This window comes from Callospermophilus lateralis, chromosome 2, assembly GCF_048772815.1.
Source record: "Callospermophilus lateralis isolate mCalLat2 chromosome 2, mCalLat2.hap1, whole genome shotgun sequence".
Taxonomy (NCBI): domain Eukaryota; kingdom Metazoa; phylum Chordata; class Mammalia; order Rodentia; family Sciuridae; genus Callospermophilus; species Callospermophilus lateralis.
The window spans coordinates 138,160,723-138,232,811 of record NC_135306.1 but is presented as its reverse complement, the minus strand read 5'-3'; the positions used below and the strand labels follow the sequence as shown (position 1 = coordinate 138,232,811).

At 40.1% G+C, this 72,089-nt stretch overlaps 1 protein-coding gene across 3 annotated transcripts; it reads right to left on the bottom strand.

The window, feature by feature from the left end:
* Positions 1-50,158: 50,158 nt before the first annotated feature.
* On the bottom strand, positions 50,159-59,388 carry Fzd4 (frizzled class receptor 4). Of its 3 annotated transcripts, none has more exons than XM_076846547.2 (2): positions 58,797-59,388; positions 50,159-56,556 (listed from the first exon to the last, which is right to left on the bottom strand). In XM_076846547.2, exons 1-2 carry the CDS (start codon positions 59,079-59,081, stop codon positions 55,228-55,230), a joined length of 1,614 nt encoding a protein of 537 aa, XP_076702662.1. In that variant the 5' UTR covers positions 59,082-59,388; the 3' UTR covers positions 50,159-55,227. The 3 variants fall into 3 exon arrangements, with proteins under 3 accessions (XP_076702662.1, XP_076702664.1, XP_076702663.1); XM_076846549.2 differs by lacking the exon at positions 58,797-59,388 and adding an exon at positions 57,392-58,765; XM_076846548.2 differs by lacking the exon at positions 58,797-59,388 and adding an exon at positions 56,959-57,371.
* Between the last annotated feature and the right edge of the window lie 12,701 nt (positions 59,389-72,089).

Sequence of the window (72,089 nt, the reverse complement as noted above, 5' to 3'; positions counted from 1 at the left end):
CCATTGTGTACTATAGTGTGGAGAAAATTCTGCAAGAAATACTCATTGCATTGTCTTGTAATACAGCGTGGACACTTGTTGCTTTCCATATTTCAACAACTGGGAGAAAAATCCTCTGGGAGAATCACTGTAAATCCAAGCACTTCACCCTTTGAAAGGCTTCTCATGGAGCAAAAGAAATGCTCCTTTGAATTCACATGTCATAAAACTCCAGCAGGAGTAACACGTGCATGAAGAAGGCAGTCTCTGCTTGGTGGAGTTACTCACAGGAAACAGATGTTCTGCTGTATTCTGAGAGTTGTTGATCATTCCTGAGAGACTGTTGAGAGATTGCTCTATCATTTCTGAGCTATGACCCTCAAGACTTAAAGGAGAGCCCATCTGTAAGTTCAAGTAGCAGGCGTCTATGTCTAGACCACAGGAATTCTATCCTCAGGCTCCAACACTGGGCTGTTTGAAACTGAGAAGGTAGCTTCACGTTGACAGCACAGTTACCAACCAGATGCTTCAAAGTCGGAGGATCCAACTGAATTACTTCAGAAGGACGCATTCTCTAGCTCCTCATACTGCCTAGCAGACGGCAGGTTTGCACTTGGGAAATGCTTGCTGCCAGGATGAAGTAACGTCTTTTTGCAGTTACTGTCTCATTATTTTTAATGAATGTTGATGTGATGTACTAATGCACCTTGGATAGACCAGTAACTCGTGGAGGAAGTGGGTCTGGCCCTAATCCTTGGGAGGTAAAGTTTTAAATAATTAAAAGAAAGTGGAAATAATATTTTCTGCCCATCTCTTGATTTGAACGAGTAGAGGTTCAGGGGCCTTTGACAAGGCATTTGGTTACTCGAACAACTTGGTGTGGAGAGTACGCACTGCTAGAGCCACCAATCTTTTTATACGGGAGTAGTGGATGTCACCAGACAGGTATGGCAAGTGCCTCCCTTAGACCAGGGACCTCTGGGACTAAGAGATTGGGGCAGTTTGGGTCCTGTCAGAGTCCATTCCTTTTGCTATTAAAAAAAATACCTGAGACTGGGTAATTTGTAAAGAATAGAGATTTATTTCAGACAGTTTTGCATTCTGAAAGTCTAAGATCAAGAAGCTGGCAGGTTGGGTGTCTGTTAAGAACCCGATCTCTGCTTCCCAGAGAGGACCCTCATGTTGCTTCCTCTAAGGGACAACAGCTATGTCTTCATGTGGCAGAAGAGATGAAGGGGCAATAGAGGGGCTAAACTTATCCCCCATCCCTTTATAAGTTTGTTAATTCCATTCATGAGACAGAACCCTCATGACCTAATCACCCCCCCACCCCGCTTAATACTATTACATTGAGGACTAAGTTTCAACATGAATTTGGGAGAGACACAAACATTCAAACTGTAGCAGGCCCCTTCTTCCTGGAACTCTGAGGAAACAGGCTGAACAGTAAGATAGCTTCACCTGTCACTCGGAGACATGTCTGTCTGTCAGACATGTCAAATCCTGGATATGATACTTCAGTGACACAATCTCCCTTCCCACTGTGTGTCTTTTTCTGATGTGCAGTGGTTTTATTCATTAGAATCATCTGGAAAGTGTGTTATTCTTGTTGTTTTAAATTCCAATTGTCAGAATAAATACAACAAGCAATAAAATGAAAAAAAATCCATTTAACATTTTTTTTTTTTTTTTTTTTAGAGCACTAATGTCAGGAGCTGCACTCCAGAGATTCAACTTTAATTGGTCTGGGGTGAGGCCCGGAAAAAAATCCTTTTTTTTTTTTTTTTTTTTTAAAGCTCCCCAGATGAATCAAATATGCAGCTAATGTTAAGAAACATTGCCCTGGAATCTCGCATCTCAGCACAAAGCATAATTTTTTCACATAGCTTTATGCCAGAACAAAAATTAATATCTGTTATTGATATCACCAATGAAAAAATATTATTAATAATCATTGTTTAAATTATACCAGCTAGCAATTTACAGTTTGCCGTCATCAGTATGCCATTCCATCCTGGGAGGCAAAGTGACTAGTCAGGAGAAAGCAGGCCAAAGCAGAGCAGAGCTTGGTCTGAAACACCCGAGTTCAATTGTTTGAGCTGAATTTCTTCCCTGGTTTCACAATTGCCAAGCCTGTTTTTAGTTATCGGGCTGAGGCCCGTGAGACATTTACAGCTGGCTCTGGACTGAAGTAGAACATGGAGGTAATTATCTGAGTAATTCAGGCAATGGCAGTTTATTTTTCCTGAATTACCTGAATAATTACCTCAAGTCTAATAAGATGGAAAGAAGCCAGAGTCACATTCTGATGGTTTTATTGCCCCTACAACAATGCATTCTTATTTAAAGGTCCTGATTTGAGGAAATGAGCCGTGGAGGCTTCCCACAGGATACCCCATTAATCATCTGGAGAAGATAACGGTTTGTAATTGTCCAACTCCTGTGGCTGTTGAAAGCTCCTCTGGGCTGAGGAACACAGCTGTCATGGATTCCTGACCTGTTCTCCATTTCTCTGGGAGTTGGTACCTCTGCTGATGAGGTGACAAAGAGGAAGGCCTCTGGGTGTTAGATTTTTCTTTCCGTTTATCTTTGTTGTGCTTTCTCATTTGTTTTTTCTTGAGTAACCAAACATTTTTCACTACTTCCTGTTATCTTGTGCTGGGCTTGTAAAATGAAGCATCTTGTCCACGTGGCCTTTCACATCAAGGCTCATGGCCAGAAATGGGACTAAGACAACTAAAGGAAAAGGAATTCTCTGGTTCTGCTGCTGCCACTGTTTGCCCCATTAAAATAACTAAATGTTTCAAAGTAAGAAGTAGCAATTCTCTCTCCTAAGGCAAATTCCTCTGCCTGGGTCCTTGGTCTTTTCTTTGGAGCTTCATTTTATTAGTCACTCCTTCTACTTTGACTCTCTTCAATCTTGCTGCCCACTGGCTCCTTTCATTCTCCCAACAGATAGATGTAGGTTCTTCTCTACTCCTAAGCAGAAGCCAGAAAATGGAGCCAGGTCAGAGCCAGAGGCATCCAGATTGATGCAGTAATACGGAAGCCACGGGGGAGATGAGAGTTCCAAAGAAACATGATGCTGTGGGAAACCATGGGCTCAGGGTTGAATTCTGGCTCCTTCACTTTCTAGCTGTATGATAATTGTTAAAACAGCAATATTATTTCATCTCACCTCCTAAACGGTTATCAGGCTGAAATGACTCATCATAAGTAATTTGGAGAAATTTTATGCTAATTAATTATTACTGTTATTACTGCCAAAAAGGGACTCCGATTAGAAAAAGCAGTGGTGGGGGGCGGTTTTTTACTCTTGGCCTTTAAATTTTTGAGACTTTTCATGATCAGAAAAATATTTTACATCGTAATCAAGAAAAAAGTATATACATAGTAGTTTTAATAGCATTCCCCAAAATTCATGTCCACCCTGAACAATGGAGTGTGGCTTTATTTGGAAACAGGGTTTTTGCGGATGTAATTTAGGTAAAGATTAAAATGTAATACTATTTGGTTAGGGCAAGCCCTAAATCCAATGACAGTATCTTTATAAGACACAGAAAAGGACAGAAAGAAGGCAATACATACATAAAAGCAGGAATTATGCTACATTAGGAGCCACCAGAAGCTGAAAGAATCTAGGAAGGGTCCTCCCCTAGAAATTTCAAAGAGTAGCCACATCTTCATTTCAAACTTCTGGGCTCCAGAACTGTGAAACAATTAATTATTGATGTTCTCAGCTACCCAGCTTGTGATAATTCATTACAGAAACCCTAAGAAACTAATATACATGTGTATCTGAATCCAAAGCTTCATAAATTATACTTACCATGTGTGATGCACTTTGTGTGTGATCATTATAACAGAGACCTACAATAGCAGTGTATTATATGAGGTATAAGTTCATCCTTCTTGTTAAAGAGTATTTTTAAATAAATTATCAATGTTGACTCATATAAATATAAAATGAATGCATGTCAAAGATCGAAACTCACAAACCAATGGATTCATCAGTATAGTGTTACTACAAGTTCAAAGGAGATTTCAAAGTATCCCACTTTAAAGTAAAACTAGGAATAAACTTACAGATACATGCAAAACCATGTTTTCCAAAGGGCAGAGAGAGATGGCAGGAGTGGGGGAGAAGGGGTCAAGGAATCAGTTGGCCCTGACTGGACAGAATTTGTGTGTGGAAAAGAAACAATTATTTGTACTGCTATCAACTACCTACAACTCACAGAGTTGTAAAATAGTTCAAAGATAATGAATATTAGAGATAACCTGGCTTAGGTAAGCTACTCAGAATACCCAAGAGATAACCTGGCTTAAGTAAGCTACTCAGAATACCCAAGAATCACTTAAAAATCTTTTGCAAACTTTCCTGATACTGTCTTATTTACTAACATAAGAATGATTGTTCTAGAACAAGCATGGCAGCCTCCTGGTGTCAGGGGCCAGCTCCCTTTATCTTTTTGCTCCTCCACCCCTAGAGTGACACTTTCATCTACATAAACCAAGATGGCTCACCAATATCACAACCACATTCCTTTCAACAGGAAGAAGGGAAAGGGAAAGGAATACCCCTTCTCCCTAAAAGTCATGTTAGTCAGCTTTTCATCACTGTGACAAATATCTGATAAAAATAATTTAGAGAAAGAAAGAATTATTTTGGCCCATGGTTTCAAGGTTTCAGTCTACGGCCACCTGGCTTGTTATGGTTTGCATAGGAAGGGTTCCCCTAAAAGTTCATGTGTTAGGCAATGTAGGAATGTTCAGACGTGAAATGATAAGATTATGAGAGAGATAACCTCATGAGTTGCTGCAGTCTGGCTGGGCACAAATCACGAGCCACTCACAGCTTTGTAGATTCAAACAGCAATTCTTATTCCCGATCTCACACTGGCCGTCTACAAACACGTTCTGGGGAAATCCACGTTCTCTGCCAAAATCCACGCCACTGGGCTTCTGTCTTCCAAATATATTCTGAATCCCGTGAGAACTCAAGGGGAACTCAGGCAGCAGGATACGACCTATTCCCAGCAGGAATAATCTTCCTAAACCAGGAACGCCCTAAATTTGGATTATCCTAAACCGGGAACACCCTAAACATGGATCCGCCCTGGTCCTTGAGCAAGGTCACCTTCCACTAAGCAACATGGGGGTATGCTGGCAAGGAAATTGTCATACCTACTTGGCTAATGGCTCCCAGCAATGAGTAAATTAATCCATCTGATGAATTAGTAATTTGAATGCAGTGCTGGGTGGTAACTGTAGGCAGGTGAGGCATGGTTGAAGAAGTATGTCACTAGGGGTGTGCTCTTGGGGAATATATCTTGTCCCTGGCTTCTCACTCTCATGCTCCTCTTTCTCACTCCTTCTCTCCTTCTTTTCCTCTCTCTCTCTTTACTACTCTGAACAATGAAGTTGGCCAACCATGGACTGAATCTCTGAAACCATGAGTCAAAAGAAACTTTTCCTCCTCTAAGTTGTTCTTGGTTCTTGACAGAGATTTTATTCATAGCTATGAAAAGATGACACAGCAATGAAGCTGTGAGAAGCAGAACATCATGGAGGAAAGGCGTGGTGGAGAAAAGCTGTTCAAGCAGCCAGGAAGGAGAGAGGTGCACATGCATGCAGAATGCTGGGGACACCCCCAGTGACCTATTTTGTTCAACTTCTAACATTTATACCACCTCCTAACATTTCCACCACTTCCCCCAAATGCCACTATCATGTTAACCCACTAGTGGATTAATCTCTGATGATGTTAAAGCCCTCATGATCCAAAGACTTACCCAAATCTCCATCTCCGAACAAGCAGCACTGAGGACCAAACCTTCAACACATGAGCATTTATGGGACATTCAAGATCCATACTATAACAAGGATATAGCTCAGAAATTGGATAATCACTTCAAATCAATTCATTTGTCATCATTTATCATTTCCATAACTTGCTACAAGAGACTGGCAAATGTAGGTTTTATTATACATGCCCATGTTCCCAGATAAACATTAAGGGCTCCCTTCCTAAAGATCACAGAGAGAACAGATATTAGAAGTCAACTAGCAGTCTTAGTCAAAGGACATAAGCCAGGATCATGGGTTGAAGGATTAGCAAGTAGAAATGAAGGCAGAACATCTTGATTACTCTTTTGAGAAGCTTGGAAATAATAGGAAAAAGAAGGGAACATGGAATAGGAAGGGCAGGTCAGGCTGAAAGAAAAAGAACTAAGCTTTACTGGACATTGAACTCCAAGCTCACAGTGCAAATGGCATCTCCTCCATGAAGCTTTGCCTTGTCACCACAGCTGAAAATCTTACTTCCTTGAACTCACACCCCTGGCTGGATGCCATTCTGCCTCATCACTCTTTATTTACATGCCTTACTTTTTCTGTGTGCTCCAAGTAACTCAATTATCTTTTTGACCATCACAGCTTCTAGTACACTACCCTGCCCAAAGGTGACATGCTACTACTCTTTTGTCACCATCTCCCTAATATGTGTTCATCAGTACAATGCAAGAGACAGACTCTAGTACCTTCCCTCTCCTTTCAACAACACAGAGGGTTAACAATCCTCTTTGAACCATACTTAAGTAAGACTTCAGACTCTGAGTTTGAGAACATGGCTTTAAGTCAGCTTCCATTTTGAAATACAGTGACATATAAGGATTTAATTAAAGAGTTGAATGACTGCTGTATCCAGGATTGTCTGTAATATTAAAAGGTGAGAGGAATTTTTAGTATCCCAGAGCAGGGGGTAAATCCTGAACCTGTTACTTGCTCATATGTGTGACCCTGAGCAATGCACTTAACTTCTCTGGGCTTCTCCTTTCATATCCATTAAATGGTAACATCAAATTCATTTTGCAGTGTTATTGTAGTGGCATGAAGTGCTATTGTCTATGTCAGTGTCTATCATAAATTCAATGGCATTTATTAATACTATAACACTAAACTGAGATTATCTGAATTTTAACTGCATTTACCTTTTTTAACCAGATGTTTGGTATTAATATGTAGGCATAGCTACAGTTAGCAGAAGTTCATATTTATGTTAATATGACCTATATACACAGATGAATTAACAAATGCCTCTGACCAATCGATCATTAATTTAAGGCAAATTCTTGGGAAGTATCACAATAATTGGTAAGACACAAACCACCATTCATCTTTCTGTGAAGTGGGATCAGTTTGTGGCAATAGATGTAAAGTTTGTACAGTCTTCCTTTGTTTCTTATTTGCATTGGAAGAGGGATCTTTTTCATCTCCTTAAAACTTTAAGTAAGTCTCAAAGAGCCCAATTAAAACTACCTACTAAATTTGCAGAAAAAATCTTTCTCTTTTCCAAATGTAATTTTATAGCAGATATTTCAGGAAGGGCATAAGTGATGGTATTTTAATAATTCTGTTGAGCCTTAAGGTATGGAATCAGTGGTGGGGAGGGAGGCGTGGAATAAAATGAGGAAGGCAGAATGGAACGAATTGTTTGGTCTTCCCATTCTTTAATAAGGCATTGACCCTTGTCAAAGAAAACACATATACACACGCACACAAACAAGGACTCCCATTTACCTTATTTTCAAATTTAAATTATAGCATCCGGTCATTCATCTTTGTCACAATCCGCCAAACAGTTTTGTAAGAACATGTTTCACAAACAAGCTCTCCTTTCAGCATCAGCCAGGAAGGTTAAGGTTTAGATCCTGTGTGATAGAAACCCTTTTTGTAATTCTCCCCCAAACATCTGTTCAGTCGCTCATCATTAACATCTGTCACCCATTTCTAGGCTCAACCCAGACAAAGCTATGTTTTTCTAACAAACTCCATTCCAAATTGTTACCAAGTGATTGCTACTCAGACTAGTCTTACACAAGGATTGAGAAGATGTCTTAGCAGATCAAATTCATCTTTCACTAATGCAGCATCTACCCTGCAGCCTTGGCAAAAACCCAGTGGCTCGAAGGAAGGGAATTTTCCTTATAACATGCTAACACTTTCCTGTCTTGAATTTAATACTGAAAACTTTTAATTCTGTTTAACTCTTTAGGGTTACCTAGATATTATCCTATATATACATACATCTTTAACTTCAGCTCAGTATTTGCCCTACTCAAGTACCAATGGGGTAATTTTGCAAGCCAACTGAGATAAGACTGCATGAAATATTTTCTAATACTTGGCCCAATTATTTTCATGAAATAGACAAGAATATTAGCTCTTTTGGAAAAGTATCTCAGTGGTTACAAACAAGCAGAGAGACATAATTTGAAATCTCAGAAATGTCATATCTGAGTTAGGTAACTTGGATACTTAATGATCCTGGGTCCTCATCTACTTGATGAAAAAAAAAAAAATGAATGACTTATAGGACCGTAAGAATGAAAAGGGATGCTGCATACAAGGGACTTGACGCAGTCCCTGACTCCAGCAGATACGTCAGTTGTGGTAACTCTTGCTATCATTAAAGGAGGAGGAGGAGGAGGGAAAAGTCCTGAGTGGCTTTATCTTGCCCTTCTGCTCTCAACATGTCCTTTTCCTCATTTCTCTTTAATCAATATTTGTTGAGAAACAATATGGGCTCAGAAATGTGCCAGATATCAACTCCTTAGCAGAAAAAGATAGACAGATCTAGGCTCTACTTCATATCAGACAATAGTAAGCACTATAAAGTTATATGTAACATTCTCCAGAAATTATCTGAAGATGTTTTAATGCCAAATCTCTATTTTTCTTATTAGAAGCCTTTAACTGGGACTCGTCTTGCCCAGTCAGTTAGGAATTTAAACCCCAAGGCAGACCTTTTATTTCAATGAGAACCTACTGGTTATAATTCAGGTCAATATTTATAGTGTCAATAGTGCAGTGGGGAGGAGTTAAAGGGTTTTCACCTCTGTTTCCATGGATGTTAAAAAAGAAAATAGTGAAGAAGACTCCCAAACTGAATTAAGTGGGACAATTGAATTATTCTAATTTACTTTTTTCCTTCATGAAGTTAGCTGCCATAACTAGAGTTTGTTTGATATGTAGAGTGCTAAATGCTAATATCAATATATATTTTTGCAGAGATCATGATGCCAAGGATTTCATTTTCTACTAATTACAGTTATTAGGGGGAAAATCCCTTTTTGAAATCCACACTATCCAGTGCTGTGGGGCCTTTTACTCACTGTCAAGGGGAAAGGGCAAATGGAGCTGTGCGCCTTGTAGAACTACATACATCTGCTATCATTCCTTCATGAGGGGGACCTTAAGACTTATGTGAGAGAAAAGTGTGTCATGCTGAAGATGTGACATACATGCTGAGACCACAGAAAAATCTTGAGTTCATCAGCAGAGGGGAACAGGGAGAGATCAGGCTTTCTCCTGCCTTTCTTGCCTGTGGGGTGGGGGGAGAAGGGTTCTGTTAACAGATCTATGCAAGTGTAATGCAGAATAGGGAAAAGGAGTGGGATGTCTGAGATGGAGAAGAACTGGCCAAGATCAGCTAGCTGTCCGTAGGTAGATCACAAGTCTTATTTTTACTGGAATGACTTCCTAGGAAGAGGTGTTATCTAAGGCCAATTCTATAGAACCCTCAAAGTTGCTGACTGACAATTTGATGGCTTATATAGTACCAGATATCTTCATGGAAGTCTCACAATTTACAAATTCCTTTCTGATTATTATTATCCAATGATATGTTACTATTTTCCTTTAACAAGTTGAATAAATGAAGCTTGACAGCTGTGTGTCTGAGTACATCACTTAATTTCTCTGAACTTTCATTCCCGGATCTCTAAATGGAGAAAACAATGTCCATCTCTCTGAGTGTCCAGAAGCATTTATGCATATTGCCTGGTAGTACTAGGCACTCACCTATGTTGATCTCTTTGTGGCTCATAGTTGCTAGACTAGGAAGTTAGCAGAAGTCAAACCCAGGTATTCTTAACCATAAGGCCAAGCAGGTTCCAGGGTATCACAACTTTCACTCACACCTGGTAGACAAAGCACACCCTATAAGTCCCAGGTAATCTGCCACAAGGTTTACACTGTGAATTTGGGAGGTATTTATCTCTCACCCTTAAACCCCCATCTCTATCAGCAAACCCTGGTCTTACCAGCACACATTCCTATGCTGATCCCTTGCCCAATTCCACATTCCTGCACTGATCCCCTTCCCTACCCATCCCTTCCCCAAAGCCCCATGTAAGGGGAGCTGGGAGGTGGGGGGGGGGGATAGAGCAAGCTAACTCTGACAAGTCAAGAAGAAAATACTACCCCAAGGGAAAAAATTGGGAAAGGAAACTAATGACAAGTGACACTAAAAAGCCTGGATTTTTCAAGATGTTTTTACTTGTCTTAAAAAAAAAAAAAATACAAGGGCAAATCAGATAACCAAAGAATGCATGGTCCATGAGGGGGGAAAGTAGGAAATTGAGTTAGAAAAGGGAAGGGGCTGACTAAACACCACTTTGAAAATAGAGATGTTTCTAAATCAATGGCCCTAAGGACATGTTTTCTGAGATACTTATAGCCAAATGTGTTCCTTTCACTGAGAGTCAACATAAGCCTGGAATCCTGTTCTTTAACTTGAGACCTTTAAAACTTGATTTATTGTTTTCCCCCTCAAAGACTTCCTCTCCTGCCTTCCCCGACACTTTGTACTTAGTTTGAAGGTCTGTAAGCCTCATTCTGCCTCCCAGGCAGGACCTTCGGTAGGGGGAGGCAGGAGGAGGAAGTTTGCATGGTGCCCAGGATATTCCCAGCCTCCATGCCCACCTTGCCATAGAGCTTAGAAAAGCAAGTTGCCCAGGTGCAATGCAGATAAACCAAATACATATGATGACTGGACTATGTACTGCTTTTCTTTCCTTCTCTTCCTCCTTTTCCTCCACCTTCTCCTTCTTCTTCTTTGTCTTTTTTTACTGGAGATTGAACCGAGGACACTTTACTATGGAGCTACATCCCTACTTCTTTTTTGTTGTTATTTGTTTGTTTGTTTTTGAGACAGGATCTCATTAAGTTGCTGAGGCTGACCTCGAACTTACAATTCTCCTGCCTCCAGAATAGCTAGGATTCTAGGTATGAGCCACCACACCTGGCATGTACTACTTTTCTTTCATGTATATTATCTGATCCATTCTACACACAAAATTCAGTGATTCTTTTTTAATGTAAGCTTACAACCTGCCCATGACTTCACTTCACACCCATGATGAAATCCACACTCTACTAGATGCTACAAAGCCCTGCATGGTCTGACTCTGAGCAACCCTGCCACATTTATTTTGTACCACTCTTCCCTGCCAGGAATATGCCACAGCCATGTTGGCTTCTGACAGTTTACAGGTGATATCCCCTTTTTTTCTAGCTCAAAGTCTATACATATATGCTACTCCCTTTGCCTGGAATCTCTTCCCCAGACTCTTGGCCTGGCTGTTGCCCACTTCTTCAAATCTCAGCATTATTATCTTTTTAAAAGAAGCCTTTCCTATCTCCCAATCCAAAATTAGCCCAGCCCTATTGTCCATCATGTTAGTCTAGTCCTTTCTTTCTTAGCACTTATTAATTATAATGCTAGTATTATAGTAAACCCTATGGGGGTATCAACCAATACATACCTACTTCATGTACATTGTATATCAAGAACCTAACACTGCTCCCGGCTCAGCACAGTGTGTGATAAATGTTTAGAGAGTGAATGAATGGCCGGCTTGATGAAAACCACCAGATTAATCCTGCAGCCCAAACTGAAAGAGTGTAGGTGGCTTCTGACCAAAATCACCTCACAACATGATATCAAGTTAATACAAGTACCAAAAGCCAAATTGAAATGTAGTAAAAAAAAAAATGATAGGTTGACAGACTGCTTTTCCTTTTAGCTGAAAAGCAACAGCAAAGGAAAGTCACCAGTCTGAAAAGTTATAAAAGACTTTAAGAAAAATAAGGTCTATTGGGGCTGAAGATATAGCTCAATGGTAGAGTACTTACCTAGCATGTACAAGGCACTGGGTTCAATCCCCAGCACCATAAAAATGAATAAATAAATAAATAAATTCGCTTTAAAAAAGGCTAGGGAGGTCTGGGGCTATAGCTCAGGGGCAGAGTGCTTGCCTCACACACATCAAGCACTGGGTTGGATCCTCAGTAACACATAAAAATAAGTAATAAAGGCATGCTGTCCATCCACAACTACCAAAAAAAAAAAAAAGGCTGGGGATATGATTCAGTGGTAGAGTGCCCCTGGGTTCAATTCCTAGTACCAAAAATAAAAATAAAATAATCGAGTTCCATTTATCAAACCAGGATGCTTCTAATCAGAAGTCTCCTGGGGGAGCTGGTCACTCATATACATAGTCATATAGTTACTCACAGACATGCTAAAATGTCAGAATTTAACCTTTGGTATTTGAAATAAAAGCAGCTATCCCTCCAGAGAAACCTGGACCCCACAAATCCTTACTCACATAGTATAGTTTTTTCCAGTGTTATCCTGAGAGAGCCAGCAGTTCCCATAACTAAAAGAACTTCCATTTATTCCTTTGATTTTCCACCGATTACAAATTATTATCATAATGACACAGCATGCCACACCATGGGCATTTATGAAAACCAAGACACTTCCAGGGGGAAAATGGACTTTAAAAAAAAAAAAAAAGGAAATAAAAGAAACTCATGTCTCCCTCTACGGAAGCAGGACTGGGAGATCCTTCAAGGCAGAAACTGGGTTCCTCATCTTTGCTTACCTGGAGCCTAGAATGGTTCTGAGTCCAAGGTAGATCATCACTTAATTTCTACTGAACATATATATGAATAACAGGTGGATGCGACTATATCTAAGAAATCTGTGGAGTTTTGTTTCATAGATAAAAATTTAATCATTGAACTATTTCTTTAAGAAGATGATGTGTTATAAACTGACCCGTCTGTCCTCAGACCCTGTAGGAACATTCTCAACAGCCCCCAGAATCCCCTGCTTTACTCTCAACTTCTCCTGCTCTATTTCAGCTCAGCCTGTCTCCTGGCCTTTGACAATATCTCCCAGCTGGGGTCTCCTCTCCCTTTGGGCAAGGCATTTGTACTCATTTATATATTTCTGAATATCTGCAAGGCAGACATTCGCATATTGCAATGACTTGGGTCAATGTCTTCACTCAAGCTTCAGCCACTTTAGGTCTTTCTGCCTTTCCTCAGCCCAAGATCTTCAAAAAAGATTTTTAAGAGAGAATGCCCTCGAAATTGGATAATTCAGTTAGCTGCCACCAGATGACAGGTAATGGGCCTGGTGTCATAGAACCAACTGTTAAACTACCTCCAGATGTGAGTCACTGAGGAGAAAAGACTAGCACCCATGATGCTACTAAGTATGTCTTTTCTAGAAAGACAATAGAGAAAACAGCTGAAAGCAAGACTTAATCAAAACAGCACTGAGGCACACTTAGGTGCTTACTTTCTCTACTCTCAACTAATTCCAAACCCTTCTCAACCACTTTATGCTTTCAGGTCCGAATCAGAAATTTCTTACCTTCCTTCTAAGGATCAAATATGGTAAAATATAGTTAAGAGCTTGGACTATAGAGTATGAGAGACCAGAGTGGACATTCTGAGCCTACTACTGAGTACCATGAGCAAGCTATCAAGCCTCTTCAGGCCTCAGCTCCCTTATTGTCAACATATGGAATGCATAGAGAAAAATTCCTCCCTGGGAAGTCTGGGACCTGACCTGACCTGACCTGGATGAATGATATTTCGAATATTTAGATGCCTTATTGCCAAAAGAATTTTCCTGATACCATCTCATCTTCCAATCAATCCAGCTCTAGAATCTCTTTTCTTTTTTATTTCTTACTTTTTTCTTTTCTCTCTCTCTCCCTCTCTTTCCATCTCTCTCTATAAATTTGCATGATCATAGATTTTTTAAAAAGTATGAAAGATATGCTATTCATCAAAAATTAAAAAAAAACAACAAAAATCAATTCAGCTTCTGTTTAGCAGCTACAGGTCACAGGCCACTGCAATCATCTGTAATGATTCATACCACACCATTATGATGTATGGACTGAGCGTCTGTGTCCTGCCTACCAGTCTTTTACAAACCAGCCAGATGCACCACTGCCATATCAAGTTGTTTCTTAATTATTATAATTTTAATGGATAATCTCTTAAAACCTTTTTTGTTGAACAACTAAATGCTTTCTTCCAGACCCATGGGCAAATTTATTCTACCTCTTTTATGGTCTTGAAATAAGATTAAGAGAGAGAAAACAGGTGAACAACTTGACATATGACATGGCACAGGAAGGGTAACCTGTGATTTATAATGTGTTGAAATTGTCCATTTCAGAAGACCTTTTCTAATAGCTTCAGAGAAAAAAAATCTAAAACCTCCTTCCTATGGCTGGAATGACATAGATCGGCAATATAAAATAGGTTTGAATGTGCATGACAACTCTGTTTAATGAATGGCAGCTCTGTTGGGGCCCAACAGGAAGGAGTTCTGTGATGAGGTGGCACCGCATACCATAGGCAGGGGTTAGAGGGGTGACATGTATCCTGTATATTTGGGTCTCTGTTATAAACATATACAACCACAGGTCAGAAAACCTGAGTTCCAGCATTGGTCTACCTAGACACATAACCTCCAACAAATCATTCTAGACTGATACATTCATGTGCTTCCATCCTATTTTGTATGTTGTGTCCTAGTGTTCATAAACTACTTGTAGTTCCACTCATATATCATTCTGTTTTATATATCCTTGAATTTCCTTTGCCTGAGATGCCTACCTTGTCCTTCTAAATCCCATAACCCTTACCCCTTAGCTCAGCTCAAACAATACCTTTCCCAGGAAGCCCTCCTGATCCTCTAGATGGGTCTAGCGGCCCTACTCTGAATGCTTGTCTACCCTGAGCATTATTTTCCTATCCCAAAGTTTGGCAAACTTTTTCTGTAAAGGGTAAATAATAACTATTTTAGGATCTGTGGGTCAGATATCCTCTGTCACAATTGCTAAACTCTGCCTTGAAAAGTTTGTGTATGTCCTGTGAACATTTAGATGAATGAGCACAGCTGTGTCCACAATAAAACCATATTTACAGAAACAGGTGACAGGCTGGATCTAACCCATCAGGTAGCTTGTTTATATTGAAATGACCTACATGCATGTCATTCTCCACTGCTAAACTATGAGCTAAGGGCAAACATGGGGCCTTACATATCATTGTAACTCCAACACCCAGCCCATAGAAGCTAGTCAACATCTAAAGTTACAACTGTGGAAAATTGAAATCACAATATTTTCCTGCCGGTCTTGCAGAGGTATGAGGTTTAAATGTGATAAAGCATGTGAAAGCACAGAATGGTGAACATGTTCCACAGAAACACCTGGTATCTTACAATGAGCATCTCATCAATACCCTTGTTCTAGTCTTTCCAGGAGGGTGAAGAGTTGTATGTGAATGAGAGGTTTCCTGCCACAGGCAGACAAGGACAAAACTCCACCTAAAAATGTCACTCCTTTCAGACTCAGCTTCTCAGAAGAAATGGATCCTGCAAGCTATGTTTTAGAGGCCTAAGTCAGAAGTCCTGAAGTTCCCCCTGAAATGCTTAGCAATGCTGAGAGCTTTCCTCCCTCTTTTTAAACTTCTCTTTAACAAATTCCCTCACACATACTTCCAGAAAGTGTCTATGATTACATTCCAGTTTGTTGTGAAGCTTGATTAAAAGCAAGGATAGCAATATGGTTCCCCAAGATGAGGTAATCGAACCCAGAATAAGTTACAGGAAGAGCAAAATCCTACTAGGTGAGGGTATCTGCAGCAAATACTGCCCATGTCTGAAGACATGCCCTCCTTGCACCATTTTGATCAACATCACAGTGACAATTTTATCCAGATTTGCACAGAATGAACAGGAAGGTAATAATCAGTGAAAGAGGAGATTTCCTGACTTTGCAGATGCCCTTACCCAGTGTTGACAATTTGTTTATTTATACATCATTTGTTTATTTGTTCGTTCATTCATTCATTTATTCATTCATTCATATAACAATTACCTTGAGAACCTACTTGGGGCCAGATTCTGTGCTGGGGATCACTATTGTAGACAGAACAAAGCACCACCAGGATTTCCAAGGCACACCACTACCATGTGGGCAAGGGCTCCTGTGACAGAGGAGGTGGAGGTGCTGGACAAGAGGAATGCTAATGCTTCTACCTCCTATAGCAATTTCAAGGAGCCACTAAGATTCTGAAGAAAAGATTAGGGTGCCTCCCTCCACCCCTGTGCCAAGGAAACGAAACCTTGCAGTTACTGTTTTTATGATGCCCTGCTTAATCCCATTTCTTCATGCTCCCCATTTCATAGATGGAGAATTGTGAGGTCCAGGAAGAGCACCGCTGACCCAAACTGCACCCTATTAGTGGCAGAATAAGGACTTAACCTCACCAGAACTTTAGATTATGAAAACAATAATGTCTACTATTTATCGAGCAGTTGCTATGCCCCAGACCCTGTGAACATTTCATGCACTGTAATTCATTTATTCTTCTCAGTCCACCACCAGAGATGGCATTTATGTGTTTTCTAGTGGAAACTAAGGCACAGAGAAGCTAAGCAATACCATGAGTAGAACAGGCAATATAGCAAGGTGGGGTTTCCATCCACTCTACCCTGGTGGATCCCACTGATGTTAGAAAATACATTCCCTCACTTTCATATGTCTGCCTGGTATTTACAAACTTCACACATGCTTTAAGATGCCTGAAAGAAATGGACTGCATCTTTTTTCATATTTATGTACATCCAGGGGGACAGATTACAATCACTGTCCCACACTGGGCTCATGTAATGATTGTTTGTTTGTTTTGCTATTCCTACAAACATTGTAAGTGAAAACATCTTGGGACATATATCCCAAGATGTTTTATATATATATATATATATATATATATATATATATATATATATATATATATATAAACATATATATAGTATTATATATATATAAACATATATATAGTATTATATATATAAACATATATATATATAAATAGTATTAGTTGTATTATATAATTTTGTTAAATAGACCTAAGATTTTGTACATGTGTAGACCAACTGTTCCTTGCAATAGCCTCAATACCTAGCACTATACCTGGTACATTCCTAATATACAATTTGTGCTTATTGAATAAATTTATGATTGAAAAAACAATCACAACGTTAGTAGTGGTTCTAGAGCAAATGTTATTTTTACACTTTTCTATGGGAAACACATACTTTTTATCTAACATGAGACTTATCCTCTTTAATTGTTAAGTGCGCAATACAATGTTGTTTACTATTGGCACAGTATTGTGCAGCAGAACTTATTCATTTCACATGACTGAAACTTTATACCCAATTGAATAGCAACTCCCTGTTTCCTCCTCCTCCCAATCCCTGTCAACCACCAGTTTACTCTCTGCTCCTGTGAGTTTTAGCTAACTCATGGAAGTGAAGTCATGCAGTACTTATCATTCTTGACTGGCTTATTTCACTTACGATAGTGTCATCAAGGTTCATTCATATGGTCACATATGGCAGGATTTCCTTCTTTTTTAAGGCTAAAAATATGCCATTGTACATATACAACATATTTTCTTTTCTCATCTATCAATGGATATTTAGGTTGTTCCCACATCTTGACTATTGTGAATAGTGCTTCAGTGAACATTGGAGTGCAGATGTCTCTTTGGCATCATAATTTCAATTCTTTTTAGTAAATGCCCAGAAGTAGGATTACTGGATCATATGGTACTTCTATTTTTATTTTTTGAGGAAACTCCATACTGTTTTCCACAGCAGCTGCACTGTTTTACATTCCCACCAACTGTGTACAGGGGAATATGTATTTTTAATAATCAAAATGTGTACATACCTATAATATTGTTGGCCCTTTCAAAAATAAAAAATCAAAAGCAACAGGAGTTTAGGAAGATACTGGCTTCTTGAAACAGTTTACTCCTACAGATTTCTCTTGGGGAGGAAGAGGAGGAAACAAGAAACAACCTCTAGCTGATCAGAAGCACACTGCTTCCTGCATAGCCACTCCTGTGGGACTCACTGGTTCAACACTAGGAAAGCAACTCAGATAAGTGATACGATTTCAACACTATTGAATATTGTGTGGCTACTTAAAAATAGCAATCACTTTGCAGTCTAGATAATGAAAACAACAATGTTGTAGAAACATGGAAAATGTTCATGATACAATGTTGAGTTGAAAATACCTGAAATGAAAGTAATGCAAAGTAGGTAGTGTTTAAATAATTTATTGTTTTTGCATTTTCAAATATTTTGAAGGTGTATATTCTTGTTCATATACACCACGTGGCCCACCCACACAACAGCACAATCAGTCAGCCTCTCCTTAGACCTTGTGAGAAATGAACACCATTTTAGACCCACCCCAGATTTACCGAATCAGAATTGGCATTTTAGCAAGATTCCCAGGTGATTCATAATCACATTATGGCTTACATTATCTTTCTAAGAAAACAAAGATGCTTATCAAATGAGTTTCCTCACTTCAGTCGTCAAAATATCCTCTGAGTTGTTGACACAGGGGTTATTATTCTCATTCTATAGATAAGGAGACAAGATTGGAATTAAGTAACTCCCCCAAAGACATGCATCATTTAGTGTCAGCCCTCAAACCAGTCTCCCAACTGTGAGGCCACAGCTAAGACCTAGGTTCACCACAGCCTGCTTGACTTGTGTTTATGTGCAAGGCCTTTTTATACATGGCCTGGAAGGACCACCCATTGTCACTAAGATTCAACAGCATGGACAGGAGTCAACAAGGTCCCGATTTCAGGAAGAGGAAGACAGGCTAAGGTTCCTGAGGCCATGCCTCTCTTTCCCATAAGCCCCTGTGGGTATGCACCTGACCCCCAAGCTAGTAAGTTGAGGTTTACCGTTGGTGAACAACATTGGAGTCATGGAGATGGGTGTAAGCATGAGGGAGGATCACCGTACGTCAGTTTGAAGCCACATTGTTTCCCATGTAATCCAACCTCACCCATCTTCAAAGAGAGAAATAGGCCTAGAGAGGGACCCAAGAAAAAGTTGGACCAGAGCTAGGAGAGGTTAGCATGAGAGGCTACCCAGATAGTGGAAGACTGGCCAAGTGGCTGGGAACACCTGCCAAGGCACTGGCAGTGGAGGAACCCTTACTTTCTTTTCCAGGTGAGGAAGAAGCCAGGCTGTTCAGAGGACCCTCTGAGAACAGGTCTGTTAATTCCATGATATTTTGTCCTTCATGTGCCTGTTTGTGATCAAAGTTTATGCTGTACTCCACACTGAGCAAGAAATATCTGCCCTCCTGTCCACTGTGATGTGCATCCTCAACATATTTGCCTTGTTCAACCACTGATAAAACAGAGTAAGAGTCATTTAAAATAGTTTAAGGAAATAAAATCAACACTTTAATTAAGTGCCTAATAAGGCACAATTTTATTGCAAACTCACAATGTGACAGAAAATGGGATGCTCATCAATGTTCTTTTTAAAGTAGGATTTAGAGTAGATTTAGGTTTGTTCAGGAGAAGAGAAGTGCATATTCAACTAAAAAGGTCAAAAAAAAGTAAACTATTTTGAATTAATTTTCAAGAGGACTTCTATATAACCTACAGGAAATAGAGTATTATTAAAATACATGATTACTTACAGACAAATGGAGAGATGGAACATTGCTTGAGCTCAGATTGCTCCATTAAGATCTGCAGAAATCTCATGACAAGGCAGGGTTTCACTGAACAGTATTTCATCAGGAGATAATAGCAGTATCTCATTAGACTAAAAAGGGATGATAGATGATGGAAGGTCAATTTTCATTACAGCTCTTTTCTGTTAATAATAAGGCCTGTGCCTTCTCCAAATGACAGAGAAGTAAATTCACACTCTATCTAAATAACCCCAAAACACTGAGTCAATTCAGAATTTTAAAAAATTGGTCAAAATCATTGAAACTCAGCTGAAAAACTTAGATTCAATATACGTAAAATATATTTTAGTGTTTTATGGGCAGAATAATGTATGTTTTACTATAAAGAAAGCATCAAATGCAAAATCTTTAAGATTTGCTACTTAAATGTAATTTTTAAAGTGTGTTTAATGGGCTAAAATTTTTTCAATTAAATAAGACTTCCTCTGAGTGCCCACTTTTAGCATTCTAAATGTTCTATCATTCTATTTCGTCCAATGATATTTTTATTTTCTTGAAATTTCCATCTTGAGTATTATACATTTTTTTGTTTGTTTTCCTCTTGCCTATCTCATTTATTTGGATGAGAATAATTTTCTTTTTAAAGCCGTGTTCCCAATACTAAGGATAGTTCCTGGCATAAATTATGGGTTCAATGAATAATTACTGCACAATATCTTACCCTTGCTCTCCTATATCTTTTAAATGTCCTGTGAATTACTGTTATAATAAGAAATAAAAACAATAAATCATTTTTAGAAGTAATGAATTCAAAAGTGACCAAAATATGGATCATTATATGATAAGATCTGTATGGCTAAGATTTTCTTATGTGTTATCATGTCCTCAGTGCCTGCCCCAGCAAGTGATCAAACAATTTTCAAGACTAGATAAATAAATTAATTAGTGAATGATTGGATTGTCATAAAAAGGAAAAGAAAGAGGCAAGTATTTCCTATATAATTAGCCAATAAGAAATCCCATCCCTTTCCATCACATCACAAATTTGTTTTTGTAGTTTCAAAAGCATCATCATAGGGCTGGGGATGTGGCTCAAGCGGTAGCTCGCTCGCCTGGCATGCGTGTGGCCTGGGTCGATCCTCAGCACCACATACAAAGATGTTGTGTCTGCCAATAACTAAAAAATAAATATTAAAAAATTCTCTCTCTCTCCCTCTCTCTCTCTCTCTCTCACTCTCTCTTTTAAAAAAAAAAGCATCATCATAGAACCAACAATATTGCTTGAATTCATGCACCATGACTTAAAAATAAATAGATCTTAAAGTGGTTTTGTTCCTGTATCTCCAAAGAGGTGAGGGCAGCAATGTGGGTGGAAATGAGTAGAAAAAGGAAGAAGAAGGCCATGCACCAGAAGATTATAGATAGAATCATAGTAGAATTATAGTTTTGTTTGTTGTTGTTTACCACTAAATTATGTGAGGCTTATTTTTGTATTTATCCTTTTTGGAGGATTCACTGAGCTTAAATCTGCAAATATATGTCTTTCATTAAATCTGGAAAGCTTTTAGTCATAATTTCTTCAAAAATGTTTTCTCTCCCACTTTCTATCACCTATTCTTTGGCAATTATATATACATTGTTATTCTCTGCTCTGTAAATCAATGATTTCTATTGCCCTTTCTTGGAGTTGACTCTTTCTTTTATAACCTGTAATCTCCTCTGAAATTTATCAGTTTTTCTTATTTTGATGTTGCATTTTTTAATTGTATATGACTCAGTTCCATTTTGTTCTTTTTTTTAAAAAAACATCTATTTCTTTACTGAAATTTTCTGTTTGTTAATTCATTACAGGTATTCTTTCCTTATGTCCCTAGCTTAGTTTTAATATCTGCTTTAATATTCTTTCTGACTAATCTAACATCTGACTCGTATCAGAGTTTGCCTCTACTTACTGCCTTTTCTCTTAAGTATTAATTATGTTTTCCTGTTACTTTAGAGTAATTTTGAATCCTGTTTTGGACTTTATAAGTAAGTCGTTTGTTACATTCATCCAAAAGTTGTTACTTTTATTTTAGTAAGCAATTAATATGATTAAATTCAATCTCCAAATGTTTCCCTAAAATAAGCACCTGCTGAAATCTCTTCACTTCTTTAGGCCCTAGCTGGGCTGCTTGGAATCTGTCCCACACAGAGTTCAGGTACCAGCCTGAGACTCGGGTAGTTTCATGCATTGAATTTTGTCTCCCTCTCAGTTGCTTTCTCCTTTTTTTTGGACCCCTCCTGCCCCACAATTTAATTTTGTCATTAGCAAAAGTGGAACCCTAGATTTCCAGAATAGTTTTAGAATGTATTCTACAGGAATATTGAGAATGGGCTGGAAATGAAACTAGGGATACAGGAAACAATCAACATATATGGCAGCAGTTCAGGGAAAAGGTGATGAATGTTCACATAGTAGCAGCAATTGATGAAAAAGGAAAGTTCATATGTGAGAACGCCAGAATCTTTAAATTTCACTTCAATAAAGTGGTTAGAAATTAAGTCTGGACTAAAATGCCAAGAACTGCTGGATCTCTATTTATGTGGGTTGTAGTGAGTAGTGAAGCAATAATCTTGGGTGATGTTTTTCCAGGAGAAAGTACGAAGTGTGAGAGGGAAGTGGACCAGGAGTTGAACCCTGGGGAAGAGGCAGAAAGTGATAGGACAGTAAGGTGAGTAAAGAGAGTCACTGGAGCAGGAAAATAGTTGTGGTGGCAGAGGAGAGAATCACCCAAGGAGTGCTGTTGGTTAATAACATCAGATACCTCCAATTGATCAGGTAAGCTGAATTTGCACTAGGAACGTCAGTGACCTTTGTGGAAGAAGTTTCAATGGAGGCTTAAGAAGTCAGATTGGAGAAGGTTAAAAAGAAAACAGAAAGTGAGGAAGTGCACATCAGTCTGTGTCAGCAGATGCCTTCAAAGACTGTCACTTGGTTTCCACATATACATTTCATAATCCTGTACCACACCATTGTCAAAGAACATAATTACAAGCAGTCCTGTCCTGGGATGTTTTTTTCCTGATTTTCTGACTTTACGATGGTGTGAAAGCAGTATGATTCAGTAGAAATCAATCTGTTAATTTGGAATTTTGATCTTTTCCCAGGCCAGCTCTGTGTGGTCTGATACTCCCTCAAAATGCTGAGTTGCAACAGCAGCACACACCAGCTCCCAGGCAGCCACGCAATCATGAAGGTTAAGGGCCAGTGCTACAGAATTACTGTGGTGCTCTGCAATGATGTTCAAATGAATGAATTGTCAACTTACAGTTTTTTCGGTTTTAGATGACTTTAATGGGACATTAGTCAAGGAACATCTGTATATTAACCATTTTTGTCCCCATTTTTATGTGAATATCCTTGAAAAAAGTGCCATCTGGTTATGCTCTCAAAAGAAGTTAGAAGTAAACAACTGGCAGAAACTTTTAATAGTGTTTATCAATAACTTTGGCCTCAAAATATTTCACAATTTTGTTAATTCACATTTCCCGTTGGTTTGAATTCCAAGCAGCCAGTTGTGAGCTATATGACTCTAGGTTAATCTTTCTGAGCCTCCATCTCCTCCAGAGATACTAACAATGATGACAAAGGCAAAAGCAGTCAAACATTTATATGTTTACTATTACTACATTGTTGGAAGTGCTTTATATGTAATTAATAATATAATACATCTAACAATTATCTTATGTAGGTACTGTTATTAACCATGCATAACATGAGAAAACTGAGATAACAGAAATTAGGATATTTGCCTAAGCTAACAAAGCTAAAAGTGACAAAGCCAGGATTTGAGTACACAAATAAGTACTCATTAAAGAACAACTGTTATTGTTATCATTAACATTTATTCACTCATTTAATAAATATTTACTGAGTACATATTTTAAGGCAGGCATTGTAAAATAATCTGTATGTTTGTTGTGAATTAAAACCTTGTCCTTGCTCTGAGTAGTTCTAAACTAATTAGGGAGGCAAGCCATTAAAGAATAAACAAACAAATATGGAATTGCCCCTTAACCTAAGTGTATGAAAGAAACAAATAAGATGTGTTCATAAAGAATAATAGGGGTTTGCTTAATCCTGGGTGGGTGGTAAGGGAAATACTCTCTAGAAGGTAACATTTAAACTGCCCTCTGGCAGATAAGAAGGATCCAGCCACAAAGAATATTAGGGGGAAAGTGTACAAAGGCAGAAGGATGTACACAGTGAAGTCTTCAAATATGTAAGACCTAGGAGCCCACTTTGGCAAGGACGGTAAGATAAACAAAGACTAGCAGGTGGGCAGGTGGCCAGATCATGCAACGTCTTGCAGGCCAAAATTAAGAGTTTGGATTTTGCTCAAGTAAATGTAATAGAAAGTCCTTGAAGGTGCTGAAGCAAAAGTTTGAATTACCATGGTTCAGGTTATATTTGTACTGGGGGATTGAACACAGGGGCACTTAACCACATTCCCAACCCTTTTTTAATTTTTTACTTTGAGACAGGGTCTCACTAAGTTACTCAGGGCCTTGCTAAGTTGCTGAGGTTGAATTGAACTTGTGATCCTCCTGATTTAGCCTCTGAGTCACTGGGATTATAGGTGTGTGCCACCACTCCTGGTTCAGATCAGTCTGACTGTGATACGGAGAATATATTGAGGAAAGGGCAAGAATTGAAAAAATGAGATAAACTGAGAGGCTATTCAATGATGCTTTCTTGGATTGGAGTGGATTGTAGCTGGGTAGATAAGGCACCTTAGTGCAGAAAGCAAGAAGAACTCAGCTGTAGGCTGAAGACACACCCGTTTTACACCAGTAAAATCTTGCAAGGAACTGATTGCCACAGGGATGACTAGAGTAAGAGGTGAGGCCAAAATGTTTTGAAATGTTAAGCAAGAAATGTTAATGCAGGTTCTCTTTTATTTCAAGGAAAATTTGTGTCTGGAAGTTCTTTAGCAGACTTCTTTTAAGTCTCACCGACCACCAATTGCTGGAGGCCAGCAATATAAATATCCAGCAAAGAAGCCTGAGATGGTTAAGACAGGCTTAAACCAATCCTGGTTTAACCTCTTGTCTGGGTAAGTTACTCCTGAACAAATTCAAGTTTTTGTGAACTAAGAAGGAGGCAGGGAATGGCTGGATACTGGTTGGACAATCAACAATGCCCACCACAGGTTTGAGATTAAAACATCCAGAACTTTGGTTTGGATGTGTTATATTTCAAAATATTTGATTGTGTATGTCAATTAGACAATTCCAACTCTGGAACTCAAAAGAATTTTTTAAGCTCTATGTGTTTTTTAAAGTCTAGTATTCAGTTTAGAATGTGCTTAATTTCTGAGAGCATCTCAGATCTTGGAAATTTGGGAAAGTAAAAATGGAAATTCAAATGTGGCACAAATAATGGAGGGCTTTAGTGAATATACCAGGATCCAGTTTTACAATGTGGAGACATCTGATTACTCTCACAGACTGCCTGAGAACAGCTGAAAACAAGGCAGAAGAGAACATATGGCACAGCAGTTGGGAACCATCAGTCACAACAGCCCAGCTGCCTGGAAACTTTATCATGGAGTGTTTAATTGGAAAGTCCTGAATCTTACTAAGGAACCAGGGAAGCCATGGGAACATGAAAGGAGTGAGATCAAGATTCTGTTTGTTTGTGTGACTGATTTTGGACATAGACATGTACAATAAATCGCTTCCATCACAGGTAATGATGCTCTAAGACAGAACACCTGACATGAGGTAGAGGGAGCCAGGCACATACAGCATGTGGTAATGGGTAGTGCTCACTCAGAAGTTTGAATTAAGGTCAAAACCTGGCTTTGAACTTAAGATAGTTCCTTACTCTCTTTGAATCCTAGTTTCTTCACAAAACAATGATAATGTTTACTCTAGAGACATATAATGTGGTATTGAGATAATGTAAGAAAAGAAGCCAGTGATGTCACTCAAAAATGTAAAGATCTATTTTGAATTATAATAATATAATAACCAAAACAAAAAAGAAAGTTGAAATGTCCAACCACAGATCAAACAACTAAATCACAAAGTAATTGCATAATTGAATGTTATATAGCCATTTATAATTATATCTCAAAGAACACAATGGGGAAATATTTAATATATAAAGTTGTGCAGAGTAGGATAAAACATGCATATAAATATAATTTTTTAAAGAAAGTATATACCAAAAAAATATAAAAGTATATACATCAGGAGGTTAACCATGATTGTTTTTAGGACTGAGAGATTATAGATGATTTTTGGTTTCCTTTATTTTAAAAAAATACAAATTTTGTAGTTTTCAATCATGAGAATGAATTGCTTTTGTAAGAATGTGGAAATATAATTAGAGATAATAAGTAGTGGGTGTTTTAATGTAAGTGCTTGTTACCCCTTTTAGGGTGTTGTTCTAATTTGCTGTTCCCCAAATCCACTTCTGGCTTAGCCCCTGGGAAAATGGCAACAATCCAGCAGAAATCAAAACTGTACCTAGAGGAATTAAAAGGAATTTTCTTCATTTATTTTGGATGTTTTTTTCTTTTCTTTCCTTTTTTTTTTTTTTTTTTTTTTTTTCCTGGCTGGGTGTGCCTCATTCTGACAGGAAGTATGTGTCACCAGAAAAGAATTTAATTCTTTGCAGCAAAAAGATGGTTAGTGGAGAGAGAGGAAAAACCCTCGTGCATGTTTCTCACAGATTCTGCTTGACTGTATCAAGCCCACTCTTCTTGCTGACTGGAACCACTTAGAGGAGAAGCCTCCCCTGGGGAACCACCACGTTGCCACAGAGTAGTGATGTGTGGAACTCCCCAGTGCTCTGAGGGCAGCTTGGTCTTACCCCTAGCCTGTAAACCTAGCTTTGCTTTGTAGGAGCGTCACCACCTCTCTTTGGCCTTAGTTTCTTGGCTGTAAAATCTTATATATCTGCTACCTCCACCAGAAAGTCCCCTGAGAGAATGACTGAGCTTCATTCCATTCTGTCTCCACAAGGTCAGCATCAAAACTAAATTAATATTGACTAAAGTGATATAGTTCTAAGTGGCTTTTTAAATATGCCACCCAGTGTTTACAATTAAATTCGTGAGCCCAACTCTTCAGGATTTATTTATACAAAATGTCTTATTTCAAAGGCAAAAAAAAAAAAAAAAAAAATCTAAAGCAAATATAAGGAAATGTTAAAATCTGATAAAAATTGATGGTGATGGTAAATAAATGAATGGAACCCCATAATCTCCACATTACTCTTTTTGATTCTTGGTTTCCTCATCCACAAAATAACATCTACTTCATTGAGCTATTGTATGCTTTGAATGAGAAGTTTTATATTACGGGCTTAGCATATTTGTGCCCTCACTAAGCGTTAATTTTCTTTCAGCAGGAAGAGTAAAATATAGCTCTCATCAATCAATGTTTTAATGGTAAAATTGTACTATTGAATTTGAAGGATCTGACCACAGTCATCCTGGTCATCCCGGAACAGCTGTATCCTATAGTAACACGTATTTTTCAATAGAGAGAGACTGGACTCCATTATGATAGAACATAGAATTGATTTCAACTAATATCCCACCAAGTGTTGGAAGCCTTCAATGGTAAAGTTATGAAAGTATGATTTACTATGTACTAATTTACTAAAGGCTCACCATGTACTAGGCATTGTACCAAGCACTGAAATTAAGAGATAAGAAAACATAATGCCTGCCCACAAAGAACTCACTGTCTTTTTTTCAAGGAGGCAGAAACAAATTATTACAATATAATGCTGTGAATACTAGCTTAATAGCCCAGGGGTGGATGGGAAACATCCACCCACATTTAGCAATGAAATGTAACTATTTTATTTTAGTAAAGAGATCTACAGCTGTCTTTGACATTTAGAAAATAATAAGAAGGATCTGATTGCTGAAAATAAAAAGGCATCACTTCACAAAGTATGATATCATTTATGTAGAAAATAAAAGAGTTAAATATGTGGCTATAAATAAAAATGAATGTCAATGCAGAGAGAAAGTTCAGGAAGAGAGCTTACCGTGGTCAAAGTGTCCACCTGGAGGGAGGAGAGACAGTAGGCAGTTGATGAGAAGGACGTTCCCTTGTTACCCATATATAGGCTGAAGATTTCAAGTCAAGTATAGAGTCATATATTGCTTATATAATAATTACATTATATTTTCACAGAAAATGGAAAGAAGGCAGAGTCTTCCCCCAGATATCCACTTGGTTTGTTCCTTCAACTGCTTCAGATCTTTGTTCAAACATCACTTTGTAAATCTCCTAATTTAAAACTGCCACCTCACCATCATTAAAATCCTCATCCCCTTCTCTGACTCATCTGTCATCATACCATTTACCACAATCTATATCCTATATATTCAACTTTTAAAAAAAAAATGTATTGTCTGTCTCTCCAGCTAAAATATAAATTCTGTAAGAGCAAAGATTGGTCCCTTCTCCAAACCCAGTGTTTAGGACACAAGGCAGGTACTCCACAGGCCAGTTCTCTGAATCTTTGCAGCAATGGGTTAACAGTGATGATTTCAGAATGGAGATTTTACAGATGCTTTTAATTTTCTTCTTTCTACTACTTGGTATCTGAAATTTGATAATGAACATGTATTAATTTTATTATGTAAGAAATCTTTTTAAAGTTAAAAAACAACAACAACAAAACACAGTTACCTGGGCATTGAGAAAGGAGACTCAACTAGAAACCACAATGGAAGAATCACAGGCTTAGTGGGAGTGAGACCAAGGAACCTGGGGACACCTCATGAGACACCTGGTGGGAGAGACAAAGTCTCCCTTAAGATCCCTCTACTACCTCATTCTTTCCAGACACTGGGATAAATGCCAATTCTGGGGTCACAGGCTCACAAATGGTCTTCTGCCCACAATTTCCCATCCCCAAACAGTGGGGCCCAGAAACTCACCCTCTTCCTTCCATCCAGCAAAAGTTTTTTTTATCGGGTTCCTACTTAGGTTTCAGTCAATTCTTTGCAGAGCCACTAGTTTCTTGTTTTCCTTGGGAACCAGACTCTTTTAAAGTTGAAGCCATAAAAAGAATGAAATCCATTACCTGATACTTTTCTATTCAGCTATTCAAACCATGCCACAGATGGAGGCCCTGTGTACCACACTCTCATTGTGGGCAGCAGGCATATAAACCCCACACTCTGAATAAGGCACATGAAAGTAAACGCTGAGCTCTTTTCATTCTTTTCTCTCTCTCTGTTTCCCCACTCTACGCTGTTTCTAATCGAAAGCCATTGTCTTGAGTGAATGACTGTAAAGACAACTAATCCTCATCTCAAAGAACCACAGAGGAGCAATGGGGGAAGGTTTTCCTGCTGGTGCAAAAGTGAAGAGGCTTGGATTCTCATAATTGCTCTGCCACTAACTTGCTACATGAACTTAGTAATAACTGTTAACTGTGCCTCAGTTTCTTTATCTTCCAAAAAAAAGCGGGGGGGAGGGGATCTTTAAAGAGTTTCTAAGTCCCTGTCCAAGTCAGTTTTGTTCAACTGAGGACCAACAGTGACACCTTGTGGTTCCCTTTGAGGTGTGCTTTCCATTTTTCTAGCCCACAGACTAAAAGGCCTTCTTCCCTCCTTGGCCACCCCACTCCAACTGTCTCACTCCATTCTGTCCTAACCTTGTCATTCACCAAGTTCTGAAAAGTGCTTCCACCATCCATTCACAAACTGCTTCCCAGCCTCAATGGACAGAGGCTACTAAAGTCAAAGTCAAGATAAAGACTACAGACACCAGAGTAGAGGCCTGAGCTGCTGTGGTGAGGTGTGAGGTTGAATGGGAATGGTGTTTCAGCCTCAGATGTCTTGTGCAGTTGCCAATGCAGTATCGGAGAAGGACATGGATCATAGCCAGGAGTAGGACTGGCTTCCTTCTCAAGTGCTTCTATTCTGTTCAGTATGAAATGTCAATATTCTTTGGTGCCTAATCCTAGGCCTTTTCTTCTTTGTACCTTGGCATTTCATTCATTCCCATGGTTTTTAACATCATGTATCATCTCCTAACATGACCTCAGAAAGTTAAACTTCTCTAAAACTGAGGTTCTGTCTTAAATGCTACCTGAAGGTTGGGTGGTTCCCTGGCATTTTTCTTCTTTATATCTGCCTGCTGCTGGACTAACATCCTCATATGGGTCAGATCTCTCTTTACTTTCTCCAAACTTGTATGTTCCATGATTAAAACAGTTCCCAATGAGTGCTCAAAAATTATTTGTTGAGGTGGCTGCAGTGGCACCCAGCCGCTTAGGAGAATGAAGCAGACACAGAAGTTTAAGGCCAGCCTGGGCAATGTAATGACACTGACCAAGTTAAACATGATTAGTTTCTGAGATTGAGGTCTAGCTTCATGTCTGAAAATTGTATGATCCTAGGACACTCATTTAACCTCTTGGAGTCTTTATTCCCTCCTCTTTAAAGTGGGCAAAATAATGTCCTCCCCCAGTTCCTCTGAGGGATAAATCAGTTATACCTGTCAAGTATAGAGCACAATGCCTGGGTTACAGTAAGAATTCAGTAAAAATAGGTGTTTTTCTATTCCTGATATCTTAGTGGAAGAAAATGCCTTGGAGATATAGATATTTTCCCTGGAGAATTTCCCTCTCCACTCGCTCAACCAAAGAAACAAATGAGTAATCCAGCAGCCTAGATGGGAACTGTGGTTTGTGGTTTCAAAGTTTTTTACTTGTTCCTGTTGTGTGCTTGCTTACCTTCATATCCCTGCATTTAACAGTGCCTGGCACAGAACACATGAACAGAATGTTTTCTGGCTTGAATTAAACTAGACCTGCACCATAACTGCTAACCCACAGGTGAAGCATTTGAAGTGTGGCTACTTTGAATAGAGTTTTTGTGAGTGTTAAAATACACATCAGGTTTTAAAGAGTTGGGAGTATAAAATACACAACAGATTTTTTGGTATTCAAAAAAGAAAAGATTTCACTAATAATTTTAGATTGATTTATATGTTGAAATTATAATGTATTGCATACATTGAGTTAAATAAAATATTATTAAAGATAATTTCACTTATTTCATTCTACCTTTTTATATTATTACTAGAAATTTTTAAATTATATGTATGGCTTATGCATTGTATTTCTATTAGACAGAACAAGCACACTGAATACACTTGATAGGCTGAAAGATCCTTGAATATTTCCCAGACTTCTTTCTCTAGGCCTTCCTACTTGTAAAACATGTACAAGTTTTGTAAGGCACTTTATAATTACAGCACTCCATAATTTTATGAAATTTAGGATACAATTTCTTAAGTAGAAATACTGATTAAATTGCTACTATGGGCCAAATACTTTTACATAAATTGGCATTAAGTCTATATAATAAATGTAACAGGCTAGAGTGACCCTCATTTTATAAATAAAACAGAGAAGACCTGCAGAAGATAAGAGATTTGGGTAAGGTCACCTGGCTAGTAAAGTGACAAAGCTAGTCTGTAATCTTTTGCCCCTCCTCTCTTGTTCTTGTAAGAATTACCAACAGAAAACATGAATCAAGAGTCAAAGTGGGTGCTTCAGCTCAATTGTCTCTTAAAATGTGGTTCCTTGTTTAGAAGAATCATGTTTCATGGGACTCATTTTAAAAGTATATTCAAGAGGGCTTTTTGTAGCCTGAAGAGACAGCCTGAATGCTTGCCAGGTTCAGTAGATGATTGACACCCAGCAGTACAGTGTTGGGTGGCTTCTAGGGAGAGAAGATCAAGGGCCGACAAGCAGGGACTGCTGGTGGTTAATTGTTCACTAGCTTCAGACCATGTGGCTGGGAGGATAGCAGGAGGAGTGAAACATTGACCAGTTCTGATTCAGATGCAGGAATGTGGTAGGGAGGCACGGAAAGGTCATGGGGAGCAGTGGGCACTGGAGACAGCTCCCATGGGCAAAATTCCTCTCCCAGAAACTGAGAGAGGAGAGGAGAATGTGCTCAGAGGGGAGGAAAGGGCCTCTGGCCTCTGAGTGCATTTATTTCTCCAGCTCCTACAACCATTTCCAGAACTGACTGGAAGGGGAAAAAAAAAAAAATGGTGAGGACATGTTTGGCCTTTTCAACCCACCATACTACTAAATTTTGGAGAGCTGGAACTAGCAAGTGAGGGGTAGGAAAAACAAAGATGAATTCAAGATACTGCCCTTGCCTCAGAGCCAAACTGGAAATGCAATGGCTTGACTTGGGTTCAGCACAGACTACTTGCCCTTGAGTGTTTCAGTTTACTCAACTGACTCAACTGGAAAAGAAAAGTAGTAAAACTGACTTCCAAGTGTTGTTATGGTAATTACACGATAATGAGAAAATAACCTGAGTTCTAGTTCCAATCACTATTGAGTTGAAGAATAGGAAAGAAAATACTATTGTTTAAAAACCTTCCAAGCCCTGCCCCCTTCCTCTAGGAAAGGTTCAAGCTTCCTTCCCTCTGGGATCTGGCCCCAGTTCATCCTCACAGCTTTTCTCCCTCCGCCTGTCTCCTTGCCCCAACATACCCTTGGCAGCTTCCTTAAGAACCAACATCCTGAACACTGAGGCTCAGCACTTCATTCTTTGGCACCTTCTTAAGCTGTTAAGTCATCCCGGGGAGTTGACCCTTCAGAGGCCCTCCCACAGCACAGCCCTCCAAGCTCCCTTGGTCCTTTCCCGGGCTTATGCAGTGGGGCTGCACTCGCTCATTATAGACACCACTTGACAAGGAGCATGTTGCTTTTCTTTTAAAACAAAAAACAAAACTTTGCTGTCTGGCTGCCTGGTTTCTGTTATATAGACCCAGATTAAATTTCTTTTGGGCTAGTTTGTAAAGCCCCTAGAAACTGAAATGAAAAGTAATTTACATTTTCTCTTGGCAGGGAATTACCCAAGTGAGAACTGCCTTGAAAAATAAATGTTTAACTGAAACTTGTGCATGGGGTGCAAGTGTGTGTGTGTGTGTGTGTGTGTGTGTGTGTGTGTGAACATGCATATACACGTGTCTTGGTCTGATCAGATTGATAAGCTTCTCGTGGGTTGAGAAGCTTTAGAAGTAGAAACCCAAGAGGAAATTTTACAAATATGCCAACCCTAACAGTAACAGAGTTGTTATAATTAAGTTTTAAACTTAATCTTTGATTCTGAACTCCTAGTAAGCAAGGTGAAAAGAAAACAAAATCAGGCATATAGCTCTCATTAGCAGAAAGGAGGGTCCTCCTGACCCTTCTGGGGACTTTGAGAACATTAAATTAATAACTACAATTTCCTGAACACTCACTATGTACCAGAAGTGTGTTTAGTGCTTACAACAAACACTCAAAGGAGGTTTTTTGTTTTATGGTTGAAAAAATTAGATTCACAAAAGTGAAGACTTTGGTAAGTCTTCTTGCTAGTAGGAGTTAGAACCTGAATTACTGTCTATATATGCCTGCCTTTAGCTCCTAACCAATAGCCCTCCCAGCCCATAATAGACAAGTCTCCAGTCATGTTTTGATAGCAAATACACTATTTTTTATGGCTCTTTGACCTTTAAGTGGAATTTTTTTTTTTTAATGGTAACAGGGATTGAACTCAGGGGCACTCAGACCACAGAGCCACATCCCCAGCCCTATTTTATTTAGAGATGGGGTCTCACTGATTTGCTTAGCACCTCACTTTTGCAGAGGCTGGATTTTGAACTCATGATCCTTCTGCCTCAGCCTCTAAGCCACTGTAATTATAGGCATACACCACTGTGCCTAGCTTCAAGTAGAAATTTTTAAATGTGGGGTTTTTTTTGGTGTCATGTTTAAACTGACTAAGCCTTGGGGCTTTGCCCCATCCATTCCCTCATCACAAAATGAAAAGTGAGACTAAACATATGTTGAGTTCACCATGCAAGTTGCCCAACAATCATTTTTCTATTCAAACTTCACCAAAAAAAAAAAAAAAAGGTGTGACACTGAGTCTTTATAAAGGGCATTGGTTACCAGTAGCAAGTTACACATGAAGGAGTTTAAATAAAGGGGGACTTACTTGATAAAGAAGGTGGTGCACCTGAGGGACTCAAGGGCAAGTAGTCTGTGCTGAATGATCTGGAGCAGCTTAGTATGTCTGGGACAACTAACCACCAGGTATCTCTGAGTGACAGCTATGTCTGTATTGGTGGCTTCTAGGATGGGCTAAACCTGAAGGTAACTAATATGTTCAGCAGCTGCCGGTCAGTGAACCAGACTTCATAGCAGAGTTTTACCATGCAGTAGTGGCTATAGCTGGTGAAGACTGATAGGCATTCAGATCAGAGATAACTGCTGCTGATAGAACCGAAGCCATGACTTTCTACTAGGAGATCTCAATTCAAATGTGTCACTTAGAGGTCTGGGGTACCATCCCAATGAGCTTACTGAACTTGTTGACCAGCAGCAGATATAGCCATTTCAGTGTTGTAGCAGTCAATAGGACTTTGAGGACAAATGTTAGCCATCTGAGTAAATCCAGATCATTTAGGTGATCATGGCCCATACATGACATAGCATAGAACCCTTTTTAACTAGAAACAGGAGAGAAGGACAAAGAAAGGCATTTTATAGTTATGCTGGATTCAGATGGCTGGTTTTACCACCCTTACCAAACTCTAGCATAATTATGTGACATTTCAACTGCTGAGTTTACCAGTGGTAATTTAGTAGAGTTAATAGAAAGTGAGGACAGGGAGATAAATAATTGGTCCCTTCTGCACATTGTTTGTTTGAATCCAAATAACAATGAAAAATAAACAAAGTAGCAATGACCTTTTTCTAAAGCATATGTGATATCTTTGAAATTCATGGTAGATATTTCTTATTCTGCTCCTATTGCTCTATAACAGTATGAAAATATGTGACACTTTTTACAGGTTAAGTAGTCTTTGTTTTTGTTATTGTTGTTTGTTTTCAACCAAATAGTGTGTTTTCATTAAAAAAAAAACTGACTATACTGAAATAATATTTTTCTGCTCTCAAAAAGCCAACCATCCAAAAACTCTACCTCATAGATGGGTGAAGCCAAAGGAAAACAAGTACATTTATACATTGCAGGTGACAATAAAGTGCTACAATCCCCTGGAAGGCAATGTGCCAAAATTATTGTATAAAATCCAAACTCATTGCCCTTTTGTACCAACAATTTGGCTTGTATGAATTATTTTTCAAACGATCTTACATTCATAAAAAGTAACATATTGCCAGGTGTGGTGGGGCACACCTCTAATCCCAGCATCTCTGGAGGCTGAGGCAGGAGGATCATGAGTTCAAAGCTAGCCTCAGCAGGTTAACAAGGTTCTAAACAACTCAGGGAGACCCTGTCTCTAAATAAACTATAAAAAAGGGCTGGGGATGTGGCTCAGTGTTTTAGAGGCACTGGGTTCAATCCCTAGCAGCAAAAAAAAAAAACAAACCAAAAAGAAGTAACATATTATATGATTGTCATCATTGCCACATTGTTTATAATAGCAAAAGATTAAAAATCAACTTAAGTATAGGTCTGGATCAGCCACAGAATGGAACACTGGGCATTAGTGACAGTAAATGAGAAAGCTCTTTAAGTTCTTAAATAGAAAATTGCCAAGATACCTCCATGAGTGGAAAAGTGTATAGAGTGTGCCACAACATTGCATATAATAATATTAGCTGTAATTATAGTATAGCAACGATAACAATATAGCAACAATATTAGTGTTTATACTCATTATATTCTAGTATATAATAACTCAATAAAATAATATAATAAATAATAGTTTCTATATACATACCATATGTATTTGTGTATACATACAAATAAAATCTTATATAGGCATTACAAAAATCTCATGAAATAGGGCTGGGGATATAGTTCAGTTGGTAGAGTGCTTGTCTCACATACACAAGGCCCTGTGTTCAATCCCCAGCAACACACACACACATACATACATACACACACACAAACACACGAGTCTCTGGAAATAAGAAATATATATATACTAATGTTAGGAGATTCCTTTTTGTTTGTTTGTTTGATTTTTTTTTAAAATATGGTATAGGAAACCAGGCAAATGATGGATTAAAAGGTGAGGATAAAGCTTTTAACAGAAGATTTTTTGAGAATTTTGAGCCATATGAATGTGTAACCTACTAAAAAATGATGTAATGTAATTTTTTAAATGACAACATTGTAATGAATGTTAGAAAGGAGAAGTCCGGGATTCTACAGGAGCTGAAAATAGGGAAACAGTCTGTAGAGCCTGGGGGATATCCCTGCACAAGTAACTTTTAAATTGAGATGAAGACCCTCTAGCAGGGAAAGAGCTTCCTATTCAAGGAGAAGAAACATACCCAAGATGGCTGGAATGCAGTAGCTAAAAGCAAACGAAGTGCCAAATAGCACAGGTTATGTTAAAAATGTCTGGACTTTATCCCAAGGGCAGTGAGAAGCCACCGAAGGGGTTAACACAGGAAAAGTGATGGGATCAAGGTTATGTTTGGAATAGATTGCTCTGGAGCCTATGAGAAGAAACGACTGGAGGAAGCAAGAGTGGATGTTGACAACTCATATATCTAACAAACCACATTGGAAAACTGTTTGGCAGTTTCTTATAAAGTTAAACATACACCTACCCTATGACCCAGCCATTTCATTCTTAGATATTTATTCAAGTTAAATGAAAACACATGTTCACAAAAATAATTGTACAAGAAATTTATAGCACCCATATTCATAGGAGAAAAATCTATGTTGAAAAAAAATCACCAAATTTCTATCAACAAATGAATTGATAATCCAATGATGGTGCATTTACACCATGGATACTACTCAGCAATAAAAAGGAAAAAACTCCTGATGCACACAACATGAACGATTCTCAAAACCATGAAAACATACAACAGGTGCAGATATGTATATACTGTATGATTCCAGTAATATGAACAGAATCCACGTGCAGAAAAAATAATCTATTGTAATAGAAATCAGAAAGTAGTTGTCTAGGGGAAACAGACATTGACTGCAAAGAAAACTGAAGGAATGTTCTGGAATGATGGAAATGTTTTGTCTTGTATGTGGCAGTTACATGGTGTATACAATTTTGAAAAATCAAAATGAGCCAGGCACAGAGGGGTATGCTCAAAACCCCAGCTACTTTGGAGGCTGAGGAAAAAGGATTGCAAGTTCAGGGCCAGTATGGACAATTTAACAAGACTGTCTCAAAATATAAAAATAAAAAGGAGTAGGATAAAACTTAGTGGTAGAACACCCTTGAGTTCAATCCCTAGTACCAATTCCCCCATCCCTGCCTACAAAACTCACCAAAGTAAACAATCGGACTTGTGCTTTTTGTTATCTATTAAGTATACCTCATTTTTTTTTTTAAAGAGCAGATGTTGAGAAAGATTAGAAGTGATTTCAAGAATGCAGGGAAGGTGCTAGCCCAGTTGCCTATTTTGGAATAAAATACAATAATAGTATAAAGAGGCAAACTATAAAGTTTTATGTAAACCATGAGGCTCTATGCAAAGTAAACTGTGAAGATCTGTGCAAAAATGAGACTTAATCCACATAAAAATTTGGAGGTGACTTGGACCTCTAAAATTGCCCATGGGTAGTCCTACTTTTTTTTCAATGAAGGACTTGGAGGTGATTAATCATGATCTTCTTGTGGGTTTGTCACAGTTTGGCAGGAAATGGATCCAATGACTGCTGAGATTCATCAGAATACTTGACCTTGGGGCAAGAGTGGGGAGGGGCAGGAGCTGCTTTTGCTGGTGGTAGTTTTCTACTGAAAATTGGGCTTTCCCAAACAAAAAGTGCATTCAGCTGCTGAGCTTAAGACTTGAATTTATTTATTTATTTATTTGAATAATTAGGGTTTGAAGGATATAGCAAAAAGGAAGCAGGCTGTCAGTTCCTGAGGCAGGGACCATAATGATCAGTGACAGGGGCCACCCAAGGTTCAGGACGTCGCTGGGAGCTGAGTGCGTGGGAAACTCACGTGGGTTGTTTGCAAGTATCTGCCTCTGAGTGCAGACAGGTTTGGAGAAACAGTCAAAAGGAATGTGAATCTCTGGTCACTCGCCATTTAACCAAATTCAAATTTTTCATGCATTTTTTCAATGCTAATAAATGCCTAGTTATTTAATGTTTATTTTGTTCTCTCAAAACACTTTGAATGAGCTGACACAGCTGGATCTTTCCTACTTACACCAATAGATGCTAAACTGCACTTCAACTCTGTCCATGAATTGAAGACATCCCTGCAGGAGGCAGGGCCTTGGACTCTATGATCCTTAAAGATCCTCTTCACAGCTGCAGTAAAAGTTTGTCCTATTTTTATTCTCTGTTGTCTGTCATCCAATTTCTCTCTTTTTCTAAGTGTTGGTCTCTGTGTGGCTTCTCTTTGTATAAGGTAGAACCTACCTTCCATATGAAAAGCGGACAGAATCACAGGGTCCATGACCCTAAGGGACAACTGACTTGGGGTCAGCTCACCTGGTGATCTTCCTCTGAACTGTGACTCTCAGGGGAGCAACACAAAGACTTGGAGATGGTGGATGGTTTCCCATAGAGATAGCTGAAAGTCTTCTTTTCAAAAACAGCAGAGATGTCTTGCAAACCACACTTCTGCCAAAGCACCATTGCTGTAGATCCTTTGGCAGGTCTAGCGGACTCACCTCTAATTTCTTCCCATTTCTAAGCTTAATTTTCTCGACTGTACAATGAATTTCCATCTATTGCAGTTCTGTAGAATCTATTTTCATTGCTGATACCCAAGATGGCACACAGTTATAAAATAAAGATTGCCTTTCCTATCTGAAGCTTTTGAAAAAGAAAAATGCTCTGGAGCAATACCTCAGACACTTAGCTCCACAACTTTCCTTTGGCGGCTATGGAAAGATACCTGATGGAGGGATGTGAATGGGTTAGAAGAAGAGAGAAGAGAAAGTCCCACCCACTTCACATCTCTTTATTCTAAGATTAAGGTGATAATGATGTTTCCATGGGCAGAGGATAGGCAGAGGTACTCACAGATGTCAGAAGCCAAGCTGAGCACTTGCCCAACCACTCTGTGATGGCAACATGGATGGGGAGGAAGGCACTTCCATAGGAAGCCGAGAGAATGAGGTTTAGTGAGGCTGAGGAACTTGCCCTAGGTCACACAGCACATAACTGGAGGAACTGGAATCTAAAACATCTCATTCTTAACTAGCTCTGCCCTTTTCACTGCAGTAAAGTAGTTGGGCAATAGGGGTGAGCCATGTGCCCTTTTTCTTTTTTACATTTTGATTTCAGTGTTGTATCCATGATTTGGAATGAGTCCATCTGAACCTAACAATGTAATAAGATCACTGAATTATTCATGTATTTGTTTATTTTAGAAACACAAGGTAGAAAACTTCCCTGAGCCTGTGAGGAGGAGAGCTGTAGGCGTGTCAAAGCCTGTTTTGATTTAAGTGGAAAAGATCCAGCCTGAGTGTAAATCTGAGACTGTGTTTGCTTATGTCACACTCCACTTTTCAAATTACTTTCATATGTCCTGTTCCATTTATTTCCCCCATTTCTGGATGGGAAAACTGAGGCCTGGGAACTGAAGGGACATATTCATGTCCACATGGCAAATTAGCATGAGAGCCAAACTCAAACTCATATTGTTTCACTGTACCCTACAGCTTCTTTCAGAGTAGAACTATTAATGTCCCCTTGAGTTTAACAAAGGTGAGTTGTATTAATTCATTCTGATGATTAGATTTAGCTCCTGGGATCATTCAGGTCAATATTTGTCCTGTTTCTCTTTCCAAATATATTCAGTCTCTCCCTCTCTTTTTTTCTGCATCCCACCTCTCCTCCCCCTTCATTCCTCCTTCCTCCCTTTCTCTGCTAATCTCCTTTCCTTCTCTTCTTTCCTCCCTTTTTCTCCTCCCCTCACTCCCAAAACATTTGCTTGTTTTACACAGGGATAGTATCGTGTGACAGAGTGGCTGAAAAGTGTATTTTAAACTCCTGGAAACGGGAGTATTTTCTTATGGATTTTTAATTGTTCGGATTGTTTTGCCAGGCTAATGAAAAAGACTCTGAGGTCCCCTTATCTCAGGCCAACTAGAGGATGCCTTCAAGTTTTTTTTGTTTGTTTGTTTTTTTTTGTTTTGTTTTTTGTTGTTTTTTCCAAGCTGGTTCCTTACAAATGCATGCAGAAGGTCACTCCCAGGTCCCCAAGATAGTGCAGGGTAATCAATCACATTCAGGACATCAGCTTTGCAGCAGATAATCTCATGAATGGGAGGGTTTGAAGAAGGAAGAAGAGGCTAAATTGTCCCAGGATTGCATGCTCAGCAAAGGTGATCTGATGAATTGCTTTTTCCAGAAGTTTACTGAGACAGCCACAAGTATTTTCGAACTTCAGTGACTATTCTTCCCTTCTGATTTTTTCACTTGAAACAAATATGCACAAATGTAAAAGGCTCACATATTTCCCAGGTAATCTGATCATTGTAATTCAGCAAACCATAAAGAATGTGTTAATAGCTCCAAGGGATGGTCCACCTGGGGCCCCCAGCTATAACCAATCATTTTTCAAAAGAGAAACGAAAAATCAGAATGGACTCCTATCCTGACTTTACCAAGGACAAGCTTTGTAAGCTCCATAAAGTCACCTAAAAATCTCTACACTTCAGCTTCCTCCACTATAAAATAATAAACTAATTTATTCTTTCAATAAATGCTTATTATGTATCTACTTTGTGACAGGCCTTATGCTAGGAACTGGAAAAAATACATATATATGTATATATTTTTTTCTTTTTTTACTAGAAGTACTGGGGGTGGGGAGACTTTTTTCAGTTTCTAGCCAAAGTTCTATTATGAAGTAAATGCTATGTTCATGTACAGATAAACCACAGTGAATCTGCTTTTATATGTAATTTTAATGGACTAATTAAAATAGTAGTAGTGGAAGGGAGACCAGGAGAGTAGAGCAAGTGGATCAGAGGGAGGGAGGAGGCAAGAGAGAGGGAAGATACTGGGGAAGGAGATTGATCAAGGTATGTTATGTGCATGTACAAATACAGTATAATGAATCCTACCTTATGTATAATCATAATGCACTAATAAAAATTTTTTAGACACAGTACCTGGTCTCAAAGTTATATATATATATATATATATATATATATATATATATATATATATATATATATATATAATAGTTGTAGTGGGACGCAATACCTTTATTTTCTTTACTTATTCCCATTTGATGCTGAGCATCGAACCCAGTGTCTTGCACATGCTAGGCGAGTGCTTCACCACTGAGCTACAACTCAGCCCCTGGTCTCAAAGTTTAATGGAGGAAAAAGATGTGTCATGGTGAAACAACTCTACCCAGGAACTTTTCTTTAGGCTTCTTCCCAGCCTTAAGTCTCTACATGTTTGGCTTTTCTGTTTGTTCATTTTGTTTTGGTCTACTTTTTGCACTAATGTATTTCATTCTTTCTTGACAAGTAATTACTTTTACATTCTCAATCATTACCAACTACTATATCACATACTTTTTAATTGCCATGACAATTATAAAACTGATCACCACTTTTGACATAAGAACACTGAATCCCAGAGAGGTTAAGTAACCTACCCAAACTCATGCAGCTATGAAATTACAGAACTGGGATATGAAGCCCTAATCATCAACTCCAAAGCTCATATTCTTTCTCCCTGATGGTGCTGCTTCAGCTTTATGCAATCACTTAGGATGGATAATGTAATTTGAAAACCAAATGCGAAATAAAAATGTGAGACTATTTGTTCAAAAATTATTTAGAATACCAAGATGGTAACAGCAGAGCATTAAGCATGGGTCCCTGAATGACTGCCCAGGTGCACACCCCATGAAAATAGGACCAGAACAGCCACAGTAGTTGCAAATGGCATTTCCCACCAGCAAAGAAAAGCATCATACCCCAGAACACTGCGCCAGAACTTTCCAATGATCACATTTCACCTGTAAGTTTTCTGGTGTTACCCAGAGGTTTCAGTGCTCACCACCTGGCAGGACTTTTGGGCTCTATGTTGTTGTGTCCCCAGAGAAGGCCTGGTAGCTTACCTAAGGAATACTCAGTCCTCTGAGGTAAAGGGCTACTTGGGAAAAATACATGATCTTGAGGAGTAGAGATCTGGTCACAGCCTCACCTTGTATTCAGAACCTGAGGAGGGAGACAAGAATGCTGCACACATAGAATGTGTCCCAAAGCCTCTCAGGATGAAAGTCTCTTTTTAAATCTCAGACTGGGACCTGCAGGTTTGCCCTAACAAAGCGCATGGAAGAAAAAATCTATTAGATTATAAATCTTCTTTCTGCAACATGCAAGAAGGTGTTAACTCCTCTCAACCCAGTAGAAATTGAATAAAGATCACCATTTTGTCCAGTGATTATTAATCAGTGGCATGTATTCTTCAGAGATCCCAGACCCCTTCTGTGAAAGGTGTAGACCATCTTCCCAGAAAAAAAAAAAAGACATGGGCGTGTGTAAAATATTCTTGTAAACAATTGTAGAGACCCTGCAATGACTTCAGATCTTTAAAAACCCCCATTTTAGATCATGGCTTTCCTAAATATGGACTCCTACAATGTTAGAACCAGACAGAACCTTGAGGATTGTTCCTTGGGGGTGGAAGTTGAGGTCATTCGGGATAATAAATTGTTCTGCATTTGATTGTCAACTCTACCTTTAAACTAGTTGCCCACTCCTAAAGTGTGCCCTTCAAAACACTGCAGGCATGTTGAACAGTCTAATGCCACAAAAGGTTGGAGCTGGGTATCACTGGGTATTTGTAGAACTCATGGACAGCTGCCAGGGTACTGGGCTAAAGAACAGTTCAGAGATCTGTAGGACAGAGATACAAAAGCAACATAATGTCATGTGTAACTACAAACTTTCCAACTGGGTTCAGAGATGACATGAAGGAGGGCACTGTCAGCCCAGTGGGATCATCAAAGGCTCCCAGAAGATAAAATATGCACACAGGGACTGTAAAATGAGCAGAAGGGATGTGGAGGGAGTCTTCTGACTGAGGAGACCAGAATGTGCATCCACAGAGAAGGGCAAAAAGGCATGGAGGGCTGGTGCTAGGGCACAGACAAAGCCTGAGGATAGGGTGGTGCATCTGGGAGGGAGGAAGAGACTGACCATGGGTCTTGGATACCACACCTCTGGCCTTGCTCTTGGGAAGACCAATGTCTGTTCCTGGAGATGGTGAGAGGAAGCCAGATGTCCATCTCTTCCAGAAGGGTCCTGTGAGTAGGGTTGAGGAGGAGTGGATGTGGAGGGACAACAGCTTCTCTGATATCCCTATCACTTCTCTCCTTAGAAATCAGCCACCAAAAAACTCTGGAGAACAGTACAGGCCCCCTGCAAAGCACTCAGAAATATCAGGCAGTAAGCCAGCAGAGTGTCTTTAAGGTGCCAAGGAAACACACTCCCAGAACAAGACCACTCCCAGAACAAAGCACACTCTCAGAACAAGACTACTCTAGTAACACACAGCCAAATGGGAGGAGGCCTTTTCGAAAATTGCTCCCTTGATATATTGATGTGTGTCCTCTGCCCAGCTTCACATTTTTCACTCCCTCTTAAATGGGGGTAGTTAGCCCTAGGAGATGTGTGGGCTCAGAGGAAGAGACATCAGTCAAGAGAAGAGAGCGTGGCCAGAAACATAAAAGGGAAATGTTTTCCTGCCATAACTTTGCAGGATTCCCAGGCTATAGGGCCACTATGAAGCACTTGTAAGGCATATGTTTCTTCCTGAGCAAAGACATAAACAAAAAATCTTGATTTCTGGGATACTGTATTATAATCAATATTCTGCCTTGGAGCAGTTCTGCCTCCACTCACCACTAGGTGTCATGAGAATCCTGTTTAAAACAAAAAACCTCGCTTCAAAAATGCTGACCTAAAAATCATTTCCCTTTCTTCAAAGTTCTCAGTAAAAAAAAAAAAAAAAAAATTTAATTAGAGGAAACATTGCATTGTGAATGTTCAGAACTTACCTTACAAAATGATTATAATTCCTTCAGAGGACCTGCAAATACAGTGGATCCTCCAGGATCATAACAAATAGATTTTTGTTGAAATATCTGTGGTAAATGTGTGTCTTACAGGAAATTCCATTGCGTTTACACTATTTATTTAATAGAAATAATCTCTGCGATTATTTGCATTTATTTCTGAAGGAGGATGTTTTTCCTTCCTCAGAATAAGTTCAGGAAATGAGTGAAGTGTTCAGGAAGTTAGCTAAATGCTGATGTAAATCCAAAAGGAAGGTCTGTTGTTTAAAAAAAAAGGAGGAGGGGACAGAAAAAACCTAGGAAGTGGTTTTCTTGCTCACTTATGGAAAATGTTATACAGAATTTCTGATTGAAAGGGAAGAGGACCAGGAAAAATGTGTGTGCCTATGATATCTTTTTCAGTGGATCTGTTAGGCAATACCGACTTTTACTGATAACAGTAACCATCAAAGAAAACTGTGTCAAGAAAGAAAACCTAGATAGGAGATATGCCTGAGATTAAGTTTCTACAAAATTAAGCCTTTATGATGGAATTGTTTCAGCTACATCACGACATAAGTCATGGTAGAAAACTCTTAGTTCCAACAAGCTGGTGGGTGCCTTAGCACTCCATAAATGACTGAACACTACCCTCTATTACAATGGCTCGGTCCCTTCCATTACCATTCGATGTCCTACTGATCCTGGACTAGCCTGAAGAGTCTTAATGCAGGCAAACCCAAGAGTCCAGCAGTGTTTGGTCAGTGCAACCATGGGCTCAGGCCTGTGTGCTATTTATCTGAAGTTAGTCATGTGAGGGTGTGCTGTATCAGATGTACAGAGAAAGCAGAACTCCTTGCCTCTGAAACACTAGAGTACATTTTAGAAATAAAGATTTGGCTCATTGAACAGGGCCACAGAGGACACAGCTTGTTGTGTTTTCTCTGAAAAATTCCCCCCTTGTTTCCATATCTCTGCTGCCTCCTTCATTCAGGCCCTAGTGGCTCTCATCCATGCCTCCAGCCTGCCTGCTTTCCAGCCCACAGTCCACCAACAGCCAGAGAAAGACCGAAAAAGCCACGTTGGTAAAGACACCAACGTGGACATGAGCCTTCTTATTTTCAACCTCTTGCTGGCTTTCCTGTGCCAAGCACAGGAGAGAATATGGCCTCCAAGGCCTTTTGTAACTTGGCCTCAGCCCACCTTCCCTCCCACTGCAAGAATCTTAGGCTCCTGTTACACTGAAATAACTTGCGGCCCCACACCTCCCTCAGGGCAACTCATGGCCACGTTTATTCACACATTTATCTCTTTCACTTTGGGGAAAGGAGGACTACTGACCATGGACCTCTTTTACAGAACAATCTCTTTGAATTTCTAGAATTATGACTGGGAGTAGCAAAAGTAGAAAGTTCAGAGGAGACAAGGGAGACCTACCGACATAAATGCCCTACAGGGTGCAATTATAAAACAACACATATGCCTAGAAGAGATGTTCAACTGAGCCGGGTGCCATGGCACATGCTTGTAATCCCAGCTACTCAGGAGGCTGAGGCAGGAGGATCATTGGAAACTTAAAGAGACCCTGTCTCAAAATAAAGAAAAATAAAAAAGAGATGGGGGGTATAGTTTAGTAGTAGAGTACCACTGGGTTCATTCTCCCTTAATCACTCTCCTTCAAAAAAAAAAAAAAATATATATATATATATATATATATATATATATATATATACACACACACATACACACACACACACACACACACACACACACAATTGGAAGCAGTTAACTGAACATAATGATTGAGTATCTCCAAAATAAAACACTTAAAAAATATTAAAAGTATCTCCAATGGCACATCATGAATAAGTACTAGTTTTTATATTTTACATATTGAATTTAGAGGGCAGCTGTGAGGAGTAGATCAAGTCTTAAAAGAATAATGGTCTCTGTGATCCACATTTTCCTCTTTTTCTTCTTCCCTATTCTCTCCTTCAAACTTGTGTGAGTCAGACAAGTCCTTTTATGGGTCAAATGACAAGATGACAGCAGTTCAGAAGCTGCTGCATTACACTGGGCACTCAGAAGGCATTCTACCAGACTGTATGGAACAAGACTTAGATGAGCAGTTTAGGAGGAAATTACATAGTAAGTGTGAAAAGACTAGAAACACAGATTTAAGAGAGGGGGACAGAGGGAGCACGTGGTTTGCCATCATAAACTTCTGGAGACAAAGGGTGTCTTATTCATCTCAGTGTCATCCACAGTACTTTCCCAGGACAGTGGCTGGCACACGATGGACCTTCATTCTGCCATTCAACAAATATTTACTAAGCAGTAGAGGATTTGTTTTTCCAGGTTTTTAAGCTTGTTAATAACAGCTGAATTCTTTCTCTGTTCCATCATCCGAATTTTGGGACTCTAAGCTGGACTTGTCTTTCATATTTTTTTTTAACATTTTTCCCTCTTTCCTTCCTTAGCCCACTCTAGTGTCATATATGCAGTAGACTTCAGTGATTATTTGTTGTGGGGAAGGAGAAAATAAAAGAGAGAAAAGAGACAACTTATTGGGTGAGTGATCACTCTCTTATCTATCTTTGAGGCTGGAGAACATTCTGAGATTAGTGCCCTAGGATCTTTCCGGAAAGCCCTGCCAAACCAATAGCTATTGTCACCTTTGATTTCTTTCCTCTGCTCTCCACATTTGTCACCAAAGATCCTCAGTGCCCTACCTAACAAGGTAACACTCTCCCTCCCTGCCTACTTTTCTTCTTTATTCCATTCCTCTCTTTACATTCATCCTGTCTTTTCTTCCTCTCTCCCTTCCTTCCTCAAATCTTCCTTAAACTAGTGCTCTGTGCCAGGCTGTGGAGACACAACAAGAAGCAACACCAGGTGGCCAGGGAGCTCAGGAAGGGAAACAGACTCCTGCAGAGACCATTGTAAACAGTGCAGCCACACTCCCAGAGTCAAAGGTGCAGAGGCTTAAACCAACCAGTAGTGAGAAGGAAAGCAAGCAGGAAGTGACAATCAGAAGACTCAGGGAAATTTTCCCAGAAGAGGCCACACAGACTTCAGCCCTGAAGGAAGAAGAAATGTAATCTAGTTGAAGAAAGACAGAAAGAACATTCCAGGCAAAGGGGAAAAGTACATATGCATGGGCAAGAGGTGAGAGGAAAATAATGAAAACCAGGACAGGTTCTTCTATGTGACTTATCAATTCTATCTCATGCCTTTATACTGTAGCCATTGACCTCATATCAAGTGAAATGATATAATCCTCAGGCATTTGGGGAAATTTAGATAGCCAATCATTTAATCTCTTAAATAGAAAGGCATTGATAATGTGGGCTCACCATGAGATTAAGCACGCTCTTGGGTGAAAATAGGATTAGGTGTGAGGGAGATCCAAGTATCCCACCCCAAATGTGTTTCTTAGGCATACATCAAGTTGGTTATTCAGAGAAACTGCGGACCTCTGCAGACACATGCAATAGCTCTGAAAAGCTAACCTTAAAATAAATTTATATCTAGCTTTATTAGTAAACAGAGGAGATAGGCACAGCATTTTCCATCTGACATCCCTTCCTTCTTTCTGCCTAGCAAAGACTCCCAGAGGAAAGAGAGATTGGAGGTGGGGCACCTAGCCCAGATAGAGATTGCCTCAGAAGGCAGTGACCTGGGAGACTTCATCCACATTAAGAAGGCAACGCTTGCTCATGGGCCATGCATGTTCTCTTCCATAACCTTCCATCAACTGCATCCCCTTCCTTCTCACTGGAGGGCCCAATCCCTACATCTTTGTTAAGCTCTATAGAAGGTTCAACTATTTTGCCCCCGCACCTCTGCCACCCTTTGCGTCTCAAATTGAATGTGTGTGTGGTTCTCACACTTAGGCACACAATAAAATCTGTATGTTCTTTGTCCTATTGTAGGTTTATTTCAGACTAAACTTCTTCACAGGAAGAATTTAAAACTTCCCTATAGATGCTAACAGGAAACCAGATAGGAGACTAATGAAAATCAGGCAATTGATGAGAAACGTAATACATTTGATATTGTATTCTCTCTCTGGGGAATTTAAGAAGTTGGAATCCTTCACCATGAAGGCGGATGAAATAATTCATGGGTCTCTTAGGCTTAGGATCAAAGAGACGGAAGGAAGAGGACAGAGTGGTCTTAGCAATTTCAGGTGATGGCAAGATCCACTTGGAAAACCTTTTGGACTCAATCTTTGCAGGTCTAATAGATTGTCAGGACATTTAATGAGATGATCCCAGTACTACCAACTCAGCAGCATTGCAAAGGAAAACTGAGGAGAGGACAAATCCCTCTCCCAGTGTAGTTTATTTCCGTTCACAGAACCTCTAAAAACAGGAGGCAAGGCTGACCTCTTTAGTCAAGAGTCAGCTCAACTTTAAAATTATGATTGCTTGTGAAAGCTAAAACAGGAAAGAGAAAAAATCAGTTCTCAGGGCAGAAATGCTAAAAAACCCTTGGGCCACATTCCAGTTAGGGTCCTGGCCCTGCACATAGAGATTCTATTGGGGAATGGGTGGGTGGGAAATCAGCCAAGAGTTCAAACAAGTTGTGTCGGGATCATGGGGCTTACTCTAGAGGTGTTCAGTTTATGATAATGATATTTACTATAGTAATTATACCACATAATCCTTAAAAAATAGAAGCTCATGGTCAGTTCTTATTATTGAGAGAGATGTCTGCCAAAGTATTTACCCACTCTCAATGAACTACTTGCACTAAAGAAATCAAAGGAATTGAATATGTATTAGTTAGGGTCTCCATAACAAATTATCACAAACTGAGTGACTTAAGACAACAGAAATTTATTCTTGCACAGTTCTGGAGGCTAGAAGTCTGAAATCGAGGTTGGCTCCTTCTGGAGGCTCCAGGGAAGACTCCTCTATGCCTGTCTTCCAGCTGTCCTTGGGGTTTCTTGTTTGGTCTGCAGCTGTGTAACTTCAACCTCTGCCTTCACATGGCATTTTCCTGAGTCTGTGTCTAAATTTTCCTCTCATTAGATGGATACCAGTTATTGGATTAGGGCCCACCCTAATCTAGTATGAGCTCATTTTAACTTAATTACATTTGCAATGACCCTATTTTCCAAATAAGGTCACATTCACAGGTATTGAGGATTAGGGCTTCAACGTAACTTTCAGAGGGACATAGTGCAACCCATAAATGTAAAATGAAAACAAAATGAAATCCTGTGTAAAATAAAAACAAAACTCTGAGCTAGGAATCAGAAGATCTGACTACCCAACCTACTAACTCCCCTTTGGGTTACCCTTGCCCTCTGTAAGTCTTGGCTTCTCCTCTCTAAAGGCAGATAAGGCTTGCCTTACTTCAGAAATGCCAACAGAATAAAAGAAAATTGTGTGAAGCATTTTCTATTGGGAAAGTGTTTCTACAAGTGCAAGGGATTATTATGAATTCATTCCAGATTGTGTTGACTTTTCCTTAACTTCAAAACTACTTAATGAGTAGGTAATGGAATGAGAAACACAGTCTGTCTTATAGGGAAGAGAATTTAAATTACATGCCTTCCTTCACTTAGGGTTTGAGATAAAAGTACAATAGCAATCTGCAGATAAGGAGAGTAGTATTGCAAATCCTTGTTCATTGGGCTTTTACTCACCTAAGACGGAATGGTATTCAAGTGGAGCTGAAGGGTGGGAAGCAATTTAAAAGCCAACCAAGAGAGCTGATCTCATCTGGGACATCAGCAGATATCTCCAATGGCAGCGGCCCTCCTTCCCTCTCTGTGTGGTCCACAATATTATTGGATCCTATGACAACCTCCTGATAATTGCTTTGATTGTGTTTTGTCTGATGACTTTTCTGGATATAGACCACCCAACTTATAAAATTAGCTAAGGAAGACATTTTCTTGACTAACTGATGTAACTTATCCATGTCTATTACACGAAACAGAACAATTGTGTACCAGAAAAAAAAAATGGTAAAAATTCAAAGTTAAAAGGAATTTAAATAGGGTTGGGGGGAGACTTCCCTTTTCTGGAAGATTGAAGCTGTAGTGGTGATAAGAAAACTTTCCTGACCACCAAATTAAGTCAGTGGGACTGGGAAGGTAAAGATGGCCACCCCCCAAAATGCCAAGAAAGGTGTCATCGGGATAACAACTTGAGAGCTACAGTTACATCCAAAGCATCATGTGATCCACTTGAGTGCTACTGATGACCACAGTGGTAATAAATTCTGTTGACCTTGGATTGTGGGGGTTTGCTGACCCAGGAGAAATCCCAGAGGGGAAAAATAGCACTAGCAAAAAAAGAAACAAAGAGACTCTCGGAAAGCATTTCTCAATCTGTCCTGCAAACGGGATCCTCTATTTCTCATTGCTGAGTATGTGTGCTTCCCAGGGGCCACAACACACTTCAGTAACACACCAAATCACACACCACTTAATAAACAAAACTTTATTTTCCTTTAATACAAAAATTAAATAGCAAAGTTTTTTTTTTTTTTTGTACAGTGATAAATTAGAAATTTACAGTACAGACATCAATGCAGACATACTTTTGTACATCCTTAAAAGCAGGGTCCATTTCCTTTGAAATTCAGCAATTCTTTCAGGGAAAGTGTAGAAGGAGTTACATATATAGGTACCTCTATATGGAACATCTGAAAATCCCCCAGGTTGGCCTCCAGGTTTCTGGAGCTGTGGGGTGGCATAAGGATCCAAGAAAAGGCCCCAGACCAACTAGCTTGACTGCTGCACAAAGCAGGTTGAGAATAGCAGTTAACATCTTTCTTATGAAGAACTCAAAGGGTCTTCATGCTTAGACCTTCTAAAGCCTCACAACACCCTGTGAGGTAGAAGAAATTCAGAACCACCGACATGCCTCACTGGGAGAGCTCTAGAAAGCAGCTTACCCCTTCCAAAACACAGCCAAGTCAGAGTCTAAGCCTATTAACAGGATTTGGAAACTTTTCACCACCTGGGAGGGAAGATGGAACAAACCTTTGTGGGACAGAGCTGCTTCCACCCTTTTCAGAAGCCTTATGGGGTATGACAGTGGTCATGGACTGAATATTATCGGAGATCAAGGAGGTACAAAAGCTTTGAGGATATGGCTCATACAGGACCCCCAAAAGGCCCTCTATAAATTGCCTGGATGAATACTAGGAATTTGCTGATGCAAAGAAAGGAAATAGGTAAAGCAGAAACAGGCAACTATCAAGGCAACTAGGCTAGCCAGGGAAGAGGCATATGAGGGGCATCTGTGGCTCACTTCCCTTCTGGTACTGTCAAGCATGCTATTACTGCACATATGTATGGCAAGAGGCAACAACAGAAAACCTCTATCCAGGCTACAGTGAAACAAAAATCCATTATTTAAGCTTCTAGGATCTATTTCCAGGTAGGAGCAAAATGCTCTCCTAGTAGTTTCCAAGATCTGTGACCTAGCCATGGAGGAAAAATGATAACCCAGGTCCTTTGCCAGATATGATGCAAACCTAGACAGGGACTCTGAAGTACAATAAAGGAACATGGAGAACTGTCAGACTTCTATGATAGACCAGAATAGCAACTCTATCCAGTGCCTTCCATCACAGAATGAAATTCAGGATGTAGAAAGATTTTAAAAGGCTCCTTCCAAAATCTGTGCTCTGGCTCCTTTTCTTTTTTTCCCCCAACACTGGGGATCAATCCCGGGGTCTTATGCTTCACTTTGTGCATTCTACCACTGAGCCACATCTCCAGCTCTACGTGGCTCCCTTTCCTAACTGCTGCCAAAGATTGCACCTTCCTGGCAAAATCTTTTTAAACTGAGCCTGTCCCTTCAGGGTGAGTGTGTTGAGTTCATCTTTGTGTCGTCAGGTTCCAGCCTGGTTCTATCACAAAAAGAGCTTAATTTTATAGCTAGGAGGCCGAAGGGGTCCAGAGACATACAGCTGGGGTTGTTGAACAGAATCACAATTCAGCATCTAATGCAGAAGTGCAGGTGAAGGAATGACCAGGGAAAGGAAAGTCAGAAAGCGTGTTAAGGAAATGAAAAGTGTCACCCCTTCTCAGGTTTCAGGCCCCTAAGCAAGCTGCCAGTTCAGAAACAGTCTCAGTGAACAGGAAATGGGTCTCCATTAAGGAAAAAGGATCTGAATCAACCAAGTAGTTCAACCGGATGGTTCTGGCCAGTTCTACCCTACTCCATGTTCCTCTGCCCTGAGGTTTAGCCTGTATAAGCCAAAGAAAGGAGTCTGCCAGAGATGAGGTTGGACAGAGGTGCCCTTGGCCCTGTTTAATAAAATCTCTGGAGACTGAGGGATTTTTGTAGAAAGCTACAAGCATACCTATTACACTAAATTTCAGAGAAAGAAAAATACTAACTTTTCCTCTAGCAAGACACTGTCTTCAAATATTTCTACACAAATCCCAGGGAGCACCCAGAGCTCTGACTTGCCTACCCCCAAAATTATATTAGTGCAGGAGCTTGTTTCCTTATAGCCTATTCTGAGTCTTCCTTGGGGATTTCTATGGAAATTGTCATGAAGCAAAGTTGATACTTTTTGTCAAAACCCCTGTAATTGATTTGGAAGGAATCTTGGGAACAGATAAGAGATATGTTAAAGGTAGAAGGACCCAAGAAGAGGTTTGTGGGAAGGAAACAGTAAAACAGATGTGAATTCCAGAGGCCCCAAGTCCTTCAAAAAACCAATAGCAAAGTTTAGCAGACCCAAGTGCATCCCCACCCTAATACATCCCTTAGACAAACACAGCCTATCTCCCAGGACATCCCCAAGCGCCTAACACAGGGCTTTACACACAGTTGGCACTCAATAAATGTGCTGATAATTGACTTTTATTTTTTAAACAAATATCAATTTAAGAGGCAACGGAGTCACTTGAAGTTTGTTGGTAACTGACTCCTCAGTCACAGAGTTCCTTTCCTGAAACTGTAAACACTCCATTGTCTGGAATGTGAAAGGAAAGGCCTGCAACCCTGTTGCATTGCCAACATTACTAATCCAGTCTGCACCTATGGCTACTTCTGATCAAATGTGCCTTCTCCTGAGAAGGCAAGAGATTTGTGGAATAGACAGTGAAACTGCAAAACATTGTCAGGACACTACTCCAGAACTCAGTAGTACAGGTTCACCTAAGTGCCCTTTTATTGTTAGGATTATTATTTAATCATTGACCAATATTGCCCATCCCTCTGCTAGGTTCTGTCTTGGTCACAAAAATCACTAAAGTCTTACAAAGAATACTACATAACAAACCCCTCTACTCTAACACTAAGGCCAGTTCCCCCACTGCATGGTCCTTCTTTTTCCTGGGCCAGAATGTCTGCACAACTCCCCAGACACCAGAGCGGAGCGTGAGTAAGGGCAGGCTCTGCCCCTGGGTGCATGCTCCAGGGTCCTGGACAGCTATGGGAACTATCTGCAAGCAGCACAGAGTTCACATTTTACATTAGGCAATGCAATCAGATGAAATTACACTGGCGCTTCCCGGGATCAGTTCTCATGCTCCTATAGCTCTAACCTGAAGTCCAACCTAGGTACTCAGATCACATGAAGCAGCAGGGGCCACCCAGGCCCACAAAGTTTCTATCTAAAAAGTCTCAAGACTTTCTCTTCCAAACACATAATGCACTTTATGTGCATCTGGATCTCAGACTGCTCAATTATACACAAAAACAAAGAAGGAAGGGAAACATCAAACCATTGGTATAAAGCTCAAACAAAAAAGCCATGCTTATTTTCAGAGTTCGATTACCTATTTGGAATTTGAGTCCCTAGAAATGTTTCTGAACTTAGAGTGCAATAGAAAAAGAAAAATGACCTTTTAAAAGGCATGGATTAATAAATGAGTCATTGCAAAGCAGTTGCTGAAGCAAAACGTCATGTATGAGTTATAAGAAGAGCAACCTGTGACACTGACAACAAATTGTCCCAGAGATCTGGTGATTAGAAGGCCTAAGGCGAGTTAAGAGAAAGGCCAGTTAACAATTTTAAAAGAACTGGAATTTTTGATAGGTTGCTAGGGGGTGCCCCCTTGTGAGAAACGTAAAGCATAAATTTTAAAAGCTCTGGATACCTCTGCAAAAGGCAATTAAGACCTGTGCTGTTAGGGTTTGCAGTTCATTTCATATGGTCTACACTTTATTCCCTGCTAACCAATCCAGCTCCTGGCTGGCATTCTGGAGATTCATTAAGCACCATATAAATACTCCAGGCCACACTGCCTCCAATGAAATCTTATAAGGAACCTTTGCCAATTACTAAGGAACAATTATGCACCAAGTAGTTGGATTAGCTGTCCTTAGTTCCCTTTACAAAACTGAATAAGTCTCCATGGTGGTAAGTAGACCAGACTCTGATAACATTCCTATGCCAAGGAAAAAAGGCACTATCATTCTAAGAATGCAGTTGACCATAGTTTTAAAGTCAGTTGAGTATACTATGTCATGGTCCAAGAATGCGCTTTTAATTGTAATTGACACACACAAATTACACAGTTAATCTGTGTGAATGCAAAGTTGCCAAGAAATTTAACATTTTAGCTCTTCCAGACTGGCGTCTGCACAGATGCAATCACACAAAGTAAAATATATTAAGTCCCCATTGCTCAATGCAAGAGGTCTCTGGGGTTGCTAAGGTAAGTCAACTTAGTAAATCTCTTTTTTCCTCTGAATTAAGTGATTGTCAGAACGTGAATCACCCTTCCTTTTCTCCTCATTAGGCATGCTGCAGTGCAAATATTCCTATAAAAATAACTTTTGGGGGGTCATTAGTGTAAAACGAAGAAAACAGCAGCAGCCTAGAACAGAGATGCTGAAATTTAAAGAGAGGAAGAGAAGAAAAATCCACTGGATACCTTGAGTGTGTTAGTACAGTACTTTTGTTTGTTCAAACAATTCTGTTTTATGACAAAGGCACTGGAAGATTTTGACACCACCTCTTGGGAGTGCAATCTACAAAGTTCTAAACAGAAGACAGTGCACCACAGATGTTTATGTTAGATCAGCCAAACTATAAAACTCTTGTAACACTTCTCTGAACCCAGCATTTCCAGTGTTTATAGATCACTTTGCTATCTGAAAGACCTAGTTAGTATTTAGAATTTAAAAGGATTTAAAAATTAATCTTTCTCCCTGCAAGTTACCAACTCACACTCAAATCCCACCCAGTAGAGAAAAACAGCATCACCCTGGACTTTTTGGATCTAGGCAGGACCTCCATGCTCCAAGCTGCAACCTGCTAAAGTGATCAACATCTTGATTTTTCACAGCTTTGCAAGCCTCTAACTGGCTTTTCTATTTTGGATAATTTCAAAGTCTGCAGCAAGATCATTGCTTTTTATGATGCTGGGGTGGGGGTGAGGGGTGGTGGGTTGATGGGGATCTCTTAAGTGTTGCTAGTTTGTTCAAACTGAGATTCACCACATAAAACTTTTAGTTGCACTTCCACAGAAATGTGGACAACCCCACTTCAAGATGAAGAAAGTGTGGAGGCTGGCTAAGCCTTACACCACAGTTTCATTGCCTTTCCCAGGCTTCACCCAACCATTCCCTCTCTTCTCTCTCTTTACCTTCCCAGAATTCACCAATCTGTTGGAACACTTCTGCCACGTGTGAAGCGTTTTGGCAGACCAGATCCACATGCCTGAAGTGATGCCCACAAGCAAAGACATAAAAATTTTCAACATTTCAACAGCCATATTGGAGTCATCTGCAGAATACCGAAAGATTGCCCAATTAGAGATTTCATAGAAATAACAGGCAATCACACAGGTTGCAGGAACGGTATACAGTACTGAGAAGACCCCAATCTTGACCATCAGTCTTTCCAATTTGTCTGTCTTTGTCCCATCCTTTTGAAGATTTGACCGAATTTTGAATAAGGCCACCAAACCTGCAGCAATGAACAAAGTTCCAATCACCAAATAAGTGAAGAGAGGGGCCACCACAAAGCCAGTGAGGGCATCAAGGTTTTGATTCCCAACATAGCACAGGCCAGTCAGTTCATCGGCATCCACCAATCTCATAATCAAGATGACAATAGTCTTCACTGCTGGGATGGCCCAGGCTGCAATGTGGAAATAAGAGCTGTGCATTTCAATGGCTTCATGACCCCATTTGAGTCCTGCTGCCAAAAACCAAGTGAGTGTCAGGATAACCCACCAAATGGAGCTGGCCATTCCAAAAAAGTACATCAGCAAGAAAATTATTGCACATCCTGTGTTCTTAAGTCCTTCTTGGATAAGAACGGGTTCTGCTGCCTCTTCAAAATCGCAGGATATCCTTTCCCGGCCTACAGTCAGCCTGACAATATAAGCAATGCTATAAATATTATAGCACATACTGAGAAATATGATGGGGCGCTCAGGGTAAGAAAACCTGGAAGAATCAATCAGAAAGGTCAGCACGGTGAAGGCAGTGGAGATGAAGCACAGGCTGGCCCACACCGCCATCCAGGTATCAGTGAACTCCTTGGCTGAACGGCTGTATAAACCAGCATCGTAGCCACACTTAAGAACGCAGTTCAGGCTCCTTTTCACCCAGATATACTGATCTGAATTGGTTCCCACGGAGTGACACTCCTCCCCAGGCTGTACAGGGGTTTTGTGAGGTAAGGGCACCTCTTCGTCACCTGGCCCTTCCATGCACATGTGATTGTGGTCGTTCTGTGGTGGGAATTTGCTGCAATTTAGGCTCTCTGGCCAGGCAAATCCAAATTCCTTCAGGACCGGTTCACAGCGTCTCTTGACGGAAAGACACATACCGCCACATGGGCCGATGGGGATGTTGATCTTCTCTGTGCACATTGGCACATAAACCGAACAAAGGAAGAACTGGAAAAGTAACGAAAGGAACAAAGAAAACAATGACTTGGAAGTTTGGCCAAATGCTTGCACAAAGTTGAGTGAATGCTTCCAGGCAATGTACATATATCTACTTTTAAACCAGCCTACTATGAGTCTGTTTACTCTGCCCTCAAACAAGGGTGCCTAATAATCCATCACTTTTATACACTTAGTTTGGCTCTAGTAGTCCTGTCCAGAGGAACATTAAATAAATAAACACATAAATAAGAAGGGTCTTAAGAATTATATAATCCCTTTTCACATCATAACCCTTAAGAAAATAAACTTTTAAAAACTGGGTTTCAATCTCCCTCTCCTTTTTAGCTACTATTTGAAAAAGTTGAAGAGTCTAATAAAATAATTCATTTATTTAAGTGATGGGGTGCTCACTTTTTGTCCTCATTTCTTCAACACCTCAAAAATAAAAATAATGTGGGCTGGAGTTATAGCTCAGTGGTAAAGTGCCCGCTGGGCACACATGAGACACTGGGGTTCGATCCTCAGCACCACATAAAAATAAAGGTATTGTGTCCATCTGCAACAACAAAAATATTAAAGAAAAAAATAAATGTAATGTAAATATATTTATACACACACATATCTTGTTAATATTCTCTTTTCCTCTATTTTATTCTTTACATTTTTAAAAATCAGTCCCATATTGAAAATGAAAATATACCAACAGAGACACTGTTAGACACAAGGATAAGATACAGATTGAGGTCTCTGGTCACTGGGGATTTGTTTGGCTAGGGTTTCCTCAATGAATAGTAATAAAGCACAATAGGAAAATGTAAATGTTAAGTCCCTGAAACTGCAATACCAGCAGGGGAGAGTCCAGTTGCTGTCCTCAATTCCTCCAGCATTGATAAACAGTCTCCTTGGCTCCTTACAGATGTTGTCTATGAAGTCTAGAGTTACAAGTAACTATTTTCCAGCATGTAAAGGGATCCTGGCCTGTCCTTCAAAACAGCTTGGCTGCTTCCCCAGGATACATGTAATTAAAAATATATATCCCTGCAAAATCTGTTTCTCCAACAAAATTGCCACTGATGTCAGGATATGTGCTGTTTCCAAACTGAAAGCTAGAGGATCATTTCTTAAGCTTTTATAACCTAGTTCTAAAGTTCTGAAATTTCCAAAGGGATATTCCACCAGCAACAGGTCTAATCCCATCCATCTTTCCAAAACCACAATCCAACTTTTAAAATGACCTATGTAAAAACATGCAGCTAGTAAGTAGTCTGTATGTCTGTTTCTTATCTCTCAGAAGTTGCAGCCAGAACCATAGATTTCTGAAGCTTTTAGCCTGGACAACTAATCTCTATTTTTTTTCCCCCTCAACTGCTTTCTTTTCTAAATTTCTAAAAATCACTCAGTCTTCTCAACCGAAAACCAATGAATGCTAAGTTTTTAAATTTTCCTTTCAGTCGTTCCCCATAATAAATTGGTTGTTGCAAGATTACAATTACCCTACATATGCATATTCTTTCTTCACTTATTATTCTAAGACAATTTCTGTCATTACACATTACATAAGTTTAAAAAATTTTAATGACTGCAAAAAAAAAAATCTTCCAATCTACAAACTAACTTCTGGAACTTCGTCTCTCCTTTCAAACACTAAATCTTACTTCAACCCTGAGGATGAGAAAGAACTCAAGTCAACCCAACTAACTCCTTCCTGTATGACCTCTAAAACCAGAGGGACGCCGCAAGGAGGGGTCATTCCGCAGCAAACGGGTCGCAGTATTTTTATTTAATAACTCATTCCCCAAAATAAGGAGGAAAGAAGGTCGGTGAGGGACAGGGAAGGGAGGAGAAGTTCCTGTCTTCTTATCTCTCCTTCCAAGTCTTAACTCCATTTGGCTCCTCTGCCTAGGACTCGCCCACCGAGCAGTGGCTGGAATCCTTGGCAAAGATAACCCTCAGCTCCACTGGGGTTAGGGGCTTGGCCAGACATGGGTGGGCAGGGGAGAAAAACGGAAGGGCGGGGTGTAAGAGTGGGTTCTTTCTCAGGCCAAATGACTTACACAACGTTTTGGCTTCCAGTCCCTAAGTAGGGACAGAAAAGTGGTGGTGGGGTTGGAAATCACTTTTCCAGGAGTTTTGTAACCCTCAGGCTAGAAAGGGGACAGGGGTCTCGATTTAGCATGAGCTCCGCCGAGGGAGTTTGGGGCATCTCTGCCCAAAGGGTCACGCCAGGGGTGGGGGTTAGGGACGCCCACCTGCAGCTGGCTGGAGCAGCCGTACTGAATCAGCGGCGTGAAAGTTGTCAGCTGGAGCTCGGCGTCCGTCTGCAGCTCGTGCCCTACCAGGTTGGGCATCTTGGTCACGTTGTAGCCGAGGTTCTGGCACATGGAGATGCGGATGGGGTCGCAACGCCGCTCCTCCTCGTCCCCGAAACTCCGTGCCCGCCCCAGCAGTAGAAGCAACTGCAGCAGCAGCCCCAGACTGAGCCCGACACCTCCGGGTGCCCCCGGGACGCTCGGCCCTGCGCCCCGCCAGGCCATGGCCAGAGCCCGGGGCAGCAGTGGCGGCGGCGGGGGCTGCTCCAGCAGACACCCCCAGTTTGCACGGGGGCGCCGGCTGCCCGCGTTGCTCCCAGCTCTGGGGAAGAGAGTGTGATAAGGCGCCAAGGGCGCTGAGGGGGCAGTAGCCGCCTCTTAGGCAGCTGCGTGCGTCTGTGTGGGGTATCAGACGCCCGAGGCTGAGACCGAGGGACAGACTGCGAGGGTCATGGCTACAGGCAGCTAGCCCATAACCTGGCGACCGCGAAGTCTGCTCGGCGTCTCAGTGAAGCCCGCCAGCACTCAGCGCCGCGCCGCTCTCACAACCCCAACCCTTCGCAGCCCTGGAGATTCTCTGGGCGGTGGCGAGGCGAGACGGACAGAGAGCCTCTCCAATGGAGTGGCGCCCCAGGCAGAGAGGGGCGGGTTTGGGGCGGGGTGGCTCTCCCACTGGAAGGGTCAGGCCTCAGCCCGCAGCCCCCCTTCTCCGATTCTCCCTCGCTCCCCCGACCGCCCCGCCCCGCCCCGCCAGCTTCCCGGCGCTCGTTTTCCTCCCACCCGGAGGCGTGCTGGGGCCAGGCGACTACGGAACCTAGTAGCTCCGGCCCAGCCAACCCGCTCCCTCCGTCCCAGGTGAGAAGTGAGGTCGCCTCGATGCCCCCTTTCGTGCCCTCCTTCCAGCTGTCACCTTGACCCTTGGCCACCTCCCCGTCGAGCATAAAAACGTGCACAAAGAACACAGAATTTGGATTTGCACAGATTGTGGCTTTAAATCTAGGCTGTGTGACCTTGAACAAATTGTCCAACCTCTCGGCGTCAGGTTCCTCGTCCTTAAAGTGACTTGGGAGGATTAGCGATGACGCGTAAAGCGCGTAGCACGGTGCCTGGTACAACGCGAGTTCGCAGCTATTTTCACTCCCAACTCGCAGTGATTGGAGCTGGGCCCCCCTCTTCCCGCCCCAGACTCGGCCCAACCTGCTTCGGGAGCTGCCTGTCTCCAGCCGCGAACGGGGGAGGCGTCCCGGAGCAGCCGACCAGCCGCCCAGCCGACGGGTCTCGCGCTCCGATTTCCTCACCGTATGAAATGAAATTCCACAGGGGGATTCAAAAGGAAATGAGACCGGGACGCTCCGTGCTGCTCGGCCCGCCGCCCTTCCTGTCTTGGGGACACGGTTTCTAAATAAGGTTGGGATGGTGAGAGGGCGGGAGGGGGGAGGCTTGACCTGTGTGCTGGGGGCAAGAAGAAGCACAAGCACCAGGACTCTCCCTTCCCCAGCCTCCTGGCCCTACTTCCCTACAACCTGCGCTCCTTTCTTTCTTATCCTGTTTCTGCGTGGTTCTGGGGATCTGGAGATCTTGCGACCTGGTACCCATTTAACTTAACTTTTGCATTCTCAACCTCAGGGGCTTTGTGTGCTCCACCCTCTCTCTGCTTTACCGTTAGCCAGTGAAACTCCCAGCAGGTGGATTCCTAAACCGTTTATTTGTTGCCTGACTGTGGTGGAGCAACTGTGCCTCTCCAAGCCTCAAACTAACATCTGGCCAACTTCTGAGGGAAGTTCAAGTCTACCTCACACAGTTGTTGTGAGGGTTAACTGAGATAACGCCTGTAAGTCATTTTGCACAATGTCTGGCACATAGTAAATGGCACATAGTAAATGCTGAATAACTTGGTTATTGTTGGGTTTTGGGTTTTGTTTTCTTCTGGGACCACTAGACAAGGTCAGTTATAGGACAACCTCCTGCTTTCCAGACGTGTTAAAGACATCTCTGGCAGGCCAAGTCTGAGGATATGGGTAGAGGGATTTCTACCCTCTTCCTGAGACCTTTTTGTTCAACACTTGCCACTGTTTTCCTGGGGCTTTTTATACCCTCCCATTTCAGCTGATTCTCTGGCATGTAGCAGGGAGTAGGTATAAATTGGAGGAATGTACCATTAATGTAGTGCTCATATTTTGTCGTATATTTTTAGTTTTTCTTATATTACCAACTCAACTTGGCTGAGGGCAAGAATGTAATCAACTTCATTTGGTGTTTGGCTCTGTGCCTAGAATTAATTCGCAGGTCTGTGGTCATGGTCATAACCTCTCTGTGAAGGAGGCTGTATATCAGCCCCTTAAGGAGATTAGCAAACTGAGGCTAGAACCAAAGTAAGAGAAAATGACAGGACCAATCAGATCATGGCCCAATTGAGGCCCTTCAAAGATGGAAATCAACATTATTTCCCCAGAAAAAGTCCCCATGTGGATATCAATGTACTCAGAAGTAGGGGTGAATCTTTGGCTTGAAGCACTTATGCTGAGTAACACATAAGACCGTTAGCCTACACAGAAGAATAGGTAGCCAGATGAACAGAGCAAATTATCTATTAATCATTTGGGCTACAGAGATGAACATATCAGGTGAAGAGATTAAATGAATACCTGATCCCCATCCTCTAGGATCACACAGGAGACAAACAATAAACAAACATCAGTCACTCAGTGTGGTAAATGTACAGATAGAGAATTATGGGTAAATCACAGGTGGAGGTAGCTGAGTTTGGAGGGCTACTCAACCGGGCTGACCTGCAGAATTCTGAGCCATTGAACAAAGCAGTTAGTGTGAAATTGGCCCTTCTCCTAGAGCAGGAAGGGGAGGGAGGCATGCTCCCTGCTAAAGGCACAAATGTCTGGTTTATGAAGGAATGAACTCTCTGCAGTCAAGAGGAGGACCTGCTCCTCACACAGGGCACACAGAGAGGACATCATGTGAGCTGGGTGAAAGAATACTATTACCAACTCAATAAAAATAAAAGAGAACTCATGTGGAACCATGACTCTGAGCCAAACACTGTGTTCCATGACTTACATTCATTTCATTTATTTCTCAAAACCTGAGAAGATATATTTTGAGAAGTAAAGCAATTTACCCAAGATCACATTGTAAGTGGTGGAGAAGGCTCAGATGCATATGGACCTGGCCCTAAACTGTGTGTGTGTGTGTGTGTGTGTGTGTGTGTGTATGTTACTGCTCTCATAGAGGAAACTGCTTAACACCTAGCCTAATCCACAGGTAAAGATGACCCTTTTGTGATCCTGACCTCATTCTGGGCCTGGCATCCCTGCCTCAGCATGTTTGAAGCAACTGTCTCCTATGAGAACACTTGAAGAAGCCCCTTCCCTGTCAGAAGCTTTTCCTGTCAACAGCTTTTCTTTCTAGGTATTTTCCAAAAAAGAAAGCCAGGGGAATCACATTTCAGTCTGAATGTGGAAAGAAAACAAAGACCACAACTTAGGGCTAAGTCTGAATAGCCTGGAGCCCCTTCAGCCCCCCTCTCATGGAGTGGTTTACTCAGTCCACAACTGCCCCTGGTGACAGGCATGGCATGTTTGTCTTTGTTACAGTGACATGCACAGCATTTCTGAGAGGAAAAGATAGTGACGTGTGAATGGAACCTTCAGTTAACCTAAAGCCCTGGCCTGGGCCCCTAGTGGCTCTGGCCCTAGTGCTGGGCAGTTTCCTTGGTCCAGCCAAGAGTGGTAAAGATGCAGCCAGTTTGGAGCTGCCACAAACATGACTTCAGCGGCTGTTGGCCAGTTGGAGGGCTCTCTATTTGCATCTAATGAGGGACCAGGTTCTAATTAACTCCTGTGATGTGTTAATTTTTCAACCTGACATTTTCTGCTCTAATAGATTCTTGTAATGGTTCCTAAATTAAAGGCTGCATTTAAAGACTAGAGTTTAGGTTAAAATCCATCACCTAAGGGGGTGGGAGCTGTAAACATCCTTTCCCTCCTAAAGGAAACCTCTCATTTGCAGTTCTTTGCTAACCCAATTAAGTGTTGAAGTGGTCACCCCAGAGCCTGCTTTTTATTTCCTGTGAAACAATCCAACTAATCCATATTCAGTAGCTTCCAAGAAAAGTCTTATTTCAACCACTCATGAAGAAACCAGCTTCTTTGAATCTAGGCAGAACATTTAGAACTCACAAAGAGTTGTCTTGATAGAAAATGCAAGAAAGTAGTTTATTATTACCCTGTTTGGTTTTTGAGGGAAAATTTTGCTGGGACTAAAACCCCGTAAGTATTGTGAATTTACTGAAAACAACAGAACCATAGGGGAAAGCCACGCCACATCCTATCAGTTTATAAATAGTCTGGGTGCTTCGTCTTCCCCTGCACCCAAACTAGTTAAAAAACAAAACCATGTCTACTGAAGAAGGTGGAAGGGAACACTGATCTGGCTCCAAGTTGAGGAATCAAACATTCCAAAAAGCTAAGTAACAACTATTAACTGGCAGAGCCAAAGTCTCTTAGTCTGTTGTTCTACTAGTCAGGAGGGAAGCACCATCACCACTGAGATCTTGATGTCAAGGAATCAAAGCCCAGTAGTTCCTCCTACCCATATATTCAGCAAGCATAAGAAGGTAGGGATGGTTTAACACAGAGATAAGAAACCAAGACCTCTGTGGGAGGCAAAAATTAATGTAGACACACTTTCTACCTCCTCTACCTCATTTTGTTTCAGTATTTGACAAGCCATTAGCTGATGTCTAGAGATGGATTGTTACAGATGTGTCACTGCAGGTATGCAGACTTATAAAAGATGGTTTCTGCCTTCAAGAAGCTTTTAGTCACACTGGGGAAGTTGAACATGAGACCAAAAGTGAAACAAGTTTCTTTAAGGCAAGTACTTTTTCTTTGGACTCGCCCCATTCTCCCCCTAGTGTACATAAGGTTCTACATTATAAGGTTCTTGTTTATTCTTTGTCTCTTTCATTACCTTTGAGGTCAGAGGCTTTGTCCTGTTCTCCATTGTGCTCCTGATCAGAATAGAACCGGACCATTGAAGGCACTTAGTAGTTATTTGTTGAATAAATAAATGAATGGTGTAAGTGATAAGTGATCTGCTTTTCCAGAGGAGAGCCTTCATTATGGGCTGGGTATAGGCAACCACCAAAAACACATCCAGTTAGATCATAAGTTAAAGCCTGGTTCACAGCTTTCAGCTTTCTTCTGAAGTCATGTTTTGCCAATCATTTATCTTTATGAATTTTTTAAAATTTACAATGCCTATTCTTAAATACTTTTCAGTAGAACAATATTTTGGGCTAACATCACCCTTTGATTCAGAGGCAAATGAGTTTCTCTACTTTTGTGAATCAACGGAAGATAATCTCTTATCACGGATTATTGGCTAATCAACCATTCATCTCATCGTCATCTGAAGCCATTGAGAATCAGATATGCCATGAGGTAGATCTCAAGCCAAGGAATTTTAAGTCAGTGAATCACTTCTTGGTAAGTTTGTAGGAAAAAATGAACCGTGAACTTATCTTTGAGGGGTATGTATGTAAGTTTTCCAGAGACTCAGGGAAGCAATGGGAAGAAGGCATATGAAATAATCTCTAAGAGACAACACTTTCATCATGTGATTTTATGATGAGAAATGAACAGGAATAAAAAGGATGCTACATAGTGATCAAAGAGTGAACCAACTACATAATGTGAAAACATGAATTAGACTAGACAAGGAGATAGTTTTCAAAACATGGCCTCAAATTCTGTGACATTCCTCCCATTGAAAGGCAGAGTTTGTGTCATCCCTCTTCTTGAATCTGGAAGAGCTATGAATTCTCGAACCAATAGAAAACAACAGAACCAAATGACACTAAGTGACTTTAAAGGTATACCATAAAAGGCCATCCAGTTTCTACTTGTCTCCTGGAAAACTTACTTTGGAGATCTGAGCATCCTTTTAAGTAGCCCAACTTCTCTAAGACACTATGCAGGAGAGGTCACCTGCAGACTCCCTATATAATGTTCTCAAGATGAACTAGTTTTTCAGACAGCCCAAGACAGTTCCAGAAGTAAAGAAGCTGTCTTGAAAGTAGGTGCTTTGGCTCCAGCTGTTCCTGTTTTTTCAATCATCACTACACATACATCCTGGAGCATAGAACCATCCTTGCCGCACCCTTTCCAGATTCCTGCCACACACGATCCAAGATTATTATTATTTGATGTCTTTAAGTATAAATTGGTTTGTTTTTCAGCAACATTAACCAGAACAGAATTAAGTTATCAAAGGAGAGAGTGATTTTGCTTGGAATAAAAAAAAAAAAGAATGAATACCATCCAAAGATGTTATGTCTTCTCCTGGGGATAGAGATAGCATGTTTTCAGTTGTGAGCCACAGTTGTATTGTGTGAACTGGAAGCATGATTTAAATGTTGATTTTCATCTGGAACTTAAGCTAAAAGAATTATGTGTGTGAATGCCAACCTACAAGGAGCAGAATCAGGATATTTGTACTGTGTCAATGTAGCAAGACTAGAACTATCTTTCTCAGAATTCCCTTCCCTATGTGGTTCCTAACTAGGGTTGACCACAAGAGAAATTGTCACAAGAGTGGGAGGTAATAGAGAAACAGCATTTTTATGCTCTGAAAGTTAGTGGCAGATGCCAGCACACCATGGAGTCACAAACATTTTCTTGGATCTTCTGGCTCCCCTGTTGGCATGGGCAGCACTCAGACCTGTAGCTCCTCTAACTCCTGAAGATATCTTTCATATTCTTCAAGTCCTGGCCAGATGAATGAATAGTTCTGTCACTAAGAGCTCTAGCTTCTGCAAGTCACCTGCTCAATCAAGGTTAGAGGTGGTTTTTATCTATGGGTTTTCTTGATTCCCCAAAATTCAAACCTAGTTTTTTTCCTTGACTGCAGGCCTGCCTGATCTGTATGTCTTCAAGTACAACACCAGACAGAGGTAATACCTTGCATTAGAGTGTTTTACTGGCTTTCACAGTTCTGAAAGGTCTAATCCTTATGGTAAATTCTTTATTCTATCTCATTCATAGTGACTCCATATCTTTGATCAGATCTAACTGACATATCCCTTTAAAAAGATTCATATAATGTTAGCACTTGGAAGCTACCATAGAATTCATCTCATCCACTCCTCACTTGATGAATGGGGAACTGAGGCTCCAAATTCAACTACCCAAGTGGCACACAAATAATGAGTTGAACCAGTTTGCTAACCTGTACCTACTATATCAGATCATATTGTCTATACCCCAAACTTAAGTATTTAAGTGTCTCTATCAAGCACCAAATACTAAGTACTTTACATACATTATTTCATTTAATCCACATTACTCCAGAATTTATTTTAAATCTGAATTACTTCTCTTCATCCCCACTGCCATGAACATATAACCCTCATCAACTCTCACTTGATAACTGGCTCCTGAATTGCCCCCCTGCTTTTACCCTGGCTCACCAAGGATGTGTTCTCTACACAACAAAAGGAATCTTTTAAAAGCTGCTCCAATGCATCAGGCCTACAAAGACCTGTGAGACCTGGTCCCATCTCCCTTTCTCTTCAGTCATACTCTCTGCCTTGTTCACCACACTCTGGCCACCTTGACCTTCCCTCTCTTCCTAAACTGTGCCACGCTAGTTCCTATCATAGTATTGTTGCTAGCCCCTCTGCCTAGACTACCTCTCCTGGGTCTTCTCGTGTTTGTTCCTTCCTGACAAATGTTATTTCCTCTGAGAGATCTTCCTGAACACTCATGTCTCATTCTTACTTTCTGTTGGTCACTCCTCAGCCCTGTTTTATTTCTTTCACAGTGCTGATTGATGTGTACCACTGTCTGAGGTATTTGATTGCTTGTTTATTTTCTCTCTCTTAACTGCAAGGTAAAGTCCTTGAAGTCAGGGTATTGACTATCTTATACACTAGTATATCTCTAGTGTAAACCTAGTAGGAGCTTAGTAAATATTTGTTAAATGAGCAAACCTGTGTGGCAGTACTATAATTCTTCTGTTTTACATATCAGACAACAATGTGTGAGAAATTAAGAAACTTTCTTGAGGTTTCTCAGTAAATGGCAAGTTGCTATTCTGACACGGGTCTGTGTAACTGTACATCCTGTGTGGTGTTTAACCCCTATCTTAGACAACTTTATTGTCTCTCCTCTCCAGAGCTTTCCTCTGGGTGGAAAATTTATCCTAGTATATTGGAACTGCAAGGAGCCTTTGATAATCAGCTGCTTTCTTGCCTAATCATTATGGTAAAGTTAATCAATCAACAACTGTTTATTGAGTCTAGTAGGATACATTGCTAAGGTAACAAAAATTTCGCACTCAAAAAGGGTAGACATTAAGGACTCATTTATAGCACCCTGGGAATTTCCAAAAACCTGCATTTTTATCTGATTGTCCTTCAGTAGCCTTCTGTTGTTCAGCTTCAAGGATTTGATGGGCTTATAGGTCTTCCTGCCTTATTCTTTCCTTTATTACCTCTATTATTTCTTTTTCTTTTAAGAATCCAAACCTGAGCTCGGTCTGGTGACCCACAAGCAAGAGAGGTGGGGGGGGGAAGGGAGGGAGAAGGGGAATTGCACGGAAGATGGAAGGAGACCCTCATTGTTATACAGAATACATGTATGATGATGTGAGGGGGCGGGGAAAGAAGTGTATCCAATTAGATTGGGTAGAGAGAAGTGATGGGAGAGGGGAGGGGAAGTGGGGAAAGGAAGGACAGCAGAATAAAATAGACATTATTATTGCTATAAGTATATATGTGACTGCATGACCAACGTGATTCTGCAACCTGTACACTCAGAAAAATGAGAAATTATACTCCATCTGATTCAAATGTATGATATGTCAAGATCATTGTACTGTCATGTGTAACTAATTAAAACAAATTTAAAAAAAAGAATCCAAACCTGGCAGCATATGATATTGTACTCCTGTAATCCCAGTGGCCTGGGAGGCTGAGGCAGGAGGATCACAAGTTCAAGGCAAGCCTCTGCAATTTAGCAAGGCCCTAACCATCTTATTAAGGTCTTCTCTCTCTCTCTTTCTCTCTCTCTCTCTCTCTCACACACACACACACACACACACATATTTATTTACATATATATACATATATATGTATATATGTATATATATATATGACTGTAGGACTGGAGATCTGGAGACAGAGATATAGCTCAGCGGTATATATAAATTTTAAAAAATGCAAACCAATTGTTCCATTTCTATTCTATACTGTTGTATTCTAAAACAAGAAGAAAGATGCCTTTTAAGAAAGCAGTTTTCATGCAAAGAAACAGTAACAGCTGATCACATCTGTTAGACTACTACAGACCTAGAAAGAAATTTTCAGATCATCTGCTACAGAATCTTGTTTAACAAATACAGAAGATGAGACTGAATTGAGAGGGAATGACTCATCAAAGATAGGTTTAGAACTTGGTAGTCCTTACCCTGCCTCTAGGCTCTTTCCACCACATCTGTCTTCTCTGCACTTCCTTTCTCCAGAAACCAGGATTGCTGTGAAAATCACGTTAGGTAAATAGCGAAGATCCATCAGGTAGACCCAAGGCTTCAGACTGCATATGGGAAGTTAGGTCATAGATTACTCTATAAACAGACCCTTTCCTCTTCTTATAATAGTCCCACACATTATCACTCACTCATAAGAGTGAACAGGCAATGCTTGGCCTGCCCACCCTGCAAAGTGACCAATCACTTTATGTCTGCCATGGCATTTCTCCTTTCTCCTTATCAAAACATTGTTTTTCAGAAAAAGCATTGTGTTGAATGACTCTCATTTCTACCTCTGTGACTCTTTGAAGCCTTCCCCAGAGGGGCAAGCTAATAAGGTCTAAATTTCCGCATCTACCCGAGGCCAAAGTGGTAGAGGCTCAAAGAATGTTGAAACTGCAAAACACCTTAGAGATCAAGGAGTCAAGGTCATCACCTCATTTTGCAGATTAAATAAGGATACAGAGGAAAAGGAAACATTAACTGTCCACACAAATACTGCTAGCTAGACATGGGTATGCTAGAACCTAGGCCTGTTGACTTTGTAGTTCAGTATTCACTACATCATGCTGAAGTCTTGGCACTTACAACACAAAGAACACATCGAACCCCCAGGAAAGGGTGTTGAAAGATGCACAATATCTTCCACCAGAAAATGAGGAATTCTGTTTGGTCCTTAGAATAAAGCTACACAATAGCAATTCTCTCCAATAAAAACAAAGGCAAAAAAATTTCTTTATCATCTTAGGGGTTTTGTGAGAATTGAAGAGATTTATTTAAGTTTATTTACTTAATTTTTTTTTAAATACTGGAGGGTTCTTACCACTGGGCTTGGAAAATACTGTTAGCTTTCTCCCCTACCCCACACCAGCTTTATTGCAATATAAGTAACAAAATTGTATATATTTGTGGTTTACAATTTGATGTTTTGATACATGTATATTCTGTGAAATGAATACCACAGTCAAGTCAATTAACATACCTATTATGTCACATAGTTATCTTTTTATGTATGTGGTGAAAACATTTAAGATCAAAACTTTCTCAGTATATACTATGGTATTTGCTGTGGTCACTGTGCTATATATCAGATCTCCATACTTTACTCATCCCACATAACAAAGTTTTACCCTTTGAATAGCATCTCCTGATTTTCCTACCTCTTACCTCCTTGGCAACCAACTTATTTTTTATTCCAAATATAAGTGAGATTGTATAGTGTTTGCCTTTCTGTGCCTCTCTTCTTTCACTTAGCAGAATATCCTCCAGGTTCATACATATTGTCACAAATGACAGGATTTCCTTTTTTATATAAAACAGAATAATATTCCATTTTCTCCCTCTCTCTCTCTCTCTCTGCATATGTGTGTGACATTTTCTTTATCCGTTAGTCATCAATGAACACTTAGTTTGATTTAGTACCTTAGCTATTGTGTACACTGCTGCAATGAACATGGGAATATAGATATCTCTTCAGCATACTGATTTAATTTCCTTTGATTATATATCATGTAGTGGGATTGCTGGGTCACATGGTAGTTTTATTTTTAATTTTCAAAGAATGTTATACTGCTTTCCATAACTGACTATTTTCCACAATCCCCATCAATGGTGTACAAGGGTTCCCTTTTCTGCATGTACTTGCTAACATTTATTATATTTTGTCTTTTTAATGATAACTATTTTAACAGATCTGAGGTAATATTTCATTGTTGTTTTGATTTTCATTTCCTTGATCATTAATGATGTTGAGCACTTTTTCACATACCTGTTCATCATTTGTATATCTTCTTTTGAAAAATATCTATTAGGTTCTATGTCCATTTTTAAAACTTGGTTTTCCTAATTTTAAGTTGTGTGAGTTCCTTATAAATTTTTTATAATAACCCCTTATCAGATTTATAATTTACAAATATTTTCTCACATTCTGTTGAGAATTGGGTTGATTGTTTTCTTTGCTATACAGAAGCTTCTTATTTTGAAGCAGTCTCTTTTGTCTGTTTTTGCTTTTGTTGCTTGTGTTTTTGGGGTCATATCCAAAAATTCATTGCCCAGATCAATGTCAAGAAGCTTTTCTCTAGTAGTTCTATAGTTTCAGGTCTCATATTTAAGTCTTTATACCATTATGATTTGGGTTTTGTATGTGGTGTGAGGTAAGGGTCCAATTTTGTTCCCTGTGGATATCTAGTTTTTCCAAGACCATTTATTGAAGAGACTTGCTGCTTTTAAAATTCTTCATTTTTGACTTTTGAGAATTTGATTATAATGTCTTGGTGAAGATCTATTTATATCTATTCTATTTGGGGTTCTTTGGGATTCATGGATCAACCAACATTCTTTTGAGATTTCCAAAGTTGTCTCTGGCAGATATTTTCTTTCCCCAAGGTTCTCCTTTAGCACAAACCAAAAGGCCTGGTTCCTTCAGCAGATGTAGCAATGAATAAAGCCTCAAGTCCTCCAATTCCAGGTTATTTTTCATTGCCCTTGGGAGCACTAACTCTTATGCCAGCACGGATATACTATTTTGAAACTAGACGAATTTCTCAGAAAACTCAGGCAAAGTGCCATTTGAAGGGTATGTTTCATAGTATCATCCCACAGTGTAGTATCACAGCTCCTGTCCCTCAGCCCAGGCTTTGCCACCTAAGGAGAAGAGCTGCCTTGTTCAGGGTTCACCTCTGAGCATGTTGGAGAAACCACATTCACAAAATTCAAAGGGATATTTTGCTCTCATGAGATACTCTTTTACCATGGGATAATTGCAAAGGTACATTTTTTCCATGGAATAATGCATATAATAATTTCCAGTTCTTGTCTTAGGTCAGGTACCTTAGAAGAAGCACCTGAGATAGGGATTTGTGGTAAAGTGAAAAACTAAATTTTTCAAGAAGAGAAGAGAGATATAATAGAAGACCTCGGCTAATGTCTAACTTCAGCCTGATCCCATGGGGAGTGATAAGCACAAATTACACCGCAGAGTTAGTTCCACATTGAGGTAAGAAGGGCTGGTATTTGTTATCCCCATGACCACGGTTGGTCATCGGTCACTGTCTGCAGAGGTCAAACACATGGCATAGGGTAGCTCCTCTTTGCTCAAGGTACTTTCTTCTTGGCCAAGGGCAATTCTCCAAAGAAGGGGATAATTGTGAGTTGTATTCACCAACTGTCCTAGCAGTTGGGAGTAGCTGCCTCTGTGCACTGGCATCCTTAGGACAAAAACAGCAGTTCTAAATCATGAGACAAAAAAGTTATTTGAGTCTAAATATTGGTTTATTAATCTTGAAGTTCATAATCTTGAAGAGATTATATCTCACTATTTATTCCTTTTTATGCATTTAGTTAGTGAGTAAACCAAGATAGAAATCACATAGCAAAATTGACCTATAATTCCAAGTAGCTATGACTAAAGATGATGTTCAAGCAAGCCCTAACATCCTATGTAAGTATTCTGCCAACCTACTGAAATACATCTTTATTACAGTTCAATCTTATAGTATGACCAATAGGTGGCACCAGAAACACCCATACTTATTCCTTATTCTAACTAATTTATGCAGGATGTATGTATATGCTGTTACTTTAATCTCTTTATTTAGGTTTTTCATATTGAAGATTCAACCCAGAACTTGGTAGCTTACATTTACCATAGTCAAATTTGCAACTGTACTTTTATCTCATAGGATTCTT

Excerpts from the sequence above, each read along its gene's own strand:
- Fzd4 (XM_076846547.2), bottom strand. The coding sequence starts at position 59,081 with ATGGCCTGGCGGGGCGCAGGGCCGAGCGTCCCGGGGGCACCCGGAGGT. Across the intron at positions 56,557-58,796 it reads GCTGCTCCAGCCAGCTGCAG|TTCTTCCTTTGTTCGGTTTA; the intron begins GTGGGCGTCCCT and ends TTACTTTTCCAG.